Below are 67,300 nucleotides of genomic sequence, written 5' to 3' on the forward strand. Positions count from 1 at the left end.
GCAGCATTCTTGGGGCAGAGAGCTTGGCTTAGAAAGGCAATTGGGTGGCCTTCTTGCATCAGGACTGCTCCCAGTCCTACTTCACTGGCATCAGTTTCTATGGTGAAGGGTTTCTGGAATTGTGGCAAAGCTAGCACTGGGGCTGTGACAAGTGCATGCTTCAGTGTGTCAAATGCTTCCTGAGTGACTGAGCTCCATACAAACTGTGCTCCTTTCTTGAGAAGAAGAGTCAAAGGCTTGCTGATTAAGCTGTAATGCTTGATGAACCTTCTATAGTAACCAGTTAGCCCCAAGAACCCTCTGATCTCTTTGACATTAGTAGGTACTGGCCAATCCTGAATAGCCTGAATTTTCTGAGGATCAGTGCTCACCCCTTTGCTGGATATTATGTGTCCCAAATAAGCAATGGACTCTTGGGCAAATGAGCACTTAGATGGTTTGGCAAACAGATTATGATCAGCTAAAGTCTATAGCACGGCCGTCAACAACTTTACATGCTGTTCCAGCGTGGCAGTATAGATTAATATGTCATCCATGAACACTAGTACACCCTTCCTTAGTAGAGGAGCAAATACTTCATTCATCAGCCCTTGGAATGTAGCTGGTGCATTAGTAAGGCCGAAGGGCATAACTAGGAATTCATACAGTCCCTGGTGTGCTCTGAAGGCTGTTTTGTGGACATCTTGAGGAGCTACTCTGATCTGGTGGTACCCCGAGCGTAGGTCCAGTTTAGAAAACCAGCAAGATCCTGCTAATTCATCCATTAATTCTTCTACCACCGGCATCGGGTGCTTGTTCTTTACTGTCACAGCATTCAACTTGCGATAATCTATGCAAAATCGCCAAGTACCATCCTTCTTGCGTACCAACAAGACCGGGGAAGCAAATGGGCTGGAACTCAAGCGAATTAAGCCCTTCTGCAGCATCTCTCGCAACTGTTTTTCCACTTCGTCCTTTTGGTCTGGGGGTAGCCGATATGCTCTAGCATTCACTGGCTGGGCTCCAGGCACCAGCTGAATGGTGTGGTCACAAGTGCGGTGAGGGGGTAGCTGTGTGGTATCCTTGAAAACCTGAGGGAACTTATCAAGCACTTCTTGCACTGTAGGTGGCAACTGCTGATCATTAGTGAGCTCGTTGCCTTCTGAGATCTGGTTCAGATTGGTAAGTGTTTGTTGGACTTTATGCAGCTCAACCATATGAGTTAGGTTGTTTCTCTTTAGCAATCCCTTCAGTTTTCTGCATTGGATGGGTCGACAGATTACAACATATGGGTGCAGACCTCGCAACATGATTCTCTTGCCCAAATAAGTGACACGCATTTTCTTTGTGCGCCAATGAATCCACATTGGGCTGTGGGTTTCCAACCAATCCTCCCCCAAAATGATATCAAAGCTGCCCAGATCTGGCACTCTCATGTCCTGGGTGAATGAATGTCCTTGTGTCCACCACTGTAGGTCCTTCACCATGCCAGTACACTGAATGGAATTTCCATCAGCTACAGTGAACCTTTCAGAGGGAATAGCTGTTACTGCCAACTACTGCTTTTTGACCAGGTTAGAACTGATGAAAGATAACATACTGCCTGAATCAACCAGTGCCAACACTTCTTGCTTGCCAATCATACCTCGCAACTGCATAGTTCTCCTCTTTGTGGGGGTTGTGGTCGCTGGGTCAGACACAACCATCAAGGACGAAGTCTCAGGAGTGGTCAGGTCCTCACTATCAGAGGTGTCGTCATCAGAATAATCCAGGACTTCCAAGAGCTCCTCAATAATGTGAAGGGGAACCTGCTGAGGGCACTGGTGCTGCCTGTTCCATTTTTCTCCGTATTTGAAACATAAGCCCTTCTCTCTTCTGTAAGCCTTCAGAACATCCAGCTTCTCCTTGCCTTTGTGCTCATCAACAGACTTGAATTCCGCTTTCCCTTTAGCCTTGTCATAAGAAAACCCAGTCTTCAGAGAAGTCTTGGATGAAAAACCAGCTTCAGTCTTCGGCAAGGATTTCTTCTTGCCATTCTCGAGCTCAGATTCCTGCAAAAGAGCGAGAGCCGCAACAGTTTCCACATCTTTGGGGCGGTGTAAAGTAATGGCAGAACGTATTTCATCACGAAGCCCATTCAGGAAGCAGGTTACAAAAAACACATGATCATAAGTAGGGTTATAGAGTAGTATTTGGTGAGCTAGCTCAACGAACCTGTTGTAATACTCATCAACCGAGCTCGTTTGTTTCAGGGAATCAAGGTTTCTCATGTGGATTTGGTATTGGTTGCGGTCAAACCTCTCGCACACCAACATGCACAGCTCCTCCCACTCTGTGATGCGACCCTGGCATTCGATGGAATGAAGCCAAGACATTGCTGCATCAGTGAAATTAAGCGCAGCAAAATGGGTTTTCAGGCGGTCACTAACCCCATACACCTCAAAAAACATCTCGCAGCGATCCTTCCACAACCTAGGGTTTTCGCCATCAAATTTTGGGAAATCGATTTTGGGAAGGGTACTGGCTCTAGGTGTGGTACTGGGCGGGGCAAACGCGAACTCAGAGTGCTTGGGAAGGGGATTCGTGGACATACCCATGACCGGGTGCGGCGGATGGGCTCCAAGGAGTCCACCGCCAGCATCCCGGTGGTGATTGGCGACGCGGTGCCCGCCGGGCCGCTCCAAGGTCCGTGCAGGTGGGCGCACGTCCTGCTGAGGAGCCATGTTCAAATCGAACGGGTTGGTCCACCGCGGCGGGGGATGGGGCGGCACGGTGGACGGTCGAGGCGGAGGGTGTGGCGGCGGCGCAGGAGCGGCGTCGAGGCAGAGGGAGTGGGACGTCGAGGCGCCGCCCCGCTCCAGCAGCTTGGTCATGGCCGCGTCCGCCGTGTCCCGCCAGGCCTCCAGACCGGTGAGCTTGTCCAGCACCCTCGTCATCACGGCGTCGAAGCCATTGAACTTCTTCGTGAGGTCTTCCATGGCTGACGACATCTGAGCCTCAAATTTGGTCGGTTTCCGGGATGGCGCCAGATCGGCGAAGCACCCGGGAAGAAAAAAATTGGTGAAATTGTGGCTGGTGGGGGAAATTAGTGGCTCTAGATACCAAATGTAACGAGCCTGGGTTGCTGGAGAGGTAGATTAGAGGGGAATCGGCTAGAAATATTGGGGTTGGGCGAAGAACAGAGAGGAACAGAGGAAGGAGACGGGGATTCGGAGGGATGTTTCCTCTATTCAGTTTCTCGATGCCTTCTACCGGCCTGGTTTTCCGGTATATATCCAGCCCGATCACAAGCCGATCGGCTAACTGCCTCATGCCAGTCTGGCATGGGCTGTAGAATGAAACAGCCCGTGGCCAATCATACAATGTGGCCCATCACACTTGGGTCCTAACACGATGACAACAAACCAATGCAAACAGCATAACCAGGAGCTGATTGATAGTGTTTTAACGAACGAACCCTTTCTAGTTTCTTTTTCATGGAAAAGGTATTGTCTAGCATTTTAGTTATTTTCAAAGGATAAGCCTATAATCATATTTTTGAAAAATATTTTCGGTAAGTTATAGAAACCAAATGGAACGTGAAAAAAACTAATTACACAGTATAATTGTTTCATACGAGATAAATTTTTTAAATCTAACTAGTTCACGATTGAACATTAATTATCAAATAATAATAAAATATACTATAATACTAAAATCTAAATTTTTTCACGAACTAAATATAGTCTTGGATATGAACATATGACACCTCCTCCTTGGCTCTGTGCCACTGTGCCAAAATTCAATGCATGCAAGCGATAGGGACCATGCCAATCGGCAGCCAAGGCCCCCTGACACTCACGTTAACTACTGCAGTGGAGTAGGTGTAGTCGTGTCTCACGAATGAATGAATCCTTTTGGATCCGCTCCCTCCCAATCCCAAACAGCGAACACCCGCCACGTTTATCACGGCGGAATGCTGCCGTCCGGAAGAAATCCGACCCGTCCAGCTCAAACGGATTGGATCAGAGTCATTGGAATGGCCATCGTCGCGGCGACGCGTCGCCATCGTCGAGTTAAAATCCCGGCGCGCAGCAACCACCAGTCCAGCCACCACCCCTCCCCCTCTTCATCTCGCTCGCATCACCACAGCTGGCGCGTCCCACCACCCATGGCATATGGCATTGGCAGCCCCCTCTCTTCCCCCAAGCTAAGCGGCGGGCTCACTTTCTCCTCCGCCTCCGCCCCTCGCTGGAGAGGCCTCTGGAGTCGGGATCGCCCGATCGTCTCCATGGTCACCGTGGCCACCTACTCCCTCCTACGCGTCCGGCCTCCGGCTTCGGGCGGTAGGGCTCTCCCTCTCAAGCGTCTCCGCCCGATTCACTGCCGCCGCGCGGGCGCGGCACCAACCTCCCACTCCCAGCGCCGCCTCCACCTTCTCCAAATCCACACGCGCGGCGTGCCTGCTGCGGCCCCACTTCGCGCCACGGCCGACCCGTCGTCCGCCTCGAGCGCGGTCGACGCGGCGGAGGAAGACGGCGCCGGCGCCGGCTCCGCCGTGCTGCTCGACGTGACCGGCATGATGTGCGCCGGCTGCGCGGCGCGGGTGCGGGCCATCCTGGCCGCGGACGCGCGGGTGGAGACGGCGGCCGTCAACCTCCTCGCCGAGTCCGCGGCGGTGCGGCTGCGGGCGCCGGCGCCGCCCGGCGCGGGGGAGGAGCTCGCGGCGAGGCTCACGGAGTGCGGATTCCCGGCCACGGCGCGCCGAGGGGGCGCTGCGGCAGCGGGGGCCGGGGAGAGCGCGCGCAAGTGGAGGGAGATGGCGGCCAGGAAGGAGGAGCTCCTGACGCGGAGCCGGGGCCGCGTGGCGTTCGCGTGGACGCTCGTCGCGCTCTGCTGCGGATCGCACGCGTCCCACATCCTCCACTCGCTTGGCATCCACGTCGGGCACGGTGAGTTGGAAATTGTGAGAGATCAGAGCGTGATCTAATTTACGGCTTGGCAAAGCGAAGCCTATTTTTGTCGTGAAGGGCCCTCTGATCCGTTTGTGCATGGTGCAGGAACGTTTTTGGATTTGTTGCATAATACTTATGTGAAATGTGGCATTGCTACCACGGCTTTGTTTGGGCCTGGAAGAGGTATAATTTGCTCCCAACATTTCCTCATAGTGTGCGTTAGTGTACCGAGGACATGCTGTTTTGTTTAATGTTTAGTCGTGTGGTAACGACTGCTATTTTTACTATTTTTTTAATATACAGTCATTTTCTCAGAATTAAGAACGTTAGGAATCTTAGCAGCGCGGGTCTCTGAGACTTCAGAATCAAAACTGAAGTTGGATGAATCTTCATCACATTTTTAGCACCATGCTTCTCCAGTTTATTCCATTCTCGCTTTCTCACATCATTTCAATGTGCATCCAGACATACTGTTTGATGGTTTTAGAGCATTCAAGCAAGGTTCCCCCAACATGAACTCTCTAGTAGGATTCGGCTCTGCAGCTGCATTTACTATCAGTGCAGTAAGTGGGTCTATAGTGCTCAACTTATCTGTCCAGCCATATAGATAAATACTAATGTAGCGTTCCATTTCTTAAGGTGTCCTTGCTGAACCCTGAGTTGGAGTGGAATTCAACCTTTTTTGATGAACCGGTGAGTCCAATTTTTTTGGTTAACGGAACTTCAGTTTCTATCATGGCTCTTGTGTTGTTATGATTACTGCTGCAGTATTGTATTGCTCTTGGATCCTGCAATATTTTTTAGAAAACCAGTGTCAATTCACTGAACTTAGAAACTTAATTTGCTTTTCACACATCATCAAACCAATTTGCTAGTTGATTGAACAACAGTTTGAGTTGCGACTTGCGAGTTCTATTTTGCGTGGCAAAATTTTGTTAAAGAAAGTTTCCTTGTAGCATGCAGGTCATGCTTCTTGGATTTGTACTTCTTGGACGATCTCTTGAAGAAAGTGCAAGGCTTAAGGCATCCAGTGATATGAACGAGCTCATTGTAAGTACTGATTTATGCCAACTAATGTTCGAGCAAGAAGCTGTTTTCCCATCTTTAATTTTCCAGAGACCCTATATAAAAGTGATCGTTTTGTAAAATGACATATATCAAAGGAATGCACCATATACAACCTTCATGCAACATAATTGATTTACCGAAAACTAATGGCGTCTGGTGTTCAATGGCAGTCACTGTTATCACCTCAATCGAGGTTAATTGTTACTTCCTCAAGTGGTGACCCTTCTTCGGACCCTATTTTGAATTCCGATGCAATCACAATTGAGGTTCCTGTTGATGATGTCCGTGTTGGAGACTCAATATTGGTCCTACCAGGAGAAACTATACCTGTAGATGTATGGAGCCATTCCATAGTTTCATATTTTTTGTTTGCTAATATTATCTGACCAATCCATTGAACTATCTGATACCCATTTTGCAGGGTGATGTCATTGGAGGATCAAGTTTTGTTGACGAATCAATGCTTACTGGAGAGTCCTTGCCTGTAGCCAAGGAGACAGGGCTTCCTGTATTTGCAGGAACTGTGAACTGGGTATGCATATAACTTCTTGCCTGAAAGTTTGGTCAATATTCTTGGTCTGTGCATTTTCCTCATCCATATTTATTTAATCAGTTCAAAGTTGCTTATCACTGGAGTTTTAGTAAGTTCTTAACTCATTTTACCATGTCTTGATTGATGTAGAAAGGACACTTTAACTAGATATACTTCAGAAAATTCACTACAATGCTCTCACCTGAACTTGGATATTGCCCTACCTTCAACCTTCACAAGTTCCGATGCCTTCCAGACTTCTTAGCTGGATAAACTAACAGCCCATTATTTGATCTGTTTTGAAGGATGGCCCGTTGAAGATCAGAGCAACTTGTACCGGACCATCATCAACAATTGCTAAGATAGTCCGCATGGTCAGGAAACACACCCTTTGTTGTTGACAGTAAAACAAAGCAGGGAAAGGTGTTTTGACTATATATGCTTTATCCTTGAACAGGTTGAGGATGCCCAAGCACGTGAAGCTCCTGTTCAAAGGCTCGCAGATTCCATTGCAGGACCATTTGTGTATACTGTTATGACGTTGGCTGCTGCGACCTTCTCCTTCTGGTGTGCCCTTACTTTTACTTTCTTCTATTCAGTGAAATATACACGAAAATCTTGTTGTGACTAGCAAGTATTGCTTTTTCTAACCCTCTCCCTCCCTAAGGTATTACATTGGCACACACTTATTTCCGGAGGTCCTTCTGAATGATATTGCTGGCCCAGATGGGGATTCATTACTTTTGAGTATAAAGCTTGCTGTGGATGTACTAGTAAGTGGTCCTGCTATGGTTTTTGTTCAGTAGAAGAAAAAAATTCAGTGTTTCAGGCTAGGGCTTGGAAATTTATTACATTTGAATAATTTCATAATTGATGAAATAATGAGTTTACAAGTACTCTTAATATGATGTGGTCATTGCACAAGCAAAACCTTAAATCTCATTGGAAAGCTGTTCCGAGCTTCCTTTCTCAAAACCATATTTGAAATGTTGTTTGTGCTAATTTTATGAACTCACACCCTGCAGGTTGTTTCCTGCCCTTGTGCACTTGGATTAGCTACACCTACAGCTATCTTGATAGGAACTTCCCTGGGTAACTTCCTACACAATCTATTTCCATCCATTGGTTCTGATCTTATATTATATAATAAAATTTGGAATTTAGCTACAAATTTGGACTCTTCAATGAGCAAACTTGGTCCACTACTCTAAAATTCAGTCACTCATTATACTGCCATACAGCAACTTTTCCTGATTGTATAGTTTTGTTTAGTCCTAACTCCCAACTTCCTGTACTTCCTTTTCCTTTAACCAGGTGCTAAAAGAGGATTACTTATTAGAGGAGGTGATGTTTTAGAGCGTTTGGCTGGAATTGATGCTCTTGTGCTTGATAAGGTACGCATGTCTTCCTTTATCATATTCATTTTTCATGTAAAATTTTATATTTCTTAAAGTTATGATTTCTTATTATAAACAATGTCTTTATTCTGATTCTAGACAGGGACGCTTACAGAAGGAAAACCAGTAGTTACCTCTATTGCTTCTCTGGCATATGGGGAGGCGGAGGTTCTTCGGCTCGCTGCTGCAGTGGAGAAAACAGCATTGCACCCAATTGCAAATGCTATAATGAACAAGGCTGAACTGCTCAAGCTGGACATTCCAATCACAAGTGGTCAGCTTACAGAGCCTGGATTTGGCTGTTTGGCAGAAGTAGATGGGCGTTTAGTTGCAGTAGGCACTTTGGAGTGGGTACACAATCGTTTCGAAACTAAAGCATCACCAACTGAACTGAGAGACCTTAGAAACCGTCTGGAGTTTATGTTGTCAAGTGAACCATCATCATCAAATCAGTCGAAGTCAATTGCTTATGTTGGTCGTGAAGGAGAAGGAATTATAGGTGCTATTGCTATATCAGATATTTTGCGAGAAGATGCAAGGTTAACTGTGGACAGGTATTTTCTGGAGTAATTACATTTCTCAGTACAGATGTATTTCTCTTGTCTAATTGGGTTATCCTCAGCAGTGCCATGAAATGCTAGTCTGCTATATCCTTAGATACCGCTAATGTTATTTTTAACGTATCATGCAAGCTTTACAACTATTACTGCCTTATCTTTATAGTTCAAGCAGTGCAGCACGTTTAAATCGGTCTTCTCTTAATCATCAGATTGCAGCAAGAAAGCATTTCAACATTTCTACTATCAGGGGATAGGGAAGAAGCAGTGACAAGCATTGGGAGGACTGTTGGAATCCGGAATGAAAACATAAAGTCTTCCCTAACTCCACAGGACAAAGCAAGCATTATATCAACTTTGCAAGGGGAGGGACACAGAGTTGCAATGGTAATTTATTTGTCACCATAAAATCATTCTGTCTAGAACTCTCTTGCTTTGGATTATGTTAAAATAAGTGTTAGTGCTGAGCATATTCCAAAAATAGAAGCTTGACAAACTCAGCATTTGAGATAATACAAAGTATTAGCCTGTTTTACTGACATTGTTTCCTAACTGTATTGACTGTACTTGCTGTTTTCCAGGTTGGTGATGGAATAAATGACGCGCCATCTTTGGCAGCTGCAGATGTTGGAATAGCTATGCGAACTCACTCAAAAGAGAATGCCGCCTCTGATGCAGCTTCAGTTGTTCTATTAGGCAACAGACTTTCTCAGGTAACATTCTGCCCTTATGATTCTTTTATCAGAGGAACTCAAGTGGTAGTGATGGTGATCAAGAACATTCTCTTGCTCAGGTTGTAGATGCACTATCCTTGTCGAAAGCAACTATGGCAAAAGTTCACCAAAATTTGGCGTGGGCAGTGGCATATAACATAGTAGCCATTCCCATTGCTGCTGGAGTGTTACTGCCTCAATTTGATTTCGCCATGACACCATCTCTCTCAGGTAAATGTTGATCCAGGACTGCTGTGCTTTTCCTAATATTAGTTCGTTGAGCTTTGTTAACGACACTTGGTTTCTTGGCGGTGTATGGTGCAGGGGGGTTGATGGCCCTGAGCTCCATCTTTGTCGTCAGCAATTCTTTGCTTCTGCAGCTGCATGGGTCGTTTCAGAACACAGAGAAACAACAGGGTGATTTGAGCTCAAGATTAAATTGAATCGTTCCGTTCAGCCTTCCCAGCCGTATGATAGTGCTTCTCATGGTACTGGATGATATAGAGGGTGCTGATACCAGTTTTCCAGCTCCAGCTCAAGACATACGGGCAGAAACTAGTCGAACTAAAACTAGCACGCGGTTCTTGTCAGTTGTAGCATGTTGGTGTACAGTTCATATAAGTAGAGTAGTAGATGTACTAATCACCCGGAAGGGCAATAAGGTTACCTTTGCCAGAGCCCACAAATAAATTTGTAGCAGTGTTGTTTGTAAGGGCCTGTTCGTAAACAAAGTGAATTATTGTTCATTGGATGAGATCATTGGGGCGTATGAATGCATGATTATTTGTTCATGGTCTAGCAGCGTGCAACAAGCTCAGCATTGCTAAGTTTCTCGATGAGGATTGTGGTCGGACTCTATTTTACACAGTCGCACGCATTGAGGAAACTTCACTAAACAGAACTACTCTCATACTAGTTGTACATAATAACCCCGATGCAAAGAACAAATAGCAACTCTAGTTGATTGATTTCTGGCCACACTATAATGGCCATCATATCTCTGAACCATAACACAGGAGATTATTACTGATTCTTTTACTTGTGTCCAACTGCCATGTTCTTCTAGCACTCTTCGAATCCATCGTTGTTGCCCCAGTGCACCTTCTTGCCGCTGCTGCTGCTTCGCATCACCTTCTCGTCGACGGCCTTCACCCCTGCCTCCGCAGCGGCTGCCAGACTCCGCCTGCACCCGCGCCATCTTCCTCCCCCTCTTCCTCGCCACGGCCGCCTTCTCCGTCTCGGCGGCCTGGTACTCCCGCGCCCACCGCCGGCGCACCACGCACGCGGCCGCCAGCGCCACGGCCTGCGCCAGGAACATGCCCAGCAGCAGCACCTCCTCCAGGAACGCCAGCGCGAGCTGCTCCCGGCGGTCCCTGGCGGACCCGAGGAGCGCGAGGCTGCGGTCGCGGCGGAGGAAGAAGGCGGTGGCGGCCAGCGCGTGGCCGGACATCGCGGCGAGCGCGAGCGCGGAGTGGGCGGCGAGGCCGAGGGTGGGTGAGCTGCGCGGAGAGCAGGGTGGCGGCGTGCACGGAGACGAGCGCCCAGCCGAAGGGCGTCGGGCGCGGGCGGAGGAGGAAGACCGGGCCGAGCGCGGCGGCGGCGAGGGCGAGGAGGGAGAGGTTGAGGAGCCAGACCAGCAGGTTGGGGAGGGAGCAGCTGCTCCGCAGGCTCGAGCTGCCGGTGGCCGACGGCGACGCGCCGACGCCATTGCCTTCTGAGTTCTGACTCGTGCGGTGCGGTGCTTGTCCTCGGGCTGTCAGCTCGACAGTGATCGAGTGAGGTGGTGTTGAGTAGGGAAGTGCGTGGCGCTGGCGCGTGAGGGAGGGAGGTTTAAATACAGAGCGGGAGGGGGTGCCCGTTGAGCGGGGTGAAGCCAAAGGAGGACTGGAGCAACGGCTAAAGTTTGGCGCCGGGAATGGAGCCGATGATTACTATCTCTTCTCTGCAGTTCCCCGTGCTTCCTTTGGCTTCTCTTTGGGTTCCGCCGTTCAAAATTTTAAAGCAGCCACGGAGCAAACGACTCAAAAAAAAAAAAGTTTGCGAATCTAGACTTGTAGTTGACGTTTGCAGCTTTGCCTAACCACCTGTTTCCCCTTGTTTTTATACAAGTAGATGGTTTATTCTGCCTTTTTTTTTTCTTTGAACAACTAGGAAGGAGCACTGCCGATGCATTTAGAAGAGAAAGCAAACGGTTTATTCTGCCTCAGCGCTGCGTTTTACGAGCCTGCGCACCAGCGAACTAATCCGAACACAAATGTCTGCGCGCTGTAGCCGTAGCACCCTCTCACGAATGCTCGCCCCCCGCGCCAATTTCAGTGTTCCACAAATACTCCAGTTTACGCGGAAAACATGGATTCTTTAGCGTAGATCTCGACATTTTTGGTTTGAAGTTCATACTCCAGAAGAAAATTTCAAAACAGTAACTACAACACATAAAGGTCGAATCCAACCAAGACGTTTGCCAAAAAGACAAGCTCCGGCAATGTTATCCACGGGCAAGCGGGACAGCTCTGGCGGGCTAATTGGTGACAAGCCGCCCCAACCATTCGGCATTGCCGTAGAGCTGCGATAGCATTGCATCCATCAAGAACGAGCAATTGCAACCCACACACTTCACACCACAAGACGTGAAGATCAGACGATAGAAATTAACCAAATTTTTAGCCTTATCTTTACAGCTAACTCAATGTTTACATGATGGGCAACATATGTGCAATGCAAACAAAGATGATAAGCTAGCTAGAGTCCCCCGCGACCAAGAGCATAACTTGGGAGGGTAAAGACATTATATATATTCACAAATCCATGGCAGACGGTTAGGTAGCAGTCTAGACTAGGAAAATGTCCAGGACGATAAGCAGTTGTGCTCATGTTTTCAGGGGCAGCTAGTAAAAAGGACCTGCCAGTATCAGAGATTTTATCAGCAAAAGGGACCTGCAATAATTAGAACAAATGAATTAGCTCCTGAGCATCTCCAGCAGATTACCAAAATCTTATTACCTAAAAATTTATATAGGGTGAACACCTATTATTAGTGTGTTTTTTTGACACCTTCTCCAGCAGACTACCAAAACACTCTCTGATATCTCTACTGGATCATGGGACCCATCTGTCAGCGGCTGGATATTCTTTCCCCACGCTCTCGCCTCTCCTCCACACGGCGATTTGCGGTCTGCGCTCTCCACATTGCTGCGCCGCCGCACCGGAGACGAGCGTTGCCAGCCGCCCTGCCCTCAAACCCACATCGGGCTTCATCTCGCAGGCCGCCGAGCTTGCAATCTCTCCCCATCCCATCGCATCCCCAGGTGTTGAGTACTGCTGCAAGCAGAGAATGATTCTATTTGCTGCTGCTTGGAAGAAAGAAGAAAGCTGTGAGATTGGAAGGTGGTGCTAAAAAGAGGAAAGAACAGAGATGAGCCCGAGCTTGAGGAGGAGCTACTCGCGTTGGAATTGAAGGGGGGGCAAGCTTCGGTGGTACTGGATTTGTACGGCTGCTGGCTTGCTTTGCTTGGTGGAGCATGGATGAGTGCTAATGGAGGCCGGGTGGCAGGAAGAACTTTGATTCTGGCTCATGCGGCCTGAGATTCACAGCAAGGAGCAACCAGAGAGCGAGGAACTTGACTGGAGAACGATTGATGGAGGTCTGATTCCTCTGCTGCGTCAAGCAATCCGGCGAGCGTGGCCTCCCTGTACATCTTCGTGCCTGCACTTTCAGGTGCAAATCGATGAGCGGGATGTGTCCTGTGATCCGACGAGCGCTGGCTGCAGCCAAGGTCTAGGGGATTGAGCCCCGGCCCCGACGGCGAGGAGTTGGTTCTCTTCCGCTACCCGCCGGGAGACGTAGAGAGAAACAAGCGCAAGCACAAGAAGATCAATTGGGTCGATTCAGGTGAGCAGGCTCTAGATCTAGTGTATGGTGCAGCACCGGGAAGGAGCGAGACGAGCGGCGGCGCTGGGACGGAGTGGTGAGTGGCGGCACTGGGACGAAGTGGTGAGCGGCGGTGCCGGAATGGAGGAAGGCGACGCGCAGCACGCGACGGGGAAAAGTCCTTGCGCCGAGAGCAATGGTGGATAGGGCCCTGTATTTGGGGTGGAAGAGCTGTGTTATTGGCAATTGCCAAAAAAAATTTGGTATTGGCGATGAGATTGGTAGTCTGCTGGAGCACTTTCCATTACCAAAAAGATAGTTTTTGGTATTGGGGAGAGGGATAGGTAGTCTGCTGGAGATGCTCTAAGTCCTAACTCCAATATTTGTTGCATATGCTATTTAGTTTTTTTTTTGTAAATCAGCCAAATTGGATAGGAATATGTATTCCATCATGAAGAGATTAAACACACATACCCGCAAAAAAAAAACAGAGATTAAACACACAATCACTCAGGGTTATCCACAGCACAAGCACTGCATGGGCAGCCATTACCATTATTTGAACAATCACTGCAACAACCACACTATTCAAGACAGTTGCAAGGTATTTACTTAATACAAACTGTTCCTAGATTGAAATGGTGTTAACATTTTCTGCCAATTGAAGCAAACACAATTTAGTCCACGTCACATGACCTTGTAAAGTTCAGTTTTCATGTCCAGAACCAAATCTATCCGCACTTGATGCAATGCAACAAAACAAAACCAGGTACAATTTTATTCAGTGTATTGGTCCAAAAAGTATGTTGTAATTTATATAAAGAAATCGCTAAGATAAAAAGAACAAGCCACCCTCTTCAAAATAACAAATGAAGTCTTACACGTACCTCAAGAGTCATAAATCCTCATCATGTATCTGATGTCCTGCCGACACATCGGGCACAATGGTTCAGCCTCACGTTCCATTCTTAATGCACATTTGCAACAGCAGACAAGATGCCCACAAGGAATGAAAGCTGCTTTCCTTCTCCTCCTTAGGCAGACAACACATAGCTGACCGTCCCCTACTTCTTCGTCACTCGAGTCACCTTCTTGAATAGCATCTTCAGCCTCCTCAAATAACTGTTGTGCTTGCCTAGCCTCTCTCCGCAGTTTGATTCTCTTCCAGCACCTGCAACATTACAAACTTCAAATTATCAGACACATAGGACTGCAAAAACCTAAATCGCTCAAAAGGAGTATCTCTAGAACTAATCAAGTATTAATCAGCATAACTTAAGTGATAGAGAAAATGAGATAATTTGATAGACGAACACAAGAATTTTCAAAGTATCTCAGTACATTGGTTCACATAATGAATTCACAAATCACAACAGATACCTGTAAATGGCATGGCCCACTAGGCAAACAGACAAGGTTCCCAAAACAATACTACCCCAAAAGAGTGTCCTAGCACGCGAAGCCAGCTGAGCTTGCATCTCATCCTTGGTCAGCTCAGATCTGAGTAAAGGCAAAGCATTAAAAAGCTTGGAACTGCACCATGAGAATGCAATATTGTGCATGTTCATCTTCCCTTATCCACATGGTGCTTGGTATCAATATGAAAACATAAGGTCACATAACATCTTACAAGAAAAAGGGGAGATCTGGGCACGAGCTAATCTCAACACTTTCATCCTTTGCTCGACATAGTCCTATTGCTGTAAGCTCCTTTCCAATAGGTAGTATTTTTTCTTCATCCAATAATGCAATCTATAGAACAAACAATGAGACAGATTAAGAGATATATTCCAAGGCTGAGTATTGCATAACCAATATCTGTTCTCAATAATCGAGAGAACTTACAGGATAGCCATTCCCAATAATAGTTTGAAACAATGCGTAAGGAGTTGTCTCAATTGGGATAAGTTTATGAAACACAGTTGTAAGAGGTAATGGTTGATTGGGATCCGCCTTCTCTACATTGATATGAACCATCCCAATAGGGTTTCCAATCTCAGAACTGGCAAGAACAAACGGAACCTTGCGAAAATAGAAGCATTGTCAAAATTGAGGTGCATTCCTAATAATAACAGTATATGAGTGTATATGGAATACCGTTCTAAAAGATGTTACAATCTGCTCTTTCCATGATCTGAAAAGAAGAGCATGCAGATCAAAGGTCCATCCAAAGATACCTCTCCATTCCGTGAACAAGCACTACATGAGTACAAGATCACATAATACCAATTAGACACCAATATAAAGGAAGAATAACAGGCAAAATCTGTGTGTCTAAATAACAAAGGGAAAAAAGCTAAGAATTCTTCTCAAGGTTCTTTTTAAACAAACTTTAAACCTCAGATACTTCAAAACATATAAAGACTCGGTGTTCTTAAAGCTTTCTTAATGATTCTAAAATTAAAATAAGAGAAACTAGGATACAAGCCAATCGAGGAACTATAAAATCAGCAAATACTATCCAAAGTACCCATTCCATCAGATGGAAATGGTAAAACTCCTAATTCCCAACTACTTAGCTTCTAACTCCTGGAAACTACAGCTAATAGTAACCAAAGCTAATAGCGTCGCGAACAGAGAGTCTCTATATTTAGGATTTGTACAGAAATTCAATTCGAGACCTCCACCTAATCCACGCAGCAGAATTTACAGTAAATAGAGTATCCTGACTGCTCCATTGGCGAAAATGCCCCATACAATGGCTTATTATGCACGAGAGCCATCAATAAGCACCCAATCATTGAAGGTTCTCTAAAACTCAAACGAAATTAGTACATAAGCATACATACTGCCTACGGCTAGCATAAACCCTAATCTGGCCGATGGATGCAACGGCGCGGCTCACCATCTGGGTGTGCTTGGTGATGACCCCGTGCTCCCCGGAGAACGGGGGCTGGAGGATCATGCCCCCCGGCTTGGGGCGCACGTAGCCCCGCACCGCCGCGAGCCGCGGCTCGCCGCCGCTGCCAGGGAGGAGGGAGCGGAGGTCGGCGATGGAGGACGCCGCCGCGGAGGCGACGAGGCGCAGCTGCCCCGAGACGGTGAGGTACTTGACCCACGACGCGACGGCGACGGCCGCCGTGCCCAGGCCGAGCACCGCCCCGTCCAGCGAGGCGGCGAGGCGCACCAGCGCCTCGGCCGTCTCGCGGTCACGCGCTGACATGGCTGGGTTGTGTTGGGTCGGGTCGCCTTCCGCCGGCGACACGCCTTGTCGTCTCGTTCACGTGGGGGCGCGTCTGGTTGGGTCGGTTCGGGAAAGGGATCCGCTGCAGTTCGGCAGCCTGCGGCAGCCTGCAGTTGGGCCACTGACAGGTGGGCCTGCATGTGTGGGGCCCACATGTCAGGGACACCACTGCAGGGCACTCAACTGCAGCGGATCTCGTTCCGTCGGTTCGGGTCCGATCCGAGCTGGCGATAACACTGGTGCTCAGCCGTGTATAGTGAAACGAATAGTAGAGTAATATTTTTTTTTGAAACGAATATTAGTAGAGTAATATTACTGGGAACCTTGGAGTGGAGGTTAAAGTCGTTCATCTTGAATTTTCAGAAATTAAAAGGTAGAAGTAGACCGTTGGATAGGGCCAATTAATCTCGGTCGCCTGACTGTTGTATGCAAACCCTCGACCTCTCGATTTCTACAAACACGTATAATTTGCCGATCCCCAAATGTACCAGGGATTCATAGTGATTTTTTTGTGTTGTTATTCTACCACTATATAAGAACTCGGCACAGCTACAGGCTCCAAGCGAAGTAGCAAACCTCACCTCACATTCTCACTAGTCACTAGGAACTGCAAGATTCGATTCTGGTATATGTGGTTGCCAAAGTATCCTGATATCAGAAATCAGCAATGCGAGTCAGTGATGTCCATTTGGTGCTCAATTACTTGACAGTTGTATAATCAGCAACAAGAGCATAGTTACAGTATGAGATGCCCAAGAGTATCAATTTTCATTGCAGAATGGCGGGAACAACCAACAAACATTTGTAGGATTCACAAACTATACAATGACAGAACCTTTTGAAGCATTCAGATACCACAACATTCCGGGCATCAGAACTGTCACCGGGCTAGTGACAACCTCAAAACTCACAAACTTATGAAAACAACTTTCATCATGTACAAGATTGTAAAGGTAATCTTTGGCACACACCCTCTTGCTTTTCCAAATCGCCGAGGACTGGTGGCATTTCTCTGCACAAGGAGATGGAACAAGGGATCATGTCCCTTCTATTCCTATTCTAGTCAGCTCGCCCTATGAACCGAAGGAGAGTAAGCACAGATCTGATGCATGACGGGCACCATCCTGGTCAACCATCTACAAACAAGTAAACACCATAGGTGTTATTCAATTCCGACTTCTGTAACTGTAGAAAAAAAAATCAGGATTCAAGAAACAACAAACAATACCTTGAATCCTATCTGATTATAGAGACTCCACGCTGGTAAGTTATCTTTATGCACATGAATGTAAATATTTTCAGCACCTGCGATAAGGTTTGAGATATCAGTGGATCGTGCATTATCATCTGGCATGCTATTCCAGAACGGCTCATTGTTTTACCATTGATTCTTGCAGCATCTATGGCCAATAATAACATGTTACTGGCGATCCCTTGACGCCTTGCATATTTAGCAACGCATACATTAGTTAAATATCCAAATTTTGGCTGATCCGGCTGATAGATTCTACAGTGAAGAGACGGCCTTCCAGGCTCCTGTGAATAACTTCTAGATGTAACTTCCAAAGCCAGCAGCAGAAAAAACATAGAAAAGATGCTATTGTACCTTACCTCAGGAAATTTCTCCCCATGTAGAGGATGCCTTACACATACATCTAAGGTACCAACAACACTATTCAGGACGGTTCGCCTGAGGTCATCATTCTTTACCTGCAATATTAACCATAGGACACCAAGATTCTCAGCTGTAAAAAGTGACGAAAATATCAGTAAAACAGCTTTAATGGAATGTAAACTGAAATAACTGCACAATGAAGCTTTCATGAATCATTAGCCACTTGTAAGAGAGCCAATTTGATTCTTCATCATTCCGTGGGACATGTTTTATGAGCTAAGCATGCCGGAACCAAGACCTAGTAACAAAATTGATGAACAAATCAAACTGAGCTTTTTAACTCATACCGCAACAAAACATATATACTTTTCTCCGTGCTGCTTGCTGCATCGCTTCTTTAATGCATGAAATTCCTGCAATGAGATGACGGACGTTGATACATGTGAACCAGAACAGAAACTATTGAATGATCACAAGGTGACAAATTAATTAGAACAATTTATAAAATAACCTAAAGGAAGCCATTTGAACAGTGGTCATTATAATTTCCTAACATTCACTTTATAGAAAGAAGGTGTACATTTTATCTTAGTTGTGTTTAAGCATGTAAAAATGATGACTAAGGTGTTTACACAAGTACCTGTGATGCAAACTTTCTTTTAAAGCTTTCGACATAGCTGCAGGAAAATAAAAATAATGATAAAGTAGCCCCAAGGACCATGTTAACAATACTACGAACAATAAGGAAGAGAATGCAACATTTTTCTCTTAAAAGTATAAGACTTACCAGTTTCCTGACTGGTCTTCAAAGTGAACTTCTGCTCTCAACCATGCAGCAATCTATCAATTATTAGTAAGGAGGAACGTAACTTGTAAGGCATAGTGGTAGAGTAAATTATAATTCTGTGTCACTGAATAAAAGATGTCGTTATGCAAGCAATAAATAGCTAGCAGTCACTATCATTAGTAATCACCAGTTAGCAATCAGCCCAATACAAGTACATGTGGAAGAAGCTATGTCTGCTACCAGAACCAATGTCTAATATGCTGTAGAAAGAGTAATACCCAGTATTCCTCATCAATTACAGCCTCACGAGCAACATAGCAGCCAAATAATCTTTTGTATTTGCTTTCATCAATTGAGGGTCGAAGGCGATTGAACCGGAGATCAGATGGTTCGTTAGGAAGCAAAGGGGTTGGGACCACAGATGCCTTATTCGATAAACTTGATGAAAGCCCCGGGGGAGACAATCCTCTGGCAACATTGATACTATCAGTGACCATTTCCTCATTTCCGCCATTTGTGGAAATCACAGATTCATCTTTCCTGGGAGAGAGAAATGACTGCATGAAAATAAAGGAACAGCAGGCGTAAGATCTAAGCACGACGTTATGCTCAGCGCTAGCTCCATAGCTGAAAAGCAAGGACATATTCGCTGAAGACTTGGCTTCAATGCAACCTAGTAAGTTGAATTATAGGCCCTAATGTTGAGTATCCCATTCTAGCTTCACCATAGCAATTAATCATAAGTATCACCAAAAACACATAAGACCATCAGTACATTCTATACGCACAAGACCTTATAAAAGTTCTGCTGCATCTTTTTCTCTTCATTTTCTATATTTAGAGCCACAGTGGACCATCAGTACCACAGCATATTTACGTTTTCTCTTCTGGTTGAAGGATCACGTGTCATCAGAATCAGCACAATAAACGAGTACCATCCAGATTTCCCATAAAGGAAGGATAGTAATAACAGTGTGATCCTGCATTAGACGGATTGGTTGGTCGTTCTAGTCACGAAATCAGTCTGAAGGATGCAACCTATCTATATTCAGTACCAATAGCGCCATGAAGTTCTCCTGATTCCCTACTTCCTTGACCGATATGATTCTCCCGCCCTACGCCGCAATCGGCAGCTGGAACCACGAAATTTCTCTAGCGACTGCAACCAGAGACCGAATTAACCGAGCCACAGCAATAACCGAAGGAGGTGCTCACATAGGAGAGGCGGCGAGGCGCCGGTGGAGGATCCCCCGGGCACCGACGCCGCGCCGCGCGCCGGCCAGCGGCGGCGGCGCCGTGACGGCGCCGGTGGCCATGGTCGCGGCAGCACCCCCGCGCGGAAGACTGTGGAGGCAGCAGCAGCAGCAGCCGCGGAGCCCGCGAGACGAGAGGCAGGAGGCGGTTGGGTCGGCGGCGGTGGCAGGGGCGGCCGGAGCGGCGGGCGGGAGGGGAGAAATGCCGGAGCGCGCCGCCGGGGCTCAAGCAGGCGTGCGGCGTGGTCTGCCTGCCCCTGCTTGCGGCCGCGTCTTCCTTTTCGTCTATCCGCTTCGGCTGTTCTGTGGGCCCGGCGGGGGGTGGTTTGCTGGTCGTGTTTCGCCGGTGGCGGATGGCCACTTCCCTTCCATACAGAAGAGGGCTCGGCTTGGTCCGCACGCGCCAAGTCCAGTCACGCTGGTCCCTCCCGCCGCCTTCCATACGGCTAGGCTGGCTGGCTACACGATGGACCATGTTATCGGCTATGGATAAATTTCAGTGTACTCCTTTTGATGATTGTTCACATGTTACAGTGCATCCGCTCGAGAAAAGTTTTCCAAACGGATTGAACCCTACCTAGTTTTTTTTAGGCTGGGTTGGTATTCGATATTTGGTTAGCGGGTGGAACTCCTCCCAATATTCTGTTTGATTCCAAGAATATGGATATGAGTTGAGATAACAATCATAGTATTCTGTTTGATTCCAAGAATACAATATGGATTGAGATAACCGTTTATTGACATCGTTATATGTCACTTTCTGTACAACATTCTCTCATTTCTCCTTCCACTTCTTCCTTATTATACGAGAGCCACCTTCTCCTTCTAATAGAGGTCGGCTCCTCCTCCACTCGGGCCGGCTGCAGCGGGCCGAGCTCGCCTCGCTGTGCACTGCTCCTCCGCCGGCAGGTCGTGGCGGCTCAGGGTGGGCATAATTAACCGAAAATCGAAACTGAAACCGAAAGAATGGGTTCCCTATTCGGTTCTGATGTATTTCTCTATTGTTATTGTTCTCATTTCAATTATTATTCTCTAAACTAGAGAAAGTATTATCTAAATTTGCTATAGAACATGCATATTTTTCTTGCTATCTTAGCTTCCGGTAAAAAAGTCAGTTAGTTCGGTTGAAATCGAAACCGAACCGAAATAATCGAGAATCGAAATACTCAGTTTTTATTTTTGAAAATCAAATTTTTTAAAAAACCGAAGAATCGAACCGAAGTAAAGAACCGAAGCCCACCATGAGCGAGCGGCGAGAGCTCGCCCTGCCACGCTTTGCTCCTCACCAGTTTGTCTTCTTAATTTGTGGAACTATTCAGCTATCTTAGCTTGCAATTGATCTTGGGAGATTTTATTTGCACGTCCGGTAATTGTTATCGGTTGCCATTGCATAAAGATAAAGCTAACGGCAAAGGATGGTGCAAAATGCGTAGGAGGGTGTTTGGTCGTCGTTATTTGTTTCAAAATATAGACCCCTGTTTTAAAATTTCTCCAGCTTTGACTTTGATGTCAGTTGCCTGCTGGTTATAAGACTTATAAGAGCCTTACTAACATCTCAGATTTTGAGTTCGACTTCTTGTTAGAGCGAATATTATAGTATTTAACGATATTGTGCTTTCAGTAGTAGGCGACGTTTCTGTCGACAACGAGACACGTTCTTGGTGACTTTGCTAATAATCTCGAGAATTTTGCCGGCTCAGTCTTTGAGAGATGCTCATAGGGATGGAGTTTGCATATGTGAGTTTATAGAGGTGAGTACCTGCGTTGTTAGTATCTAAATTGTAGCGTGTAATTGTAAAAAAAACTTTAATTTTTTTAGGATTTAGAAAAATCAACACTGACAATACCAAATAAATTTATCATCAAAATATTAATTTTACCAAAAAATTAACATGACCGAATATACTTTAGATCTAAAGGAGTATTTTCAGGCAAGCAATTGATGGCAGGGCATTATATTGTGCCACTAAGAGCAAGGCACATTATATGGCAAAATAGTCCATATGAGTGGGTCCAATAGCAGGCAGCCCATAGTTATAGAAAAGGCCACAATGGTCCAGCTAGCTGAAAGAAGAGGAGATCGGAGGAAGAGATGCGGAGAGAGAAGAGAGAAGAAATAGTATTTTAGCCTATTCAGCCGATCCATAACACTATGGGTAGCTGCAACTATGGACTGATTTTCAGATAGGTTGCACAATGATCCAGCTAGCTGAAAGAAATAGTTTAATTACTATGGACTGCTTTTTGAGTACATTGTGGGTGCCCTAAGAGCATCTCTAAGATTTTTTTCTAAATTTCACTCTCTAATTTATCACTCTCCAACATATTTTTATATCTTGAGGATACTCTAAAAAGCTATTTCTGTTATCTATCTTTGGCTAGCTAAAGTCGTTTGACTATACCAGTACAGTTATTACTTCCATGGTCATACGTATTTGGACGTCGTTGCATCCAACGTGGAGTTTTCTTTTTGCAAAATACTCCCCCTCATTTGAGTTAAACCTGCAAAATGTAGAAGTTAAACCTGACAATATTGAATGCAAAGGGATAAGTGCTTTCTAGGGGCGAACCCAGCGATGATGGTCATCAGGGTCTTCAGTTTTTTACAACAGGATCAGTAACATAAAAAATAGTGATGAACAGTAAATTTATATAGAATTGCCGAACTTTTATAGGGTTGGCTGACCCCAATGGCAAGCTGTGGCTTCGCCACTGGTGCTCTCGAATCCAGCTCAGCACCCCGGGGAGCATTGTGGCAGCGGCTCAGGTCAAACCAATACTTAATTTAGATAGCAAGGTCTATTATCATGTCGACAATTACATACTTTCTATTTGGGCTTACATGTCTCAAATAAATAATTCAAATGAGATCAAGCAATTTACAAAGGAAAAAACTTCACATTAAACGCCACATCATTCAATTACGTATGGCTACAGAAATAATGACCTTACCAATATTGTTAAATGATTTTAGTGGCCATGATTTATACTTTTTGTACGAAGAAGTTGGTTTGCAATATGTTTCCACTTTAATCTCTTCCTGTGTGGTCTAATCTAGCATTACCGAAAGACAATAACGCAACGCAAGCCCATCCTCACCGTCGGCAAGAGGGCACGGCAAAAGCGGGCATGGCTGGCCGGCATAACCGTAGCCGGCGCCGCGCTAAGGTTTTCTCCAACCATTTTCTCCATCCAACTCCCCCCAAACATACTATTTACTATATTTTACTACCTCCTTCCAAAAGATTCCTCCCCCTATAACTCCTTCTCTCCAACCATTCCCCCCATATCTATTCCCCTTATATACTATCACTCATTAACTAACTATTTATTTAACGTTTTTGAATTTAAAAAAAATCATACAATATTTGTACTGTCATAATACATATTATCATCGTGTTACGGAGCTCAAACGGAATTAATATCGTGAAAAAACGGAATGATTAGAGATATAAGGGGAGTTGAAACTCACCCTATACATAGGGGGAGTTTCAACTCCCCCAGTATATAGGGAGCAGTGGGAGGAGCCGTTGGAGGGCTCGCTCCCCCAAAGCCCCCCTACGTTACGTAGGGTGGGGGGAGGGATACGGGGTGCCCTTGAGCTAGCCTAAGCAGGTTTCGGAAGCCTCCGATCCCCCCTCTCCCCAATCGTCCGGATCCTCCTACTCCGACCGCACCGCCGAGCTCAAAATTTCTTGTTCGAATCGGCAGCAGCAGGCCGCCGAGGAGAAGCCTGATCTGCGGAGGGGGGCACGAGATGCCCGGGCTGTGCGGCCCTTCCTTCTGGGCCTCATCCGCGGCTACTACATCGACGCCATCTCCCGGCTGCCCGCCGCCGAGCTCCGGACCACCCTCGCGCGCGGCCTCCTTCTCGGCGGGCACTGCTACGGCCCGCTCCACCCCGTCCACAACATCATCAACTCCGCCTGGTACGCCGCCGCCTTCGCGCCACCGACTCCGACTCCGACTCCGACACCATCGACGTCGACGTCATCACCATCGAGGGCATAAACCGCCTCGCCCGCCGCTCCCTCGACGGATTGGTTGCCTACCTCTGCCACCTCTGCCCTGCTCTTTCCCTCGACGACGCCCTCTGGCACCTCGGCCTCTCCCATGCCACCCTCCACGGCGCCGCCGCTTCCGCACGCGGGGCTGTGTCGTTCGGCCGCATGGAATTGGAAGCCGCTCCGTTCAAGGTTGCTGCCCGGGCGGCGCGGCACCCAAAACCTGCCGCGCTTGCTCTCTTCGCCACTGCGGTGCTGCCAGGTGCGGAGCGCGATGCGCTCTCTCTGCTCGCTGGCAAGCGCAGGCTCTCCTCCCATGACATCCTGCTCCTCTCCGCCGTGCTGCAGCCTCTCCCGCTGCCAGATGAAGCGCCGCCGCCGCCGCAGCCTTATCCTCCAAAGCTGAGCAAAAGGATCGACCGGATCATCGCAGAGCGGAGGAGGAGCTGGAGGATGTGGTACCAAACCCTGGTTGACATAGCAGATGCGGCGCTGCGCAAGCTTGCTCGCCAAACCGGGCCACGTTACCGACTTCATACAATCTATGGCGAAAACATCGTGCAGGCTGGGGATTGCTGCCTGGACCGATATTTCCACACCAATTTCATGGCCTGGCCAAAGGGTAAACAAAACAAAAGTCAGACTCCTGTGCACTTTTTTGCTGAAGCTCATAATCCGCCTTCGAGAAACTGTTCTGAAGAGAAGATCACCTTGTGCTGCATGCTAGTAAACGCACAACGATCGCCAAGCCATGTTGGTATGCTTTTGATGACCTCACATCGCTTTTCACCATTCATTACTAAAGTTGAGCACCACCTGTGAGAAGATATCATGCTCCCTTGCTTGTGTGCGTTGCTAATGCAATAGCATTGCCTCATCTGTCATAATTCTAAAAGTTCCTGTTCGAAACAGTTAATCCCCGTAACCAAGAAGCTTTTATTAATTCCTTTTTTTTCTTCCATTTCAAGATTTACAGCTTGATTAGTTCATATAGTTAAAAACTTTGTTGGTTGGCAAGATTAAATCTTCATCCGGATCTTGCTTAATGACAGAACAAACAAAGGGGTTCTGCAGAAAAAGAAGTAATAACAGGTTCAGGCTGATTTATATGCAGCAGGGGCTGCCTTGAAGCCCTTGACCGTCTGTTCTGTTGTTATATGTCGAGCAAAAGATTTTAGGATCTGCATGGTATGCATTGGAATGTCTGTTTTAATGTAGAATGTTGCAACCTAGAGATGCATTTGTTTTGTGCAGCCTAATGAGTACTGTGCCCTGTTTGCAAAGTTCATGATTTTTGTTATGACCTTTGCCTGGCGTATTGATGCAGATTCTGTCTCTAATCCTGCTTGTGCTCAAACGCAGATAATTGCATTGCATGTGAGAAGAGCAAGAGAAAAATCGATCATCCAAATGGCGAGGAGCACTTTGGCGGGCATCCACACAAGACGGGTGAAACTGAGGATGACTGTGATTGCCCAAGCACAATTGATGTGGACTACAGGTTTTTTGATCCCGACAGAGACATTGACCTTGTGAAGTGGTATGCTGATCAGATAACCTGCACCGAAACTACCTATTCTAAGCTCCGCTCAGATCATCCCAAGTGCCGCTTTGAAGAAGATGATGATGAAGTTATTAGAGAGGAAGATTTCGACATGTTTTGCAGGCGATGTATGTGATACGTTAAGGGAGGGAGAATGAGGTTGTCAGCACTGCGGCAGTGTACAGGGGGACGAGGGAGGCTCTCGTCTTCTGAACGTCTTCCACTTTTAGTTTCTTTCACAGTTAGAGCCGATAAGTTTTTATCTCGGTTGGTTTTAACACCGTTAGCCTAGGTTGTCAAACTAACCAAAGCGAGCCAAATAAAAGTTCAACCAAAAAGGGGCTAAGAAACTAAGCTGAATTTCTGCTAGAGCCAAGGAACTAATTTACTCAATCGGGCGCACCAAAATCATCAGTCGTGCCGCGCGCGCGCGCACGCGGAACTAGCTCGCCGCCCAAACGCCCGACAGCAGTAGCACACGCGGAGACGGGCGGACAGGAAACTCAAAGATTGCCGAAAATGTACAGATCCTGATGAGTCTCAAGGGGAGGTCAATCGTGCAGGGTTGCGGATTACCCACAAGATCAGGACTTCCACTACGCCAGAAGCACTTCATTCTACTTCTTAGAGAGGAGACCGTACGTATCAGAAGCAAATTTACATGCGCAGAGCCTGAACAAGTGCACCGGAAGGACGGGAACACATGTTCATGTTCTGATCCTGAGGCACATCCTCCTAGTAAAAGAACCCGGGAAGAGCGAGACCACCATGTCGATCGGCGAATCGAGGTAGCTGCATGCTATACATACATGGATGCCTTACACTTGAGCACGAAGCCGAGAAGCAGCAGCATGGCCATGAGCCCGCCGGAGGACCCCCACACGCGGTGGATCCAGTAGGGGTCGAACCTCACCACGCGCCGGTCCATGAAGCACGTCACGTTGATGGCCAGGATCAGCACCACCAGCAGCGCCGGCAGCCACAGCGCCGACCCGCCGCCGTCGTCCTCGTCGTCGTCGCTCTCCGCCGCGGGCCTCCGGTCGATGTACAGCGGCGACAGGACGGCCAGGACCGCCACCACGACGCACACCAGCTTCTCCGTGGAGGAAGACCTGCCCATGGCGAGCACTGCTTGCCTCTCTCTGCTCACTCTCTCAAGTCTGAAAGGCTATATACGACGGCTTGGTTTCTTCAGAATATATCTCTGTGCTAGGTGTGTTTGGCGGCTGAACCGATCTTGAGACCCAAGGAGAGGAACGAACCTTTCGATGTTATCTATCGCCAGAGCTTTTGACTAGCTACCTATCGATTCCCATCATGCAAAGGAACATGTTCAGATTGTCCTCCATTATTATCCGCGGATTGGTGGTGGGCGTTGGACTGTGACGTAAAGGGGAGAGATTCTTCCGAGCTAAGTGAGCACGGAATCAGATGCCGCGAGAGGCAAGCAGCTCAACAGCCGAGCCTCCCCTCAACTCAATGCAGTGTGCATGGCTACGGGCATTGGAGGGATCGAATCGGACGGTTGCGACCATCTTGCTGGAAATTAAAGGAAGAGTAAAGTTAGCGCCATGATCTTGTGATCACCATATGAAAAGCTTTATCGTTCTGGAAGCTGCAAAGTTGTGGCCGTTCGACGTCATAGGTTCCGCAAGATTAGTACAGCGGGTGTAGGAATCCGTACGGCGGCATGAGAATGCTTACGCGTGTTGGCAACCTGGCATTAGGGGACGGGAAGCAGTACTGGTAGGGAAGAACACAGACGTATCCGGATTTTGTTGCGGTGGTACAAGTAGCAGCGTCGCTTTTATCTGCTCATTTATTTGCTGTTCCGGGAGTAAACAGGCGTCAGGATTAAGGTTGGTATCTAATACGACTCATCAGTTGGTTTCTTCTGAAATGGGAAACCAAGCAGGTCAGGGAAGTAGCAAAGTGTGAGATGCAGACGAGGAGTTCCTCAAAAGGAAGTGGAGGGTGTATTGAAGGTCTGATCGATAAGCTTAGCATGCCGTAGGAAGGTGCTTTACTGAAAACACAGGTAGTACACGCAAGCTGACAGGTGAGGTTACGTGAAGTCCGGAATCCAGTATTTGTGTGTGAAAGAGATTTGGATACTCAACTAGTATGTGAGGTCGTGGCCATGGGCCATGGGGTGAGCTGATTCCCAACGTCGCTAACGAACATTTGCAGGATATGCTCCTTAGCTATCTAGACCTTCATAATTAGTCATCTCTTTGGCAATGTTTGTACAAACTATGCTGGTCGAATTGGTGGCTAAAATTTCCACTATGAAACTCTGGTAAGTTTTGGCAAGTAACTTTGTATGTTATGTTGCGGAAACACCATTCCATTTTCTGCCTGTTTGATGAGATTTTGTGCAACCAATCTAAAATATGTGTCATGAATCGTATATATGAACATCACGTAATGGGAGTTCAACATGTGAAGCCCCAAGCAAATAAAAGAACATGCCCATGCATGCACGTGCAAGTGTGAGAAGTCCATGCGGCTATACGAGTGCAGCGCCGGCGTATACGTATGAAGTCGTGTACGTGTACTCGAACTCGGCGCGATACAAGTGGAGGATCAATCACGTGTCCAGGCCCACATGGCAGCCGGCCAAGTCTAGAATATTCTAGAAGCATCAGTTCCCTCGCCGCGGTAACAACCCAGCGTAGTCCGCGCGCGTCATCCCCATCCGTTTAGCTTCTCACGCACGTGTGTTGAAAGGCTTCCTTGGTCAGGCCCACGATGCAGAGAGGTAGAATGGCCAGGAGCCCAGGATTCTTATCTACTCGTTGTTCCGTGTTGGTGGAGAGTGCTTCCGGGACGGACGAACACTACAACAGTGAAGAAGGAGCGCACCAGTCGAAGTGAACAACTCTAAGTCAGAAACGAGGCTTCGCACAGTAAATTGTATTCTCTCTCAGTATTCAATGTGTCCCATCAATGTACAGGGGTCGGGTATTTATAGGTGACGGTTCACCTACCACCCTCCGTTATTACACCGTAATGCCCTCTAACAACTATATTCCCGGGGTACAATCGTATTTTTACATCATTTGGTAAATTACATCCGAGCCTCTTCTACCCATTGGGCCCATTACAGCCCATTGGACCCATTACAAGATTCCCTGCGCGGCTTTCGAAGCGCTCACTCTTCGACGCCTTCCCTTCTGGTCTTCGACTTTGCAGTCGGCGCCCTGGTTTTCGCCGTAGGTGCCTCGGTCTTCGCCTCCCTCCGCTTCTCTTCGTCTTCGCATGTGGCCAACCGGTCTTCGCCGTAGGCGCCTCGGTCTTCGCCACTCTTCGCTTCTCTTCGTCTTCGCCTGCGGCGAACCGGTCTTCGCCGTAGGCGCCTCGGTCTTCGCCTCTCTCCGCTTCTCTTCGTCTTCGCCTGTGGCCAACCGGTCTTCGCCGTAGGCGCCTCGGTCTTCGCCCGAAGCCTGAAGCCCTTTGACTGCTCAGCTTGCCGAGCCGGGAGGAGATATTGTCGTTGCATTCAAATTGCGCGCGGGCCTTCGGTCGATGGACGAAGGTGGCGCCCCCAACAGTAGCCCCTCAGAGTCGTTGCCCATCCTTGGAGGGGCGATGACTTCGACTTCTTTTCCCCGAAGCGCCACCCTTCGGGCCTCGACCAATTGCTTCGCGGTCCATCGAGGCCTGAGACTTTTCAGTTCACCTGTGAAGCAACGGACCAGACATCGAGGCGTATTAAATGCATTAAAGAGTTAATCAAAACTTAACTTGACTTTTTTGTTTGATGTGTCGCCCGAGGTTTTCGGTGCGAAAATCCGACATTGCCCTTCCCTGCGCGATCCCTCCGCGAAAATTCTGGAGGGGTAAAACAGATTTTTCACGCCCCCCCTCCTATATAAGTGGGGGTGATCGGGCGGGGGACGGTACGCTTTCTTTGCTTTCCGGCGCCGAACTCTCTTGCTTCACTCTGCTTTTGTGCCTCTTCGTCTCAGTTTTAGCTCCTCTCCCGTCGTTTGCGCCACGGCGAACTCGCTTGGTCCTGCGATGGCTCCGAAGAAGAGCAAGTTCCCGCCTACCACCTTCTTCGGTCCGACGAAGATGACTCTGGCGATGCTTGGAGAAATGGAGAACCAAGGGGTACTGACTCCTGGCCTTGGACGTGTTCCACCGGAGACGGACACCTACGCGAAGCCAAGAGAAGACGAAGTGGTCGTCTTTAAGGACTTTTTTTCTGCTGGGCTTCGCTTCCCCCTCGACCCCACTGTCGTCGACATCTTCGCCCGGTACGGCGTCTTCCTACACCACATGACCCCGAACTCTTCCGCCTGCGTCAACCTTTTCATGTGGTTGTCGAAGACCTGCCACCTCGCCCCGACCCCGGAGAACTTCGCTCGGGTGATGCGGGTGCACTACCAGCCGAAGAGCATCTCCGTTCGTGGCTCTGACGGTGTCTCAACGGAGATGGAACCCCAGTATGGGTGCTACACCTTCGCCTTTCAACATACTGCTCCCAGCCCCGTCGGGGCGTCGAAGAATAAGTGGCCGGGGGACTGGTCTTCGTTCTGGTTTTACCACAAGGTGCCCTTCGACCCGGAGATGAAGCGCCACCCTTTGGTTGTTCAGAAGCTTGGAAATTTGGGTGACACCCCGAAGGTGGACGTGGCTCGCATCCCAGCGAATGAAGCCTTCATGACCGTCCTTCGTGAGGTGTCGAAAGTGCTCATCATGCGTGACATAATAGAAGAGTTCATCGCATGCGGGTGCTTCCCCCTCAGAGAGGGCTGGACCATTTCCTCCTGGGCTCCTTTGGAGAGGGAAGTTTATGGGCTTTCGATGCCCAACTTTAGCGAAGTCTTCGTACTTCGACAAGAACGTAAGTTTTTTTTGCGAGGACAATAATAACTTTTGTCTTCGTTTTCAGAAATAGATGTAGCGGAGGTGGAGACCTGCGCTGACGAGATGCTTGGACCAGTTTCCGGCAATGAATATGACTTGCTTCTGTCCAAACTTGCCGGCGCGCGAGGCAATCAGGTGTTTTCCTTTTTCGGCATCGAAGCCCCTCAGCGTGCTGCCGAAGCTCTTCTCGCTGTTCAGAAAGCAGGGGGAAAAGCTGGAGGTACCGGTGGCGTCACTGCCACACTTGAGAAGAAAAAACGGAAAAAGGGGGGCTCTGGCCCTGGCGGAGGGAAATGCTCGAAGCTTCTAGATTTCCTCACTTCCTCGCCCCTTCGCAGCGTTGGGGAGTCCGAAGACAACGGGGGAGACAGAAATCCCATCACCACTTCTTCGCCTCCCATTGCCGCTCGTCCTATCGCGGCCGTCGCTCCACCGCCGAAGCCCTCACTGGCTTTAGAGTACAGCGCCATGGAGCCAGACAGCGATGACGAACTCGTCCAGGAGATCTAATCTGTCCTGGCGACCACGGAGCCCCAAGCTAAAAACTCAGCCGCAGCCCCTTCGTCTCCGAGTTCATCATCGACGTCTTCGGATTCGTCGTCGTCGTCAAGCGGCGAGGACGTGGAGGGGTACGGTCCTGGACCCCAGGGACATGCCACTGCCCCCGAGACGGCCCCGACCATTGCTGTGGGCGAGGGCGGCCCAGTTCCTGCCGCCGGGTCTTCCAGCCAAAGGCCCGCGACGTTCACCTCGACAGAGAGCAGCGGCTACCACGTAAGCACCTCCGACCCTGTTGAGGTGGCTGCCTCTCTCGGGATGCCGGAGGCGAAGCTGATCGGGGACAACATCGTCGGCAGTCTTCGGTTTTCGAGCAGCAACCGGGAGAGGAGATTCCTCGCCGAAGCCGGCTCCTCCTTCGGCTTTCCCCTTATGGAGAAGCGCCTGATGTCCACCAGAGTGAACCAAATTCTTCAAGACGTTGAAGACCTCTCCTTAAATGCCTTCGTCGCTTCGCGCTGCGCCTCCCGTCAACTCAGGATTGATAACGAACGAACTTTGCAGTTGGCGAGAATGGAGGAGCATGTGGTAGCCCTAGAAAAGGAAAAAACTGCTCTCGAGGAGGCACTCGTTGCTGCACGTGCTGAGGCGAGGAACCATGCCGAGGCTGCTCGCTGGGACGCACTTGCTGCGGAGAAGGCCAAGGAAAATGCTGAAAGAGCTAAAGCTGAAGCCGAAGAGGCCCGGAGGGTTGCCGAAGCTCAACGTGCCCGTGGGAAAGATGTTGTTCAGCGATGGCGCACCGCTATCAGCTCCTTCGCAGATTTGGTGCAAACTGATATTCACGGCCTGCTCGCGAAGTTCGCTATTGACCCTCCGGAGATATCACAAGAGGAGAACGTCGAAGTGGCGGAGCTCTTCCGCTGGATCCGTGCCTCCTTGGCGATGCCAGATCTGGCGCGGACTTCAAATGCGAGCTGTCCGCTACGGTTGCGGCACGTACTCTTAGTGCTGCCGTCTGCCGTTTGCTTCCAGCAGAGAGCAGTGCCTATTCGACGGGCATCGTGAAGGCTCAGCTGCGACTTCTTCGGGACTCATGTTTTGAATGGCCTTCGCTGGACTCATTGCGCCCCGAAGCCCTTCCTGCCCTGCCAAAGAATATCGCCAAGAACTTCGTGAAGTACTTCCATGAAAAGGGGCGGCTACTTGTCGATGTTAAGCTAGAGCGCATGAAAGATCAGGTACCACTTCGCGTTTCTCAAAAGTATAGTTTTTGTTGCCGTCTTCGCTTATCGACATGCTTGATTTCTCTTAGATTCAAGAGAAGGCAGAAATCTTCGCTCGAGGCTTCCTTGGCGAGGCTGAAGCCGGCAACTTGCACCGCGGCGCTCCAGGCGGCGGCGAAGACGGAGCCCCTGGCCACGGCAAGGGCGAAGATGGCGGGGGGGGGGGCAAGCAGATGATGCGCTGAAGATCGGCGAGGTGTGATGACTAAAGGCCTAGTGATTTTTGTAGTAGTGTAGTATTGAAAACAGAAGTATCACTGTATCACTATATCTAACGCCGATACAAAACGTTTCTTCACGGAATTCCAGCGCAATTCCGAAGAACACGCAAAAGTTCTGTCTGAGCGCCGGCTTCGCCGTGAAATAAAACGTCTTTTGAACACCGATAGGCCTTATAAAGCGCCCATGGGCCTTCTAGAGCCGAAGCCGGAGCCTGTTGAAGACATGGTTGCTCCGCATGAATTCATGTATCGTCGCCAAGGGATTTTTGACAAAGGCTCTTCTTAACGATGGGGTGCCCTCGCTTGCAGGGGTTGAATTTGAAGCCTTTCTTCGCCGGACAGCCGAAGAAATAATAGATGTTGCGGTCCGCGAAGTCATATCTAACTTGGACCGCCTTATCTTCGACGAAGAAATTTCAGATGTAACTTCATGATTTAGTTTGTGTGGAGTCTTCGACTTAGCGCTTAGGGAAGAAATTTGTATCTTTCTTCGCTTTTGTGCGAAGTGTACACGTGCATTTTCTTCGCTTATTATTGCGAAGTGTAATTTTCCCTGTAACACGAACTATTTTTTTATATACAAATGAATATATGTGTGCTTCCTAGTTTTATCCTTTGACTGTGCAAACTTGTATTTTGCGAAGCGCCACCCCCTCCCCCTTTTGCACGGGCGGGAGGATGAAAGTCATCGACGCCGCAGTCGAGCGAGTGTACGTTTTGCGAAGCGCCACCCCCCCCCCTTTGCTCGACTTGCGGGGGGTAGATGAATTTTTATGTGAGATTTCGACTTTGGTTCTTTGCTCATCGACTTTCCTGCCCTTGGGCTCTTCGCTCGCAAGGACTTTTCTGCCTTAGGCTTTTTGCTCATAAGGAATTTTATGTCTTCTAATCTCTGCCTTGGGCTCTTCACTCATGAAGATTTGTTGTCTTCGACTTTCTGCCTTGGGCTCTTTGCTCGCAAGGACTTTTATGCCCCAGGCTTTTCGCTCATAAAGACTTTTATGTCTTCGAATTTCTGCCTTGGGCTCTTGGCTCGCAAGGACTTCTCCGCCTTAGCCTTTTCGCTCATAAGGACTTTTATGTCTTCGAATTTCTGCCTTGGGCTCTTGCTCGCAAGGACTTCTCTGCCTTAGGCTTTTCGCTCATAAGGACTTTGCTATTTAGTTGGAAGTAAAGCTAAGGGGTGCGAAGCCCCTATCCGGGATTGCGTCCCGTGCTTACTTCTTTCAAGCTTCATCGCTTGTTTTATGCGCCGATGACTCCCCTCTTCGCTTGGCGAAGAGGGATAGACGCTTCGGTGCTTTCACCATATTCCTGTTCCTGAGGTTTTTCTTTTCGGGGACCTTGCTTATATTTCACAAGGGGTTACACAGGGTTCCACCTCGTTAAAAACTTCACACCTTTGACATTCAGAGTGAACGTGCAAAGGCTTCCCCCGTGAGGAAAAGAGTACGGTCCCTTCGATACATTGTGCGAATTTCTCACAAAAAAAATTGCAGAAATAAATACTAAACTGTTGAGCCCCTTCGGTTATTTTTCTCCGTGAGCTTTTACATTGTTCCTACACATAGTACTTTTGCAGCATATCTTTATTCCATGAGTATGGGTCTTCGACACCTTCCAGTGTGCGAAGTCTGCAGGCTTCAGGTCTCCCCATGGAGGCGACAATGAATGGTCCATCCCACTTGCTATGCATCTTCCCTTTCTGTTTGGCCTTCGGGATTCTGCGAAGCACAAGATCCCCTTCTTGAATCTCCCTGGGCTTCACCTTCTTGTTCTTCCATCTTCGAGTCTCTTCTTGGTATTTGCTGAGGTTGATTGCTACTTGCATCTTTGCTGCCTCGATTGTGTCGATTGAAGGCTTTATATCTTCCTCTATATTGTTCGTCCCTTCGGACGTCCTCCAAGATTTGAGCTTGATTTCTTCGGGCATGACAGCTTCTTTGCCGTACAAGAGCTTGAACGGAGTAAACTTTGTTGTCCTTGACTCTGTCGTATTTTGTGACCAAATTACCCTTGATAACTCATCTATCCACTTCCCCTTCGGCAACTCGGTGATATTCTTCTTTATGCCTGCGAAGATAATGTCGTTGGCCCTTTCCACCGCGCCGTTCGATTACGGGTGATAGACCGAAGCGAAACATAGCTTCGTCCCAAGCTGCGTGGTGAAGTCTCTGAATGTGGTGCAATCAAATTGCTTGACGTTGTCTACAGTGACTTCTTTTGGTACGCCGAAGCGGCACACAATGTTTTGCCAGAAGAACTTCTGCAAGGCTCCGGCTATGATATCTCTGAGAGCCTTGGCTTCGACCCACTTCGAGAAATATTCTACTGCGACTGCAGCATACTTGTAGTTTCCTGGCGCTGTGGGCAAAGGCCCTACAATGTCGATGCCCCATCAAGCGAGGGGCCACACCGGAGGCAATGACTGCACTTCGTCTGGTGGAAATTTGCTGTACGGTGCATGCCTTTGGCAATTTGAGCATTTTCGGACCACTTCGTGCACGTCTGCAACCGCCGAAGGCCAATAGAAACCTTCGCGAAAAGCTTTGCCTACCAATGCCCTTGTTGCAATGTGCGAAGAGCACATGCCTGCGTGAATCTCTTCGAGCAACTGTCGGCCTTCTTCACAAGAAATGCACTTCAGGAGGGGCACGCAGACACCCTCTCGATATAGGTTTTCGTTGATGATTTTGTAGTTGCGAGCACGGAGAGCCATTCTCTTTTCTTCCTTGTCATCTTCAGGGATGAAATGCCCTCGCAGATAGGCCATTATGGTTGCCCTCCAGTCTTTGCTGGTTATGGCATTGATGAATTTTACAGGCTCTTCGGCGCAGTTGACAGAGCTCTGCTTCAATGTTTCAAAGAACACATCTGGTGGCAGAGGATCATATTGAGCTGCGACCTTCGCCAGTATATCGGCTTGCTTGTTTTGCGATCTTGGGAAGCTCCGTATGCTGAATCCGAGGAAAAACCTCTCCATGCCTTGGACGGCTGCCAGATACTTTGACAGCTCCGGCTTTAGTGCTCTATTGGTTTTATTGATGTGTCCGGTGATTAGCTCCGAGTCGGATCTGATGGACAGCTTTCGCGCTCCCAGTGCTCTTGCCTTGCGAAGACCTAGGAGCAGGCCTTCGTATTCTGCAACATTGTTTGTGCACCCTTTGAAGTCTAGCCTCGTTGCATATTTCAATTGTGTGCCCGATGGGGCAGTGAGGATTGCTGAAGCCCCTGCCCCATCTCTCTGGTATGCCCCATCACATTCAAGCTGCCATATTGATTATAACTTCGGTGTCTCTTGCGAAGGCACCGCTGGAGTCCAGTCTGCAATGAACTCTGCCAAGACCTGTGACTTGATTGCTGTTCTGGGGACGAAGTCAATAGTATGCTCTGCTAGTTTTGTAGCCCATTTGTCTATTCTGCCGGAGGCCTCCTTGTTTTCAAACATATCCCGAAGAGGGAATGAAGTTGGAACTTTTATCTTGTGACTCTGGAAGTAGTAGTGAAGTCTGCGCGAAGCCATGACTACTGTGTAAGCCATTTTTTCCATTTCTGAGTAAAGTAGTTTCGAGCCACTCAGGGCTTCGGAGATGAAATAGATGGGGACTTGCTTAAGTTTGCCTTCGATTAATCTCTCTTCGACGAGAGCTGCACTGACCGCGGCACCCGAAGAGGCGATGTACAGCAAGAGCTCTGCCTTCTCAGAAGGGCTGGTCATGACTGCCAAGTTTTCTATAAATGTTTTCAAGGCTTCAAACGCCTTCGCCTGTTCTTTGCCCCATTGCATGTTGCCAGCTCCTTTCAGTGCTTTGAAGAATGGGAGAGACTTTTCTGCCGACCTGGAGATGAATCTGTTCAGCGAAGCCAATCGACCTGTCAATTTTTGAACTCCTTTCTTTGTGGTTGGCGGCTTCATCCACCTGATTGCCTTGATCTTCTCAGGGTTCGCCTCTATACCCCTTTCTATGATCATACAACCCAATAGCTTGCCTCTTCGAACACCGAAGACACATTTTTCAGGGTTTAGCTTTAGCCCGTGCCGGCAAAGGTTTGCAAATGTTTCACGAAGATCTTGTATGTGATCTTTTTTCTTGCTCCGAACGACCACATCATCCACATATGTGGAGATGTTTCTGTCTAGCTGGTCCCCGAGCACCTTCTTGATCATTCTGTTAAATGTACAGCCTGCGTTGCGGAGGCCTTCTGGCATCCTGATGTAACAGTATGTCCCGAAGGGAGTGGTGTAACTAGAGTTTTCTCTTCGTCCCCCTTATTCATGAAAATCTGGTGATTGTCGGAGAAACAATCTAGCATGCTCAGCATTTCTGAGCCGGCCGCCGCATCGACCAATGTGTCGATGCGAGGCAAATGGTATTCATCCTTCGGACAAGCCTTATTGAGGTTGGTGAAGTCGATGCACATTCTCCATTTCCCATTCTTCTTCGGTACCATGACCACATTTGCCAACCACTCTGGGTATTGCACCTCGCGAATGACACCTGCATCTAGCAATTTCTCCACCTCACCCTGTGCTGCTTTCTTCCTCTCTTCGGACATTGACCTCTGCCCCTGCTTGATCGGTTTTGCCTTCGGGTTCACTGTAAGCGTATTCTCAATGACTTCTCGACTGACTCCTCGCATGTCGGACGAAGACCATGCGAAAACGTCTTGATTGTTCCTCAGAAACTGTATGAGTCTGACTTCTTCGTGCTCCTCGAGGTCCTTGCCGATGATCACCAGACGATCAGGCACATCTTCGCATAATGGTACCTTCTTTGTATGTTCTGTTGGTGAGACCCCTTCGTTTTTATGGTCTCTTTGCAAGTCTTCGGCAACAAATGTTCTTGTGTCCTCTTCGGCAGCCTCAATGGTATGCACAGTTTTGTTGGTGCTATACGCATTATCTTCGCACCTGCGCGCTTCTTCTTGATTGCCGTAGACGGTCACGACTCCCCCTGCCGAAGGTATCTTCATGCATAGATACGGCTGATGGATTACAACTGCAAACTTCACCAAGGTGCTGCGGCCGAAGATGGCATTGTATGGATAGTTGATGTCCACTACATCAAAGGTTATTGCTTCGGTTCTTTGCTGACCCCTTCGCTGAATGTGACGTTGAGCTCTATCTTGCCGAGGGCCTCGATTCTCTTGCCTCCAAAGCCAATGAGAGGATATTGTGATTTTTTTAGAGATTGCTCTGTGAACCCCATCTTGACGAAGCACTGCCATACCAGAATGTCTGCGGAGCTGCCATTGTCGACCAATATCCTTCCGACGTCGTTCCCAGCGAAGTGTACTGAATTCTTGCCAATGTTGGCTCTGATGACAAGGGGATCATTGTGAGGGTAGTGTTGTAGCCGAAGATCCGCCTGTGTGAAGGTTATTGGGACATGCGACCACGGAGTTCGGAAACATTTGCCTTCGCTCACATGAGCGACAGTTCTGAAGTATTCTTTGCGTTGCCTCTTCGTCTCATGAACCGGTTCATTGGATCCTCCATAGATGGCGTTCATTGGATCTTTCCGGTATCTGTCCTGGCTCGATCTTCGGTGGTGGGGGTAGAGGCGTGGAGCTCCTTGACCATGTGTTGGCGTACTGCGGAGCGGGTAGCATCGGCATCGACTGATGCGAAGGTGGTGGCATGGATTGTTGCGAAGGCAATGACATTGGAGGTGTGTATGATGGGTTGTAGTTGTAAACTGGGTATGATACTGGCCAATTTGGTGTTGGGATCCAGGTGGTTTGTGGAAGAGGAACTGGATGCGGTGGTTGCGAAGTGTAATTTACTAGTTTTGCTGATTGTGCATTTTTGCGTTCGAGCTCTGCCTTCATTTCAATTGCGATTGGGCATTCATTGGTCCAATGACCTTGGTCCTTCCCATGGAAATAGCAAAATGGTGTTTTTTCCCTTCGGCCCCCCTTTTCTCTTCGGCCTTTCTGGTAGTGGTCTTTGCGATTGTATCTGTCTTCGCGGTTGGACCTGTTATCATGGCTGGGCCTGTCTTCGCGGCTAGATCTATCTTCATGGCTAGATCTGTCTTCGCATTGGTCTCTGCCGCCCTTGTTCTTGTGGTGCCTGGTTTCACGTGACTCCTCCTCGGAGACGCTATTGACAGTTCTTTGCTTCGACTGGTCGGAATGCCATGGCTTCTGGTGCGACCTTTCGTTGTTCCTTGACTTCCTCTTCTCATTCATTTCTTCAAGCTTCTGCCTCTTCACACGGTCTGATATGCAATATTCTTGCATAATCTCGAATAATTTGGTAACTGTCTTCGGCCTTCGCCCGGTTAAGTTCTCCCCGCATGGGCCGAGGCTGATCCCATTGACTACTGAGTTGATAATGCTCTGGTCAGTGACGTCTGGCCCTCTTGCGCGAAGCTTTATCAAGCTCTGAAGGTACTCCTGTAAAGTCATGCTTCCTTGCTTCAAGTTATGGAAGTCGCAGGATGTGACTTCGTCGGGCCTGACGGCTCGAAAACTTGAGCGCAACTGGGAACGAAGCTGGTTCCATGATAAAATGCTTCCTGGGGGTATGTTTGCATACCATCGCTGAGCCAATCCTCGCAGCGCAAGGACTAGTGCCTTCGCCTTGCATGTTGTGCCTCCTCCAGCTGCCTCTATGGTGGCTTCGTATTTCAGGAGAAACTCTTCGGTGTCAGACTCACCATCAAACTGAGGAAATACTACTGGGTTGAGGCGATGAGGCCATTGTATCTCTTCCGACTCTTCGGACAATTGCGTTCTTCGCAGGTGGACCCTCCGATAATGCCCTTCCTCCTCTGGCCCAGACTGGTCAGAGATCTCTTCGACTGGTATAGTCCTTGTTCGGACCCTTGTGTTTCTTGGTGGGTTCGTTGCGACCGTGCCCTTCGACAGTGGCTGCGGCGGCTGCGGTGCCTGCATTTTTCTCTTGTAACGCCTTGCAGCGAAGTTCTTCTTTTTGCAGCTTGTTGTACTGCTCTTGCCTTTATGCTTCAGTCGACATTATTTCCTTCCCCTTCGCCCTCGTGATGATCTGAGGCTCCGCAGATTCTCCCTGAAGAGCTTGTATCTTGGCTCTTCGCGCCTCTTCGAGGCGAGCATCAACCCTTCGCATTGCAGCGATGTCTTCGGCAGAGATGCCAAGGTCCAGCATATCGACTTCGTGTTGGCCTTCTGCGATGTCTTCGACGGTGATGTCTTCGTTGCCGGTTGCGGGCTCTTGTCCGGGGGCGGCTTCGTCTTGCGGAGTTGTCGTCGTTGTTGTCGTGTCTGTCGAAGTGGTAGTAGCGTCTCCCTTATTCTTCGCCGCCATGTGGTGTGGCGTGGTGTGTCGAACCGACGGGTGGGCGCCAAACTATTAGTGGAGAGTGCTTCCTTGATGGACGAATACTACAACAGTGAAGAAGGAGCGCACCAGTCGAAGTGAACAACTCCAAGTCAGAAACGAGGCTTCGCACAGTAAATTGGATTCTCTCTCTGTATTCAATGTGTCCCATCATTGTACAGGGGTCGGGTATTTATAGGTGACGGTTCACCTACCACCCTCCGTTATTACACCGTAATGCCCCTTAACAACTATATTCCCGGTATATTCCTGGGGTACAATCGTATTTTTACATCATTTGGTAAATTACATCCGAGCCTCTTCTGCCCATTGGGCCCATTACAGCCCATTGTGCCCATTACAAGATTCCCTGCGCGGCTTTTGAAGCGCTCACTCTTCGACGCCTTCCCTTCTGGTCTTCGACTTCGCAGTTGGCGACGTGGTTTTCGCCGTAGGCGCCTCGGTCTTCGCCTCTCTCCGCTTCTCTTCGTCTTCACCTGTGGCCAACCGGTCTTCGCCGTAGGCGCCCCGGTCTTCGCCTCTCTCCGCTTCTCTTCCTCTTCGCCTGTGGCCAACCGGTCTTCGCCGTAGGCGCCTCGGTCTTCGCCTCTCTCCGCTTCTCTTCGTCTTCGCCCGTGGCCAACCGGTCTTCGCCGTAGGTGCCTCGGTCTTCGCCACTCTTCGCTTCTCTTCGTCTTCGCCTGCGGCGAACCGGTCTTCGCCATAGGCGCCTCGGCCTTGGCCTCTCTCCGCTTCTCTTCATCTTCGTCTGTGGCCAACCGGTCTTCGCCGTAGGCGCCTCGGTCTTCGCCCAAAGCCTGAAGCCCTTTGACTGCTCAGCTTGCCGAGCCGGGAGGAGACCTTGTCGTTGCATTCAAATTGCACGCGGGCCTTCGGTCGCCGAAGGTGGCGCCCCCCAACATTCCGTTCAGCACGCGAGGGGCCAGCGGATAAGCAAGCCTGCACGCTTTTTTCTCAACAGAAGAGAGGCGGCGCCGGGTGGGAAAACCTAGTGAACCCATCACCTGAACCCGGCCTATATAAAGGCACCTACCCCTCCGTGCTCCGGGTTCCATTCGGGAGGGAGTCAAGAAGGCAGGCGCGAGGGAAGTCAAGGAGGTCACGTCCGGCTGCGTCTTCATCTTCCTCGCCGCCGTCGCCTTCATCCACGCCACGCCGGCGACGACCTCAACGTCGCCCTCGCCCTTCCGTCATCTGCGAAGAGCCGGAGTCGGCAACCTCGCCGACGCCAAGCAGGGGCCGACAAGCGAGTCAAGGGAGTCGGGGAAGAAGCCATGGCGCCTCTGTTCGTCTTCGGAAGTGCCGCAGGTTAACCTTCTATCCTCTCCCAATTCTTCTACAGATTTGCATGCGCACACACGTCCACTGGTGTTCGTCGGGTCGTCATCCATCTACAACGAGCATGTGATGGAGACGAGATGATGAAGGTCCGGCCGGCGACGACACCACACCGACGCCGGCGCCACTACCGGCGACGACACCAACCCGCATCGTCAAGCCCGGCTGCCGACCAACGACGACGGTGCCGCGAGGACACTGAGATGGCCGGCGACGACTCTGAGCCCGGCTACCAGCGATGACTCTAAGCCCGGCTGCCGGCCGATGACGGCGCCGAGCCGCCGCCGCCGATGGCACCGTGAGGACACCGAAGCGCCGAGCGACGAAGCCGGTGCTGCGCGACGAAGGCCGGCACGGAGCCGCCACCGACGTCGCTGCAAGGACGCCATGGCAAGGCGTGGCGACGACGGCTCCGGCGGTGTTGACGTCAGGCTGCCGTGTCATGTTGAAGGCCACGCGTGGAGCCGAGAAGCCGATGCCCACATGCAAGCCCAGGCACGCGCCGTCACCGTGCAAGTTCACCTGTAGAGAAGCAAGCAAGATACAGTGCCATGCAAGTACGTGCTCCACCAAAGAACAAGCTGCATTGCAAGATTCAAGTGTCCTGCGGATGGAATTTTCCCGCAGAACTACTTCGCCAACGATCTGCTGCCACGACACTTCGTTAACTCCGTCCAGCTCGCCGACTCTGCATCGACTACCCACCTCTACTACGACTACGACGCCGTCCGAGACCAACGAGGACGGACGATCTAGGCGGACGCCGCTGATGTCCCGGCGACGTTGCATCGGCTCATGGACCGACGAGGCCGTGGATGACGCCGGTGCCATCTACACCACCACCACCACACATGCATGAAGAATGTGAGCGAAGATTGATGATGACGACCACAGCAGCAGAATCGGAGGTACTCCAGCAAGCTAGACTTGCGGAGTTAATTAACCGGGAGCTTTCCGAGACTCCGGGAACCAGAAGACCATGTCGCCTGAGTCAGATCACCGCCAGCAGGCTGTCTGCGGAGCGCATTTGTATTGGGAACTTTATTTGTATTTTATAAAATATGAGTAAAGTTTGTTTTCCCGCATTTTTATTTCTTTTGTGTATTTCTATATACACTGGCACGCCCGCTTTTTTATTTTCTGCGCAGAGAAAATCATGTGCGAATTTTCTCTCCAAACACTACCCATCTTTGAGCTTGGCAGGAAGGGCTTGTTTGGATGCGACCTTGGATCAGGCAGCAATCCTGGGCCCAGGCCGACGAAATCGACCACCTGGATGTGCTGCCTGGCACAGGCTGGTTTCCCAGGCGCCATCCAAACATGACCCGTGCAAGTGAAGTGACAGCCTTCAACACTATAGCAGAGATGCCAATAGAAGGCATTTGGAACGCCTCCCAATGTCTATAAAATGCCGCTCAAGGCATTCCGAGGCAATTTAAAAAACACTATGGCGAAGGGAAAAGTTAGCAAAGGCAATGTCTATAAAAGCATCTCCAGCAGATTTGGTAAAACTGGATACCTAAATTTGATTTTAGGTATAGGAGAGAGAAGATTTAGGTTATGGTTTTGTGCTCCACTCCAATAGATTTGGTATAGTGGTTACCTATAAACAAAAATCCCCTTCCTCTCCTTCACAAAAATCTCCTTCCTCTTCTTCATGCCGGCCGCCGCCTCCTCTCCCCAGGTCCCGGCGACGCGCGGCCGTCCTCTCTCCCTCCCTGGCGCTCCTTCCTCCCCAGCGGCCACCCTTCGTGGCGGCCTCCCTCCGCGGCGACCTCCCTCCCTGGCGCGGGCGGGCGAGCGGCGGCAGATCTCCGGCCTCCTTGCCCTCGATCTCCGGCGCCGGCCTCCCTTGCCCTCGATCTCCGGCAGCGGAGGCCCATGTGGGGCAGCGGTGGCGGCAAATCTACGACGACGAGCCTTCCTCCCCGGCGGCCCTCCCCATGCCGGCCTTCCTCGTTGTCCTCCCAAACAGTCTCTCTCTCTCTCTGGTCCACTCCTTGCTCCCATCCGGCGGTGGAGATGGGTCCAAAGCTGCAAGCGCGGGTGGAGGCGTGACTCCTCTGCTCGGAGGCATGGCGGCAGAGCAGCGACCGGCAAGAGCGGCAGACGGCGGGAGCAGTGGCCGGCGCCGCGCCGACATCTCAAGGAATGGCAGCGCGGCCTCGCGGGGAGGCGGCGGGCGGCCGGAGGCGGCGTGGAAAGCTCCATCCAGGAGCAGTTGCCTCTCCCGCCACACGCTTGGAGTTTTAGCAAACCAGCCTTTGGTTTGGTATATTTGGGTCAAGGAGAGAGAAATTTAGGTAATTTGCTAAAAAAATTATGGATAGTTATTCATATACCAAATCTGCTGGAGCTGTTTTTTGGTGGATTTTAAATAGAAATAGGTATCCAATATAGCAAATCTGCTGGAGATGCTCTGACATCATATCAAGTTCACAACCGACAACTAAGCACACCCAAAACATTCGGGGATTGCTAATAGCTTGAGGCCCCTCGGTTGAGTAGGTTCCTTCAAGGTTGAACTCCATGCCTGCATTACTACTTGGAACTCCTGCTTGTCTTTGAATCTTGCCTTAGGGATTTTTAACGGCTGGATTCGCACTTGCTGCAGCTTGACAATGTGAACAACTTTTGCCTTCCCAGTTACTTGTGTCAATGTGTGAAGATCCACTCTCCAACATAACAAAATAACTGAAAAATGTTAAATACCATAAACCTACAAGTATCGTTACACCTCTAACGAACGCAGCATCCTCCCTGCAGATCAAGAAAAAAATGATGGAATTAGTAAAAGTGAGTAATCGAATAAACATATGATTCAACTTGCATATAACTACTGCATGTTTATGTCAATCATGACTTTCTTCTTATCATTCAAAAACAAACAAAAATGCTATTACTTATTTCTGGAGTTTTTGTTAGAGAGAAAGAAAGACAATATCCAAATCCAGATGTACACACGATTGTGGTAAAGTTTCAAAATTTCTTGTAGGTGCCACTGAGTTTGCTTACAGCAAAGATGTGCTGTTTCATGCCTCTTTATATTATATTGAATCCAACCAAGGTAATACCCATTTCTAAACCCTGAACTTTTCCGAGTGAGGAATAATAACCTTTACAGGATTTTATCTTTGGCCTAACTCATAAATTCGAACCAACAAAAGGAATATCAAGGGAGCAATTCTGATGACAGAATTATTTTCGTATAGGATACACAAAGTAGAACACAACATACATTCAGAAAGAAAACATGCATGTTTTTACGCCCAGTACTATCTCTAATAAAATGATGGGCATGAGAAACAATAATCAAGAGACTTACGCCTTCTTCTTGGCAAACCAATCTGCCACTTCGGCTTTGGATGCTGCCAATTTAGCATCCCATTCAGCTGTGCGAGTTATAGTGTCATTGGTGGACGTATTGGATGAGAAAGTTCGCTTCACTCCAGCAGAATTCACAAATTCCGGCTTCAAGGCGAGAACTGGGGGAATGCTACTTGTTGGGATGCCTGTTTCAGAAGATGCACGAGTGCACAGCATTGTGTTGAAGTACCTTGTAGTCTACGTCGGGCAGGACCAGATATCAATTCAGAACATGAATTTGTTATTGATATTTATTTTCCAAGAAGACTAGACAAAAACAAACACATTAAACATATATAAGCAAAGAATTTGGCTCAACAACACTTGTATTCTTCCATATATATAGATATATAAGCAAATAATTCTGGCCAGTCACATGTGTGAATGGACAGGTTGATTGTATCCCTGAATCGTTCTTCTACAGTTGCTATATCAGTATTCTAATTCCTAGCACTTACATGACCATGACTCCATGAGTGGCTGGGAAATTGGGGGGCGCCATGCTACGATGTGCAGAAGCTCCATTGAAAAGGCTATGGAAGGTTCTAATGCCGCCTTCCTGACAGGGTGATAACAAGATGAGAACGTTCGCTGATGTTTTCTCCACACAAAAAAGAGAAATTTCAGCAACGAAGAATAGAGTGGGGAAAATATTACTTACATAGCCATGAATCCCAGAGTTATGGGGAGCCACCGTTGTATGGTGCGCTGCAGGTACATGATTATGGATCCTGATGCTGCCTTCCTGGAAGAGTGATAGTGTAACACTCAGGTGTTAATCCATGAATTAATTGAATTAATCACCGTCATTAGCTCCAAATCTCGCGACCAATAATCAAACCGATAGTTTTCTAGCAGTCTGGGCCAGTTCAGCCCGGACCGGTCTGACCGGTATGGGCGACCGGTCTGACCGGTCTAAACCGAGCTGTTGGTTTTGGACCCCACAGCATTTAAATCACTCTCTTCTCTCTCTCCCAACCACTCCATTTCCCTCACCAGAGCCGTGCTCCGCCCGAGCCGGAGCTCTCTTCCTCCTCCACTCTCACCTCAAACCCTAGGACCCTAATCCAACCATCCTCCATTGATCCAAGGCCAAGGGAGCTTCAATCGGGTGGGGAAAGTCGTCTCCTCCAAGTGCTTCATCCTTGGTTGGCTTGGATTCAAGCTCTTAAGGCAAGGACCCCAAGGTAATGGCTAGTGGTTTGATTTGATCTCTTGTTCTAGGGAGAGTTAGGTAGTTTCCTTGGGCATGAACCTGTGCTTGCATCTTAGGGTAGGGCCTAGATAGAATTTGTGCTGTAGAATCAAGGCATTGTGGGGAGGTAAGGACTCACTCAAGGTAAATCTAGGAGTTGGATCGATCTCTCGCTCTAGAAGGTTTTAGGTAGTTTCTTTCGGTCAAAAATGTTCTAATGGATCCCAGTAACTAGTGCCTAGAAGATATTTGGAGTTTGTGGGCGATTTTAGCCGCGCCAAGATTTCTAGGTTCTGGTCTGGCTATGACCGGTCTGACCGGTCGGAGGTACCGGTCTGACCGGTAGCGTGTAGCGTGGCTAAGTCAAGTAGGACTGGTCTGACCGGTGTGAGATACCGGTCTGACCAGTAGGGGCCCGGAGACTCCGGCCATTTGTCCGGATACTCCGACTATACGTCCAGATACTCCGGATTTTTGGACTTGAGTTGCACACAGGCCAGACCGACCTGACCGGTGGGGTATACCGGTCTGACCGGTGTGGCTGGGCTGAACCGGGGTAAGTAGGTGGTGTCGATACAATCGGTTGGAAATTTATTTGGGTATTGATTACTTGTAATTTTTATAAAATCATGCATGCATTCTCATGTCATAAGCATTTGCATACGTGTAGCAACCACGGCAGAGGAGGTCGTATACGCGGTGGTTGCGGAGCCACCGGAGCCCCAAGGGCAAGCCCCACAACAAGAGGTTCGCGAGGAGCCGGCCCAAGGCCCGGCTAACCCCAGCGTGGAGCAGCAGACGCAAGGCAAGCCCCGGTGCATGTTCTATTATTTTAAATTATGACTCACTATGTATATGTTTTATCTATTACTTGTGCATTACGTATTATGGATTGATTGGAACCCTAGCTGCATAATCCCTAGGTTTCCTTGAGTTTACTAGTAAGTCTAGGTCGATAGCGGTGCTAGGCTAAACAAGTCCGGTAGAAGTCGGGTGGCTTCGTGTCACTCGCGAGACACAGGAAAACTTTAGAAGCCGAGTAATTGCCGGATACTCGCGAGATGCATTATTATCGTTGTACATCAGTATTGTTGAAGTGGTATGAAATGGTTATGGAAATGTGAGACCGGGCGGGGATGATGATGTTAGGTGGCAGCAAGACAGGGTTCCTGGGTGCCTTAGCTCCGTCTGTGTCGCTTAAGGACCGGTCGTTGTGGCAGTGCTGATCGGGGATTGAATTGTACTAACCGCATGCCGGGAGTAGGAGGTAGTCGAAACCGGTAAGCCTAGTACTGCCTCGCTTCGAAAGTACAGAACTGCATCACCACCCCGTAGGGCGAGTCGAGTAGTCGCGGAGAAACGGGATGCATATGTTTACTTTTGGTGGTCTCACGTTGAGCTCGGCTGACTATATGAAGGTGGGGTGGTTCTGTAGTTCGAGGCGGGGAGGGGAATGGTTGGCGCGTATAGTCCGATGGGGCAAATACGTGCCATGTTGGTTAGGTCCACCTTGCAAGGTTAAATCGAATCGATTTCGCCGTGTCTCGCGGTTATGAGGGCCTTGGTCTCTTTGTCACACCGTAGCAAATGAGATAGAATATTAGAAACATAAAAATGGATACTATTCTGAATCTTAATTTGTATGCCCCAACTGGGGTGTTTAGATAAGCAAACATTAGTAAGAGTCTATCTATCTAAAATATGGGGCTAAAACATGGAAAGTAAGGATACACCTCTAGTTGCTTTTTCTGCAAAACAAACCACCAGCCAAAGGCCGTGCATGTCTAGATATGTGGGCTAAGTTATACCCACTGGTCGGGTAAGCCTTGCTGAGTATTAGAATACTCAGGGTTTGTTGCCACCATTATTATTTCAGGACCCCAGGACGTCGACTTCTGCCCCTGTTGCGTCAAGTTCATCCGCCGGGATGCAGAAGGGTGGCAGGTCGTGGAGCGAGACCCTTAGGTTAGGGGTTTGTCGGGTTGCACACTCGAGGGCGGAGTGTTCAGCCTATCTGTTTTGTCGGGACCGGTCTGACCGGTCTGGTGGACTGGTCTGACCGGTATCCCTTGGGCAGGTGCATGCACGCCGGTCTGACCGGTTCTCCTAATCGGTCTGACCGGTGTTGTTAGGCTGAGAGTGGGCAGCAGTGTAGGGTAGTTTGTTTTAGTATAATTTCTTTCAAGTTTTAACTTTAGTCCTCCAGTTGTAAATTTGTGAGGGTTCCAACTTATGTAAATTAACTTTGTAATTGAAACTCAGTTTGTAAACTTAAAGTTCTATCACACATCATTGTATAATTTCAAGTATTTGTGTCGTGCTTGTACCATCTGTGCCCACCTTCGCGTGGGACTACCGGTGTTATTTCGATCGGGCCGTGGGTTGAGAAGGGATCGCCAAATTAAGCCGTTAAGCTAATGCGCCCGATGTGTTCAAATGACGGTCATTATGCTTAATTAGAGTTTTCATTTGACGGTTCCGCCACAGACAGCAAGATAAGAACTTTGGTCCTTCCTTTGAAAACAAAATGGAATTTCAGAAAAATAATAAAAAAATCCTCTCTGCCCAAACATTCCTCCCCGACCCAACAGGGATTGGTGTTGTACGTACCCAAACCGAAGCAAGGCGGGTGACGGGCTCGCTGGACCTAGACATCCGGCAGGAGAGTTTCTGGAGCAGGAAGCGGCCGGCCATCTCAGCTTGATGGCGATCTGCGGATCTGCGAAGGCTAAAACTCGCGACTTGAGTTGATTCCCCCCAAAAAATTTCTCGAGTAATATCGCTCCCTGGGCGGATTGACCTGGGATGGATGGATTTATGGTGGCTTGTGCCACGCAGCTATCGAATTCGCGAAGGAAACGAACACGGAGGACTAGAGAGTTGCAATCGCTCATGTATCAGCGAGTAATTGGGCCTGCGAGCCTTAGTTATTGGGCCAGATGGGCCCGTGTAACTGGCCGAATCGAGGAGTATTTGAACATCTGGCTGAATCTATACTTGGGTATCCATAAACAATTATTAATGCAAACTATCTCCAAATCCATCTTTGACTTCATCTTTGAAAGGGAAATGGATGAATCTTCAAGAGATGGTGGCATTGAAGCTGCAGCAAGAGTTACCAGTCATGAGCAGCCAACACCTAAAAAGATGAGAGTGGACCAATCTCACAATTCTTCTCTGAACAACACAATGAATTTGAGCAAGACTGATATGGCTGGCTCTAGTCAGAAAATCTGGACTGGCAATCTTGGTAACAGACTCCTACAATCTGCTACAAAATCTATTACTCCTATCTTATCCAATCAGGAAGACGGAGAGATTCTACCTGCAGCCACATATGATCCTAGTGGCGACGGGGAAGTGAACTCTGGAGATTCCAGTGGTGATAGTGAGGACTTTGCAAACAAAGTCAGCAAGGTGATGGACGGCGATGCCGATTCATCCAAAAACAATGCAGGTGTTTGGCTTGCAAGCTGTGAGATTGATCTAGCAACAAGAACCAATGAGATACTTCTCCACAAAGATGTGACTAAACAAATCTCTTTTCTTGACAATACTGAGAGAGAAGCCCAGGTACCTCTCCTGACCCAGTCTCCTGAAGGAATAACTTCGAAAGACATCACAGTGGACTTTCAAAATCTGGTGAACCCTTGCAAGAAGCTGAAGGATATGAGGGAGGAAAGAAGGTCAAGCAACAGACTGCAAGAAGCCATGACGGGAGACACCCTACTTCACTCCGTTGCTGGTGGGAAGAAAAGAGCTGCTGAAGGTACACAAATCCCCCCCCCTAGCTCTGTATCTGTTCTAGATAATGCTGAGATTATGAATAGAGCTATTCAGATGGGTGTAGCAGTAAATGACTCTAACTTTCAATCCCTAGATTTAATTAAAGAATTAGAATTAGCCAAGTATGCCTTGCATAAAAAAATGATATGATACAAAAACCTTCTGTGGAAGACACTTCTAATTCTGTAAACGAGGAGGCTCTTAGTTCCTTTGAGGATATTCTTACCGAAGGAGATAGAGAGGAAAACTCTGATTTTGAGGATATTGATGAAACTGACTTCATCAAAGAACTGACTTCATCAAAGTCACTTCTAGAAGGAGCAGGAAACCTGCTCAGAGATTAAGTTTATCTGGTAAAAAACAGTCCAGAAAAGGCAAGGGAAACCCTGGCCTCAAAAAAAAAGGGTAAGGGGATGGATCAAGGAATCCATGATCCCCCATGCTCTGACCAAATTCAAAAACAAAAATTTAACATGAATAGTCTGATCTGGAATTGCAGAGGTATTAAAAAAACTGGTGTTTCTACTTTCTTGAGGAATCTAATTCTAGAACACAATTTTCATATAATTGGTTTGCAAGAAACTATGCAAGCTGACATAGATGATAGACTTCTGAGGGCAATTGACCCTGCAAACAATTATCTTTGGAAATGGGTCCCATCTCAAGGAAAATCTGGTGGCATACTGAGTGGGATTAACCTGGAATTTTATGATGTGGGTGGTTTTCATGAGGGTAAACACTTCCTTCAGCTAAATCTTTGGGACAAGACCCTGAATGCTCAGGATGAAAACAAACCTGAATTTTTGGCTGAGCTAGCGGCTAGCGCATTGCTGTTCAGCTAGCAAAGAGCCCTATATGATTGCTGGAGACTTTAACATCATTAGGTTTACCAGTGAGAAAAACAAAGATACTGGACTTTCTAGATTCTCTGGCCTCTTTAACTCTATCATTGCTGCCCATGAGCTAATTGACCTGCATATGATAGGAGGGAAATTTACTTGGTCTAACAATCAGTCCCCTCCTACTCTAGAGAGACTAGACAGAATTTTAGTAAGTAAGGAGTGGGCAAGTCTCTTCCAAAGAGCTATGGTCCACAAATTACCAAGAGAGGTGTCTGATCACAATCCTTTGATTCTTTCAAATTGGGTAGACCAAAATGTGAGGCACACCATGTTCAAGTTTGAATTATCTTGGGTGAATCATCCAGATTTTTTGAACTTAGTTAAACAAATCTGGGATAAACCTTGTAATGCTGAATCAGCATTCCCAAGGATACAGTTGAAGCTCAAGAGATTCAAACAATATTTTAAAGGCTGGAGTTTTAATATTCGAGGTGAACAAAAGAAACTACAAAGAAATCTGAATGAGGAACTACAAATGCTGGAATCTAAGGAAGAGGACAATTGACTCTCCTTGAATGAAATTCAAAGAAAAATAGAGGTCAAAAGCACTCTCCTCAAGATGTTAGAGGAGGAGGAGCTTTACTGGTACAAAAGAGCACATGAAAAATGGCTACACAAAGGGGATAATAATACTGATTATTTTCACAGAATTGCTAATGGAAGAAAAAGAAAAAACACTATCATATCCCTGTTGGATGGCGACCAGAGCATTGAGGAAGATGATAACTTGATTAAACATGCAACTTCATATTACAAAGACTTGTTTGGTCCTGCCCCTGGAAACACATTCCCATTAGATAATAACCTCTGGAAAGAAGGAGAGAAGGTCTCGAGTGCCGACAATGACTTTCTTTGCAGACCGTTCCCTGAAAACGAAATTAAGGATGCCCTCTTCTCTATGGAGAGAAATAAAGCAGCGGGACCAGATAATATTCCTACCGAATTCTTTCAATCATGCTGGTCGATTGTGAAAAGTGGCATTCTAGACTTATTTGATGAGTTCCATAAAGGAGAATTGGATGTAAGCAGGCTTAACTATGGAGTCATTACTCTATTACCAAAAGTAGTAGATGCTAATGTAATCCAACAATTCAGACCCATATGTCTCTTAAATTGCCTCTATAAATGGATTACCAAAGTTCTTTCCCTGAGATTGGATTCTATTGCTGACAAACTCATTCTTAATACTCAATCTGTCTTCATGAAAGGCAGAAATATTATGAATGGTGTACTAGCTTTACATGAAATTCTACATGAAACCAAGAGGAGGAAAGAGAAAGGAATTATATTGAAACTGGATTTTGAAAAAGCATACGACAAGGTCAATTGGGAGTTTCTGTTCAATTGCCTTGAAATCAGAGGTTTCAGTGATACTTGGTGTGAGTGGATTAAGAAAGTAGTCTCTAGGGGCACTGTGTGCATTAAGGTGAACAATAAAATGGGCCCCTACTTTGTGGCAGATTGTCTGGCTAGAATGATTAGGCAAGCCCAAGAAGCTGGGCTGTTGATAGGTCTGGCCAACAACTTGATACCCAATGGGGTTGCCACTTTACAATATGCTGATGACACTATAATTTGTCTAAAGGAAGATCTTAAGATATCTAGAAACATGAAATTACTTCTCTATCTATATGAACTAATGTCTGGCCTCAAAATAAACTTTAGCAAAAGTGAGGTTGTTGTTATAAATGGGAATGATGAGCTCCATGATAAGTATTCTGAGCTGTTTAACTGTCAGATCGGCATATTCCCTTTGAAATATCTGGGAGTCCCAGTGAGCCCAGGGAGATTACGGGTGAAAGATTGGAACACATTGGTTGAGAAAAACAAAAAGAAATTGGCTATTTGGAAGGGGGGATCAATGTCTATCGCTGGGAGATTGACTTTAATCAACTCTAGCCTATCAAGTGCTTTCATATACCACATGCCAATGTACTTACTTCCTCAAACCATAACCCAACAGTTAGATAAACAGAGAAGAACCTTCTTTTGGCAAGGTGGGGGGACTAAGAGAAAGTACCACCTTGTTAAATGGGAAGTAATCTGTAAGAACAAAAAGAAAGGTGGAGTTGGTGTGAAGGACATAAGGAAAATGAACCTTAGCTTGCTCTATAAATGGTAGTGGAAATTAGACACGGAGAATGGCCTGTGACAGGATATTATAAAAGCAAAATACCTCAAGAACCATAACATCAGTACTGTGAAACACAGGCTGGATGACTCCCCAGTTTGGCATGACTTAATCAAGGTCAAACACATATACTTGAGGGGGAGGGAAATCAAAGTTAAAAATGGCAAGACTTGTGCTTTCTGGCTGGAGAAATGGCTGGATAAGGAAGCTCTTTGTGTTACCTTCCCTGTTCTATTTGATTTGTGCAAAGACAAAAACATTACTGTCCATTCGGTTCTTGAAAAGGGTGGGCAAATTGACTTCAACAGATGGCGGCCTCCACTGATTTTTGAGCAATGGCTACATGTGCTTAACAGAGTCTACGCTTTCCCTTTTGAAAATAACAAAGACACTGTGGTTTGGAGGTGGAATAAATCTGGCCGATTTTCTTCCAAATCAGCCTATGAGCATCTTACTAGTGCCGAAAATGGGCAAGGGCATAAGCATATATGGAAAGCAAAACTCCCATATAAAATCAAAACTTTCATTTGGCTCCTGGAAAATAATGCAGTTCTTACAAAAGAAAATCTGATCAGGAGGAAATGGGCCGGGGACCCTTCCTGCTACTTCTGTTCTGATATAGAAACTACTAATCATCTTTTCTTTCTTTGCCCTGTTGCTAAGGTAGTGTGGGATATAGTTGGCCAATGCCTTAATGCTACTACTATTCCACAAAACATTCAACAATATAAAGAATGGATTAAAGAAAGCCTCCCTGGTGGGGATCTAGTTTATACTTTTGGCTTTGCGGCCATTTGCTGGGCACTCTGGAAATGTCGAAACAGAGCCTGTTTCGACAAGAAAAATAATCAAAAATCCTGCTGAGATAATCATTAATGCGTGTGCTTTGATGTCTTATTGGGCAGGTCTATACAACACTGACTTCTAGGAGAAGGTACTTGGTGGTGTCAAGGTGCTGCTCTCGTGCGCTCACAAGATGCTCGCTCAACAGACAAGGCCGGTCTTGCGTATCCAGCCAGCTCCTGCGGACGATCAGGACGAGGAGGACGAGGAGATGTAAAAGGACTGAAGTGAGGTCCCGAGAAGCTTTGAAGATCTGTTGCGGAGGGAACCGCATCGCTTGCTGTCCACCTTATTTTACTTTCTTTTACCCTTCTGGGCTGTTAAACTTGTACCCCCTCTTTTGCTCCCTGGGAACCCTGGGGTTGGTGCTCTTGTCCTAGGCTGTCTTGCTTGAATCAGGTAGTTAGTCTGGGTTGCTGATGAACCTTTTTTCTCCTATCTTCCTGCTACCTCTGTATCGACAGCACATTTTATTTCCGTTCTCGTTAATGGAAATGGGGGAGCCTCGGTTCGAAAAATCTTCTTTCTCCTGTTCTTCCTCTGTGCCGACGCTGCCGAGTCGATCCGCCGTGCGTGACATCAGCCGACAAACCCCTCAACTTATCCAAGGATCGTGACACGGAGACCCTAGCCGATGGGAGCAGTAAGGAGACAGATTTGTAGGGGTGGGGGCCTGGGGGGCTAGAGCCCGGAGGTGGACGGGCCAGGGGTTCGGTCGCTCGAGCCTCGGGCCCGAGGGAGCGTAAGGACGGGCGGATGATCGGGGCCTCCATGTCAGTGGCGGCTGAGAGGAGAAATGTGACTACAAACCCAAGCTATTGCTTAAGTGGATGGTCAGTTCCAATATACTAGCCGTTTCGGTTTCTTTCAAAAAAAAAACATTTGCTAATGTCTATTTTGACGGTGAATTCCGGCAAGCATTTAGTTGGCTAACGAATATTAGCAGGATATGCTCCTTAGCTATCTAGACCTTCGTAATTAGTCATCTCGTTGGCAATGTTTGTACAAACTATGATGTTCGAATTGGCGGCTAAAAGTTGCCACTACAAAACTCGTTGAAGAGTCTGTTTGAAATAAAGGAATTCAAAACATAGGTACGAAGTGCAACGGCGGAGCCAGGGGGGCTAGTAGGGGCCACACCCCCCCTAACGGTGGAAAATGTTAATATCCCTTCTTTGCTGCAAATAATTAGATAAGTAGATCTACAATAAATCTAATATTTAGTAGCTCACGTGGCACTTTCAATTAAAGTTCAGCAGATAGCTCAAGAGACAACTACAAGCAAGCAAAAAGTAACTTTCTAAGAGCCTGTTTGGCATAGCTTCCTCACCAGCTTCACCACTGTTAAAGTGTTATTTTCAAAATAGTTTTATTATGGGAGCCATGAATAAGTCGTAAAATAGCTTTGCCTACGCAACTGAAGCAAAAATTGTAGTTTCTGCGGCTACCGTGATCCTAAACGATTAAAAGCATTTTTACCAAATATTTTTTTAAATACCTTCAGCTTCAACTTCATTAAAAAACTGTAGCCAGAGCTTTGTCAATGGGAGCCGTAGATTGAAGAAGACCTGGGGACGGGAAGCTGGAGGGTCGCGGAGGGTGATTCCAGGCGTGCCGCGTGCGGAGGCAGAGACGTTACCGCGTGCCAGTGTCGTCGCCGTCGCCATCGCGGCCATGACTATGGCTCGCCTTCCCTTGATCTTTCGGCCCCCCTTGAAATTTTTGCTGGCTCCGCCACTGACGAAGTGAAGTGAAAACTAAAAAACTACAGTATTTCAAAATACAGTAATATAAATTTTAGACTGTTTCGATCGTATGAATCCATAACACAGGAGTCATAATAAGATGCGAGGCTAATAGAAATACTGACTTGATTTTAGTGATGAAAATTAACATGACCAAATGGTCAACCCTAGATTTTTGGAGACTTTAACATGTATGTCCTTATGAAAAGTACTCTTAACCTCCACATCTCTAAAAAAAATCACTCGCACCTGTATACCCTGCCGCCAACTTTCTATATCTCAAGGGTAGGAATGTCTTTTTTCAATTCTGTTAGCACCGATACAGTCCATTACATTCAAAAGGGCGCGGGGTTAAAGAAAAGTTAGCAGCAGAACATACATGTGCGAGTGAATTTTTTAAGGTATGGAGGTCAAGAATACTTTTCATAAGGACATATATGTTAAAGTCTCGTATTTTTGTTACCACACAGAATTATCTCTGATCTTACATGTGGGCCCTACGTTTAATTTTACCATCCGCATGCCTACCTTATCCACACTCACTGCCACACATTGCTGCCATCCTCCTTCCTCCCTGAACCAACTAGCTCAGCGCCATGAGCCCATGATCCCAAGGGTAACGGAGCACAACCGGAGGCCAGCAGCTCCGCATCAAGTGGTGAGCCCTCGCTTTTCAAAAAAATGGTGAGCCCCCAATCGCTTCGAGCACGCCTGAAGCTGCTTTCCTTCGCCCACCAAAGCTCCGCTCCCCAAACCAAGAGAAACAGAGTTTTCTCTTTCTAGGCGGAGTTTTTTCCATCATCTTTTATTTATATATATATATATATATATATATATATATATATATATAGAGAGAGAGAGAGAGAGAGAGAGAGAGAGAGATTTGGAGTTAGATTCCTGGAAGTGCTAAAACGATTCGTTAAGCTCTTGTTCAAGTTGAAGCTCGATTCCATTTTGTTTGGGTTTTTTCTTTATTTCCCTCCGTTGCTCGAATGAAGTTTCCTCGTCTCAAGCTGTGTGACAAGGAGGAAGAGCAAACCGTGGTAAGATTTCCTACGTTTTTCCTCACCATTCCATTTTGTGCCCATCTTTGTGCTTTTCGCAGGAATAGACCCGTGCAAGTGAAGTGACCGCCTTCAGCCGCTCGCCCCGATACTGGCAGCAAAAGAGCACACGTCGACCTGTTCCTGCGTGGCGGACCCTGGCGCACGGAACGTGTGGCTCTCGTACTCTTGTGCAATCGCTCCAAGCGCCGACCCAAGGAACCCAACTCAACTGACCGCTAGCGGCATTGCCTCGCGCCGCCGCTTCCCGCCTCCCCCTCCAAAGATGTCCTCCTCGCTCGTCCCCACTACCTCCGGCGGGCTTCACGTCTGCCCGTCCCCGCCTCGGCCGCGCCGGCGCCGATGCTGCCAGGTCACGGCCGCCGCGCTCCCGCCGGCACCGGGCCGCCGCGCCGTCTCCCTGGCCGGCGTCGCCGCCTGGCTCGCCACTGCTGTCGGGCGTGAGTACCATTTCCATTCCCTGTGTTCCGTTTGGGCGGCGACCTGGTTCCGCGTGTGTGCCTGATTTTGGTGTGCCCGAACTGCCAATTGTTTTTCAGGGGCGGACGCGGCTAGTCCATTCGACAAGTACGTCAAGAGGTATGCAGCCGTGTCCGGCTCTCACCTGCTTGGATTGCTGCGCACTGTGACATTAGTTTTGCACAACACCTTACGGCCTCTTGCTTCTGTCCTTGAATTGCTGCTGTCAGGAAGAAGCTGGAGCCTCTGGAGACCTACGTTCCAGCTGTGCTGCTGACTATTGACCAGTTCGTTGATCTAGGTAATTCACAACTGATAAGTAGGGTAATCAGTATCCCACAATATCATCTTAATTGGTACCACTTCGGGCAACGTTGGCTGATGCACGGCAAGTAGTGTCAAATATGAATTATATTTAGTCATAAATCAGTCTCTCTTTCTAGGTACTTCAAATTCGAATCCATAATTTCTGCTACAAATGGAAGTACATTTATTTTGACTAACAAATGCTTCTGTCGTTATCGCTTTTTTTTTAAAAAAAAACTTGTCAATATTTTGAGTAGGTGTTTCAATATGATAGAGCCTATCCATGAGAGATTCTCCTGTACATGATTCATTGCAGAGAAATCCTTAGAATTTGAGAAGCCAAGGTTCGACGAGACCAGATCATTACTTCGCTCCGGACCAGCATCATCTCTACGAATCAACATTCGGGCGGTAAGTTAGTGAAGATCAATGAATCATTAATCATGTTCTTTCATGCCCAAGGCAACAGGCTGATGGCTTGTGTAGCATAATGCAATTTCGTCATCCAAATGATGCCAACTGAATCCGTGTGACAAAAAAACTTAATGCAGGTGGCACAATATGCTGACAGTAATGGTCAAGGCAAAGCTGCTTCAGACGCTGTGGACGAATGCTTACGGTAAGCATGTTCCTCTTTTCCGAGTGCACTCCTTTGACTGCGAGAGGTTATGACATTTGTTGCCTATGTTTTCCTAGAGCATTGGAAGATCTCGACTCGCTGCTACTACATGCATCACGGAATGACCCCTCAGCATCCGTTGAGACCATGAGGAGCAAGATCAGTGTTGCCCTTGGAGCATTAGACAAGTACTAGCAAATGAAAAGCCCATCTACATCTTGAAATCAATAGGGATCATCACTCGCATCTCACCTTTTCCTTTCGTCTTTCCAGTCTCTTGCAAACTGTGCCATCTGCGGTCCTGGATAAAGGAAAGGCAATTGCTGATGCATACCGGACTCCTGCAGATGATTATGCCGAGGAAAATGCTGCCGAGTTGGATCCCAAGCTGAAACAGTTGGAGGATATTCTTTAAGCCTGAATTTTGTTGAGTCCAACCTTATGTACTGACTACTTCCAGTGATGCGACTATATTGTAGAGTGAAATTTAGAGAGAAAAATCGTACATCAATTTTTTTTTGTAATACTTTTATGTTTATACTATACCTGATTAGGTAATCAAATTGTTTGAATGGTAAATTTATATGGATAAATTTCTGATGGCCGCAACATATATGCGCAGCCAGGGGAAGATCACAAATCCAAAATCTGGAAAATGTGTATTGTCAACTTGGTGTTTCATCCTTTGAGCCAAAAATGTATAGGCAGTATCCATGAACAAAGACAAGTTCCTACAACAGTCGGACAAATGTTCCACTAGAAATGCTCTGCACTGCTGCCAGGAAGCATATGAAATTTGGGTGCGTCTGGTCCTGCAACAGTTGGGACACAAGAAAAACTAGTGCACAATTACTTTGTAGGTGCGTTTAACATATTTACAAAAGAAAATATTTAGACCATGGCTAGCATAATTTGAGATAGAAGATTGGGAAATTCTCAAATGAACACGCCTAAACAACACGCTGGCTGTGCTGCTGACAATCCGATGGGATCCAACACTGAGGATTCTATTCTTTCAGGATGACGGATGCTAACAGGCGCGTGGGGCGATCCGTGGCCTAGGCTGGCGAGCGTCGCGCTGACCCAGCGTGTTCCCGTGGCTCCTCCCACCCTGCAAGCGTGGCGTGGCTGGGCTGCTGACGTGTCCCATGGCCTAGAGCATCCACAGTGTATAGCATCTCACCTAGTGCTAAGATCTGACACATTAGCTTTTCCGCTCCAGTGTGAAGAAATTGTGTGAACATGCTAAGGTGGGTCCTACCGTAAAATATATGCCCGTTCCTTCCCCTGCTAAAGTGTGAAGAAATGTTATTTATTGTTGAGTCACTGTTGAAGAATAATAATTTATAGTTGGAACTGGGTGCAAAAACAAACACCCTGCTAAGCTTTAGACTCTGGCACCCTCCCTCTCCAGTGTATAGTCAGGGTGCTAGTCTAAAAAGATTATCTAGTCACTCTCAAAAGGTGCCATATATTTCAGTAGGTGGGGATCTTTCCCCCGATGTTGTTCAGAAAAAAAAGGATGAGTTCGAGCCCCGGAGAGTGGAGATGGATCATGGATGCAATGCCTCCGCACCTATCTGTTTGACCGAATTCCCATGCATGCGGTTCAAATTATGAACTCAAAATGTCAAAATAGAATTTGAATGAATGATTCGTGATTCGTCCACCGGGATTGGAAACTCCGATCGGAAGAATGGGTAGAGGAAATCCGCACAAAGCAGCATCTTGGGAAACAAACTTCATGTGCGAATAATAATACTGAAACTTAGACCGGATTGAAGTTTGTGGTCTGGTAAAACACATCTGGTCTAATAACTGTGAAAGAAACTAAAACTGGATGACATTCAACGGCACGAGAGACTCCCCTTGTACACTGCCGCAGTGCTGCCAACCTCATTCTCCCTCCCTTATCGCATCAGATACATCGCCTGCAAAACAAGGAGAGATCTTCCTCTGTAATAACTCCATCATCCTCGTCATCTTCTTCAAAGCGACACTTGGGACGATCTGGGTGGAGCGTATAAGTAGTTTCGGCATAGGCTATCTTATCAGCATACCACTTCAGAAGGTCAATGTCTCTGTCGGGATCAAAAAAACCTGTAGTCCACATCAATTGTGCTTGGACAGCCACAGTCATCCTCAGTTTCACCCGTCTTGCGTGGATGCCCGCCAAAGTGCTCCTCGCCATTTGGATGGTTGATTTTTTTCTTGCCCTTCGCACAAGCATAGCAATTATCTGCGTTTGAGCACAAGCAGGATTAGAGATAGAATCTGCAACTGAAATACGCCAAGCAAAAAACATAACAAACACCATAAACTTTGCAAACAGGGCACAGTACTTAGGCTGCACAAAACAAATGCATCTCTAGGTTGCAACATTCTACATTCAAACACACAAATTCCAATGCATACCATATATATAGATCCCAAAAATCTTTGGCTCAACATATAACTACAGAACAGACGGTCAAGGACTTCAAGGCAGCCACTGCAGCATATAAATCAGCCAAAACCTGTTATTACTTCTTTTTTCTGCAGAACCTGAAGAAAATTTAATCTACCAGACAACAAGGTGTTTAACCATAGGAACTAATCCAGCTGTGAACTGAGTAATAGAAGCAAGAAATAAGGAGCTATTAAAAGCTTCTTGGTTACCAGGATTAAATGGTAAGACAGGAATTTTAGAATTATAACTGGAGCGGCCCTGTTAATGCATCAGCACGGTACGCATGCAAAGGAGCATGATATATCTTCTAACAGGTGGCGCTCAACTTTAGCAATGAAATGGCAAAAAGCAATTTGAGATCAAAAGCATACCAACATGGCTTGGCGATCGTTGTGCGTTTACCAGCATGCAGCACAAAGTGATCTTCTCTTTATAACGGTTTCTCTGAGACGGATTATGAGCTTCAGCAAAAAAGTGCACAGGAGTCTGACTTTTGTTTTGTTTACCCTTCGGCCAGGCCATGAAATTGATGTGGAAATATTGGTCCAGGAGGAATTCCCCAGTCTGGATGATGTTTTCGCCATAGATTGTATGAAGGCGGTAACGTGACCCAGTTTGGCGAGCAAACTTGCGCAGCGCCGCATCTGCAATGTCAACCAGGGTTGGGTACCACATCCTCCAGCCCCTCCTCCTCTCGGCGATGATCCGGTCGATCCTTTTTCTCAGCTTTGGAGGATAAGGCTGTGGCTGCGGCGGCACTTCATCTGGCAGCGGATGAGGCTGCAGCACGGCGGAGAGACCCAGGATGTCATGCGAGGAGAGCCTGCGCTTGCCATCGAGCAGAGAGAGCGCATCGCGCTCCCCAGCTGGCAGCACCGAAGTGGCGAAGAAAGCAGGCGCGGCAGGTTTTGGATGCCGCGCCGCCTGGGCGGCAACGTTGAACGGAACGGCTTCCAATTCCATGCGACCGAACGACACAGCCCCGCGTGCGGAAGCGGCGGCGCCGTGGAGGGTGGCATGGGAGAGGCCGAGGTGCCAGAGGGCCGTCGTCGTGGGAAAGAGCAGGGCAGAGGTGGCGGAGGTAGGCAACCAATCCGTCGAGGGAGCGGCGGGCGAGGCGGTTTATGCCCTCGGTGGTGGTGACGTCGACGTCGATGGTGTCGGAGTCGGTGGCGCGGAAGGGGAAGGCGGCGGCGTACCAGGCGGAGTTGATGATGATGTTGTGGACTGGGTGGAGCGGGCCGTAGCAGTGCCCACCGAGAAGGAGGCCGCGCGCGAGGGTGGTCCGGAGCTCGGCGGCGGGCAGCCGGGAGATGGCGTCAATGTAGTAGCCGCGGATGAGGCCGAGAAGGAAGGGCCGCACAGCCCGGGCATCTCGTGTCCTCCTCCGAAGATCAGGCTTCTCCTCAGCGATCTGCTGGGAGACGGATGACTGGGGCGCAGAGGAGGAATCGGGGGGCTCCAATTCCAGCTTAGAGCGGCGGAGACGGCGGCGGCGGCTACGGTTACTCCGGCCAGCCATGCCGCCCTAGGTTTTTCCTCGCCCTCCTTGCCGGCGGGGTGGGGACGGACGGGACGGGATTGCGTGGAGTTGCTGAACGGGTGTATGGGACGGGATGGGATTACTCCGTAAATTTGGTGATGTTAACCGAACTAGGCAGGTTGGCGCGCTTTGCGCGCCTGTAGTAAAAGATTTGATGTAAAATAATAATAAAAATATATTATCGTATATTACAGTTAAAGTAATATCGTGCTGATATATTTTGGCAACGTGTTGATGTATTGAATGAAGTGTGATAGGTATAGTTGATAGATTGTCATATAATTATATTTTGCGAGTTTATGAAGTGGAATTAAAATCCAATAAGTAGTAGGGGCTAGCACGTGTAGACGTAGTGTATGAAATATGGTTATTGTTTTCATGTAAATAAATAATTAAATATATTTTGTGGGTGGATTCCAATTGAATATTATGTGGGTAACACCTAAATAACACACAGGGCCCATCCCTGTATAATTAGTACATAGAAGAATTTATTTTGTGTATGTTAGTAGATATAATTGATGGATTAGCTTACACTAATTATTAATTTTGGTAGAAAAAATGATAGGGTTAGAAATGAATGTATGATTCAATTATATTTTGCGAGTTCACAAAGTGAAAATAAAATCCAATATATAATAGAGGTAAATGTATATATAATTTTTTTTCATAAAAAACTAAACATTTAAACACATGGGGCCACTTTTTAATTTTTTTATTTTTAATTTCGAATTATATTTTTCTATTATGAACAGTACCCGGTGGGGCCCACATGAGTAGCACCTTTTTATTATTTTTTTATTATGAACAGCACCCCCGACCCCCACATGAACAGTACATTTTATTATTTTTTAAATGATGAACAGTACTCCCGGGCCCACGTGGGGCCGCGACGCATGAGCGCGCGCCAATTCCTGGCGCGTTAGTATAGTACTCAATTTGAGTCACGATATAAAATTAAAATAACATATATATTTTGAAACGGAAGTATTAGGGCAAATAAATTGATACATATCAGCACTCTGGTAAATTGTCTGATGCAGAGTCACGCGAATTTTTGTTGAGGTAGAGGAGAGAGAGACAGGCCATTCTCGGGGAAACAACCTGCATCACGCGAATTTTTGTTGAGGTAGAGGAGAGAGAAAGACAGGCCATTGTCTCGGGGAAACAACCGAACTTTAGCTGAGGTGCTAATTGGGTGGTCGACGAGATCGTCGCATGGTTTTAGGCAGGTTTTAGCAAACTACAACCTGTGGCTCGGGCTTTATGTAGATTATCAGGTCGCGATTTATCTTTTGATGTATTATTATGCAAGAAGAATCACTTTTAGGCAGGTTGTACTGGGTTGGTTTCACTTCTCCGAAACCAACTCGCTTGTTGTACTTTATTTTCTCATCTTAATAAAAAACATGCTCAGACACGGTTGCGAAAAAAAACACCATCCCCAGAGTAACTACCGTGCTTGCTCTGAATAGCTGCTCTGTCATGTGATACCCACTCAAATCACAGCCATCTCAGCCTAAGTGCCCTGTTGGAAAGATCCAAATCAAGAATTCCCAACCCTCCAAAACAAAAACAACATGCATATCTCCCCAGCTAAGCCTCAGTTTAAAATGGTTCTTCTTGCATAATAATTCATTTAAATTCCTGCTCTTTCGCATTCTCCAAAAGATATTTGGTGTTCATTATTGCTGTTAAATTTCTCTTTCATATTTGAGTTTATCAACTAGATGACTTGAAAACATGAGAGGTTAAACTTTGTTCAAATTTGTTCTCATATTTTTAGTTTGTTAAAACTGAAAAGTATGTCATGTGATGACGAGTTCAATCTCACATAGAGGAATAGGCTTGCAGATCTGCTAGGAAGGGTAATGTCGTTTAAGGAACATATGAAAACTCATGTCACTACTTGATTTACAATCTCATGTTGTATGATTGCAAGATACAAAGCCACTGGAAGTTGCCATTCATTTAGTAGTCGTGCAGAAAGAGACGCAAATAAAACTGGGTATCTGACTGATACTTCATCGTTTCCTTCTCTTGCAGCCCTGTCCACCATACAGGTAACGTGGAACTTCACTGGTGATGAAGGTGTCCTCATGGTATCTTTCAGAATGGATGATGCTGTCGTCATCATCATCACCAGATAAGCTTCGTCTTCCCTTGGAGTCATAAGCATTGGCTGCCAGCAGGACCATCTTCTTGACGTCGACCTCGATCATCCATGTCGGCTCGTCAGATTTATACCGTTTATTCTTCAGGCGGAAGCAGACGGTGTCAGGATGCTCCACGTTGACAACAGGGAACTCCGGCGAGACGCGTGGGAAACGCTTCTCAGGATCGATGACGGCCCAGAGCTCCTCCTCGTGCACCGTCGCGTCTCTCCTCCATGTGCGGTCGTCTTCCCGAAACGACCAGGTGGTGATTCTGAAGGAGCTCTTCCACTTCCTCATGCACCCAAGCCCGAAGCTGCTCATCTGCTGGGTGTCGACGCTGACGAACTTGACGCCGGAGCGGGTGGCGCACACGCTGCGAGAAGCTTGGGGCGTCCTCGGTCGCCAAAGGGCTCGTCGGGGAATGTCGGCATGGAGTAGACCGGAAGCGGCACGTACCGGAGCTTGGGGGACCTCCGGGACATGTCGGCGAGAATCATGCCTCGGTAGTCGGTAGTAGTCGCCCCAGATCAGGAACCTGTTGCCGTAGGCCACCAAAAATGCATCGCCGAACGTAGGTTCTGAGAAGTTGTTATCCTCACCGTCCAGAGTGTTCTCTGGATCTGTGCCCCACTCCCCCACCCTCCGTATTCCTTCTGTATTCTCTTTTTTTCTTCATGTATTTCACTTTCGCCCGAGGCCCGCTTCTCTCTCCTGATACCCTTTCTTTCTCGAGCACGTGAGCTCTGCTTCTCTCTCCTGCCTTCTTCCTTTGCTTGCTCCCTGTGCCGCCCGCTTCGGCGAGCTCGCCGTCGAGCCTCGCGGTGTCTCCCGCTCTCCACTTTTCGTTATCTGTCTTCTGCTCGTTCACTTTAGATTCCATATTTCTTTCTCATTGCGGAATCCATGGTTTGATTCCCTTTCTTTCCCGATCACATGAGATCTGCTTCTCTCTCCTGATAAGGACAATGAACATTTCCTTCAGGCATATCAGTAAGGCTGACCTCACTAGCATCCCCGCAGCCGTCGCGTTCTGGACGCTTCCGCACACGTGGCCCGGCTCCGGCCCCGCCGCGTCCGCCCGCCCACTCGCCACATCAGCCTCGCGACGCCCCATCGGTCGTCTGGTGAGGTCAGCCTAACGCAAAACTACAAAACACCAATCTAAACTAACTAAGCGATGGCGAATGCCAGCAATGTTTCGATTCAACAGTGTGTTTTCATGTAGTACGCACATAAAGGAAACACGCACAGAGGAGGGGGGCATACCAATATCTGTGACCAGATCAACTGGAATACACAGGCGGATATTAGTCTCATCAGAAGAAAGAATAACTGCTTCGGTGAAGAAGAGCACAGGGGCGCCTGCTGCAGAACCAGAGTCCTTGTCGTACGCCAAGAAATTGATGTGGTAACAGTCATTCAGCCCCTCCTTTAGCAGACTAACGCCACACACGGAATGCAGTGTCAGCTGCTCATCAGATCGTGAAATGTACTCTTGCAACGCCATGTTGACTGCATTGTTCACTTGTTTTCCTGCGTCCTTGATCTGCTTCTTCTGAGACGCTATCCGGTCAATGACTTGTGGGCTTAGCAAGAGAGGCGCCTTAGGAGGTTCATGTGGCAATGCCGCCACTAGCACACTGGAGAGGTAGTTGATGTGCCGAGTTGCGAGCACATTTTTCATGATCAGCAACTGGACAACGTTGTGTTTCCCATTGACCGCAGGTAGCACTGATGATAGGAACTCAGTAAAGGTTGTGGGACTGGGGTGGCGCGCGGCGTCGGCGGCGACATTGAACGCGTCATGGCCCTGAGACGCGATGACACGCACCGCACTTGATTTGCTAGTCCCGTTTGCGAGCGCGATGGCGGCGGTGAGGTCCGCGCCGGCGGAGAAGAGATTCCACAGAGCCTCACCGGTGGAGAGGGAGGGGCACAGGTGGCGGAGGGCGGCCACTAGCCCGTTGAGAGAGCGGTGGCAGACACGGGCGATGCCGTCGGTGCTGAGAAGCGCGTGGACCTCGTCTCCGCCGTCGGTTTCATTGTTGTCGGTGCTGGCGGGCCGCCGGAGGGGCAAGGCGGCGGTGTACCAGACGGAATTGACGACGATGTTGTGGATGGGGTGGAGCGGGCCGAAGCAGTGGCCACCGACGAGGAGGCCGCGCGCGAGGCCGGCAGTCCTCCTGAGCTCGGCGGGGGGCAACCGCGAGATGGCGTCGAGGTAGAATCGGTGGATGATGTCCAGCAGCTGCCGTCTCATGGCCCTCATGTCCGAAGGCGTCCAAGCCTCATCGTCGTTGGCGGCGTCGGCGTCGGAAGACCCACCAGAAGGGGACGGCGAGGAGGGGGGTGCCGTCTTCGTCAGCGAGTCCTCGGCAGGCTTCACCGTCGCCTGAGCGCGCCGGCCGCGGAAGCGGTTGTGACGTCGGCCGGCCATGCGAGCGGAGATGTAGAAGATGCTATTTCGATTTCGATTTCGGCTTGGATTTCGATCTGGCTTCAAATCGCGAGAAATGTGGAAGAAGCAAAAGCCTAGGGTTCGCTTCGGTTTGGGGTAAAATGTTAGGGTGGGCTGGGCTGGGCTTGTTGCGGGCACTGCAACTCGGTTTGGGGTAAAATGTTGAAAAAGGGAGAAGAAAAAGAAAAAACGAAAAATAAGCTCCATATGTATGTGTGGGCTCTGGAGAAAATAGCGGCCCGATATTGTCGGTGCAACGCAGTGGTGCGAGAGGCCGTTGGGATAAAAGAGCGTTCTTTGTTTTTCTTTCTCTTTTCTTTCTACTTATTCATTGTTCTTTTTATACAAGTTCTGTTCTTAAATGTAAGACATTTTACTTTGTTCTAAATTAAAGTAGTATAAATTTAACTAAATTTATAGAGAAAAATATTAACACCTAACACATCAAATAAATAAATTATGAAAATGCATTTCATAATGGGTCTAATTATTCTCATTTGATATTCAAAATATTATCATATGGTTTTATTAAATTTAAAATAGTTTGATTTAGTCTATCTATACTATAAAGATCGAAAACAATTGAAAATCTTTCTCATCCAAATCGGGTCCGCCATACCCCTCACGCTGGACCCACTTGTTGGGGTCGAGGGGGGTGGGAGGTGGTGAAGACCCATAGAAAGTATATATTAAAAGATGTTTCTGTCAAAAACTAATTATTTTTTCCACCCATCGCGGTTATACCCATCTACTTAGTAATTGTTTAATATACTTTTAAATTAAAATCTAATTAGATTTTTTAAAATTATGTGCGTGTTGCATGTGCGTCTATACTAGTATAAATTAAAATATTTTAAATTTCAGAACGGACGGAGTAATAACTTTTTCTTATTGGAGACTCCGATGAAACGAGTCTAGCTCCCGGGTCCCGATTCAGATTTGGCCTGGCTTTCACGCGTCATGCCTGCTGGGTCCGGCTTAAACAAACACGGACTCAAGGTCCGTTTGCTTGCTCGGACTGACTAGTTCGTACTAGATATGTGCCAGGATCATCTCAAAGATGATGAACGTTGGTTGGTTACCTGTGTGTTGAAACGAGATGATGTTTAATTGCAAGCACAGAGACTTATATATTTGATAAAAAGGATAAATAAAAATTACTAGGGTACGTACTTTGTGTCGCTATATACTTTTTATTCTGACATTAAGACTATACTACTTTTCTATGCTAACGTTATATTGTGTTTCGTAAAAAAGAAATAGAAAAGTGAGAGTTTTTTTTTGAGAAACACAATACAG

The 67,300-nt window shown here is 47.8% G+C and overlaps 8 protein-coding genes and 1 pseudogene across 18 annotated transcripts; 3 read left to right on the forward strand and 6 right to left on the reverse strand.

Moving 5' to 3' along the window:
• Positions 1–4,076: 4,076 nt before the first annotated feature.
• LOC120647128 (copper-transporting ATPase PAA2, chloroplastic-like) lies at positions 4,077–9,971 on the forward strand. 2 transcript variants are annotated; one of them, XM_039923764.1, is made up of 17 exons: positions 4,078–4,910; positions 5,019–5,096; positions 5,379–5,476; positions 5,553–5,606; positions 5,877–5,963; positions 6,152–6,316; positions 6,403–6,513; positions 6,819–6,887; positions 6,971–7,080; positions 7,181–7,286; positions 7,539–7,605; positions 7,828–7,907; positions 8,010–8,464; positions 8,680–8,854; positions 9,049–9,180; positions 9,261–9,411; positions 9,505–9,971. In XM_039923764.1, exons 1-17 carry the CDS (start codon positions 4,130–4,132, stop codon positions 9,621–9,623), a joined length of 2,838 nt encoding a protein of 945 aa, XP_039779698.1. In that variant the 5' UTR covers positions 4,078–4,129; the 3' UTR covers positions 9,624–9,971. The 2 variants fall into 2 exon arrangements, with proteins under 2 accessions (XP_039779699.1, XP_039779698.1); XM_039923765.1 differs by lacking the exon at positions 6,152–6,316 and having other exon boundaries at positions 4,077–4,910.
• A 5-nt stretch (positions 9,972–9,976) lies between these two features.
• Positions 9,977–12,474, reverse strand: LOC120648250 (annotated as a pseudogene).
• On the reverse strand, positions 11,809–16,257 carry LOC120647129 (E3 ubiquitin-protein ligase SPL2-like). 4 transcript variants are annotated; one of them, XM_039923766.1, is made up of 7 exons: positions 15,894–16,257; positions 15,146–15,247; positions 14,894–15,070; positions 14,679–14,800; positions 14,429–14,548; positions 13,936–14,219; positions 11,809–12,114 (listed from the first exon to the last, which is right to left on the reverse strand). In XM_039923766.1, exons 1-6 carry the CDS (start codon positions 16,209–16,211, stop codon positions 13,937–13,939), a joined length of 1,122 nt encoding a protein of 373 aa, XP_039779700.1. In that variant the 5' UTR covers positions 16,212–16,257; the 3' UTR covers positions 11,809–12,114; position 13,936. The 4 variants fall into 4 exon arrangements, with proteins under 4 accessions (XP_039779700.1, XP_039779701.1, XP_039779703.1 ...); XM_039923767.1 differs by having other exon boundaries at positions 11,818–12,079; XM_039923769.1 differs by lacking the exon at positions 11,809–12,114 and adding an exon at positions 13,452–13,779.
• Positions 16,258–16,947: 690 nt separating this feature from the next.
• On the reverse strand, positions 16,948–20,230 carry LOC120647130. 4 transcript variants are annotated; one of them, XM_039923773.1, is made up of 9 exons: positions 19,850–20,230; positions 18,913–19,174; positions 18,635–18,687; positions 18,488–18,524; positions 18,195–18,260; positions 17,844–17,942; positions 17,615–17,768; positions 17,461–17,537; positions 16,948–17,368 (listed from the first exon to the last, which is right to left on the reverse strand). In XM_039923773.1, exons 1-9 carry the CDS (start codon positions 19,948–19,950, stop codon positions 17,306–17,308), a joined length of 912 nt encoding a protein of 303 aa, XP_039779707.1. In that variant the 5' UTR covers positions 19,951–20,230; the 3' UTR covers positions 16,948–17,305. The 4 variants fall into 4 exon arrangements, with proteins under 4 accessions (XP_039779707.1, XP_039779706.1, XP_039779708.1 ...); XM_039923772.1 differs by having other exon boundaries at positions 17,461–17,768; positions 19,850–20,193; XM_039923774.1 differs by having other exon boundaries at positions 18,913–20,178.
• Positions 20,231–22,949: 2,719 nt separating this feature from the next.
• LOC120647131 lies at positions 22,950–25,720 on the forward strand. Its single transcript, XM_039923775.1, has 3 exons — positions 22,950–23,055; positions 23,500–24,648; positions 25,254–25,720. The coding sequence occupies exons 2-3, from the start codon at positions 24,057–24,059 to the stop codon at positions 25,568–25,570; spliced, it is 909 nt and encodes a 302-aa protein (XP_039779709.1). The 5' UTR covers positions 22,950–23,055; positions 23,500–24,056; the 3' UTR covers positions 25,571–25,720.
• A 207-nt stretch (positions 25,721–25,927) lies between these two features.
• On the reverse strand, positions 25,928–26,739 carry LOC120647132. Its single transcript, XM_039923776.1, has one exon. It carries the CDS (start codon positions 26,552–26,554, stop codon positions 26,234–26,236), a length of 321 nt encoding a protein of 106 aa, XP_039779710.1. The 5' UTR covers positions 26,555–26,739; the 3' UTR covers positions 25,928–26,233.
• A 28,751-nt stretch (positions 26,740–55,490) lies between these two features.
• LOC120647133 lies at positions 55,491–58,035 on the forward strand. 3 transcript variants are annotated; one of them, XM_039923777.1, is made up of 8 exons: positions 55,491–55,631; positions 56,053–56,451; positions 56,551–56,590; positions 56,701–56,771; positions 57,093–57,187; positions 57,328–57,395; positions 57,473–57,583; positions 57,669–58,035. In XM_039923777.1, exons 2-8 carry the CDS (start codon positions 56,277–56,279, stop codon positions 57,808–57,810), a joined length of 702 nt encoding a protein of 233 aa, XP_039779711.1. In that variant the 5' UTR covers positions 55,491–55,631; positions 56,053–56,276; the 3' UTR covers positions 57,811–58,035. The 3 variants fall into 3 exon arrangements, with proteins under 3 accessions (XP_039779711.1, XP_039779712.1, XP_039779713.1); XM_039923778.1 differs by having other exon boundaries at positions 55,494–55,605; XM_039923779.1 differs by lacking the exon at positions 55,491–55,631 and adding an exon at positions 55,842–55,990.
• Positions 58,036–59,025: 990 nt separating this feature from the next.
• On the reverse strand, positions 59,026–61,447 carry LOC120647135. 2 transcript variants are annotated; one of them, XM_039923780.1, is made up of 2 exons: positions 60,216–61,447; positions 59,026–59,634 (listed from the first exon to the last, which is right to left on the reverse strand). In XM_039923780.1, the coding sequence occupies exon 1, from the start codon at positions 61,364–61,366 to the stop codon at positions 60,653–60,655; it is 714 nt and encodes a 237-aa protein (XP_039779714.1). In that variant the 5' UTR covers positions 61,367–61,447; the 3' UTR covers positions 59,026–59,634; positions 60,216–60,652. The 2 variants fall into 2 exon arrangements, with proteins under 2 accessions (XP_039779714.1, XP_039779715.1); XM_039923781.1 differs by lacking the exon at positions 59,026–59,634 and adding an exon at positions 59,645–59,675.
• Positions 61,448–64,633: 3,186 nt separating this feature from the next.
• LOC120647136 lies at positions 64,634–66,085 on the reverse strand. The gene has a single exon (XM_039923783.1). The coding sequence runs from the start codon at positions 65,978–65,980 to the stop codon at positions 64,679–64,681; it is 1,302 nt and encodes a 433-aa protein (XP_039779717.1). The 5' UTR covers positions 65,981–66,085; the 3' UTR covers positions 64,634–64,678.
• Between the last annotated feature and the right edge of the window lie 1,215 nt (positions 66,086–67,300).

Source organism: Panicum virgatum, chromosome 9K (assembly GCF_016808335.1).
Source record: "Panicum virgatum strain AP13 chromosome 9K, P.virgatum_v5, whole genome shotgun sequence".
Classification (NCBI taxonomy): domain Eukaryota; kingdom Viridiplantae; phylum Streptophyta; class Magnoliopsida; order Poales; family Poaceae; genus Panicum; species Panicum virgatum.

Excerpts from the sequence above, each read along its gene's own strand:
- LOC120647130 (XM_039923771.1), bottom strand. The coding sequence starts at position 19,278 with ATGTCCTTGCTTTTCAGCTATGGAGCTAGCGCTGAGCATAACGTCGTG. Across the intron at positions 18,688-18,912 it reads TAATTGATGAGGAATACTGG|ATTGCTGCATGGTTGAGAGC; the intron begins GTATTACTCTTT and ends AATAATTGATAG. Across the intron at positions 17,769-17,843 it reads ATGGGGAGAAATTTCCTGAG|GAGCCTGGAAGGCCGTCTCT; the intron begins GTAAGGTACAAT and ends AGTTATTCACAG.
- LOC120647135 (XM_039923780.1), bottom strand. The coding sequence starts at position 61,366 with ATGGCTGGCCGGAGTAACCGTAGCCGCCGCCGCCGTCTCCGCCGCTCT.
- LOC120647131 (XM_039923775.1), top strand. The coding sequence starts at position 24,057 with ATGGAATTGGAAGCCGCTCCGTTCAAGGTTGCTGCCCGGGCGGCGCGG. Across the intron at positions 24,649-25,253 it reads ACGATCGCCAAGCCATGTTG|ATAATTGCATTGCATGTGAG; the intron begins GTATGCTTTTGA and ends GCTCAAACGCAG.
- LOC120647133 (XM_039923777.1), top strand. The coding sequence starts at position 56,277 with ATGTCCTCCTCGCTCGTCCCCACTACCTCCGGCGGGCTTCACGTCTGC. Across the intron at positions 56,452-56,550 it reads GCTCGCCACTGCTGTCGGGC|GGGCGGACGCGGCTAGTCCA; the intron begins GTGAGTACCATT and ends ATTGTTTTTCAG. Across the intron at positions 57,584-57,668 it reads GCCCTTGGAGCATTAGACAA|TCTCTTGCAAACTGTGCCAT; the intron begins GTACTAGCAAAT and ends TCGTCTTTCCAG.
- LOC120647132 (XM_039923776.1), bottom strand. The coding sequence starts at position 26,554 with ATGGGCAGGTCTTCCTCCACGGAGAAGCTGGTGTGCGTCGTGGTGGCG.
- LOC120647136 (XM_039923783.1), bottom strand. The coding sequence starts at position 65,980 with ATGGCCGGCCGACGTCACAACCGCTTCCGCGGCCGGCGCGCTCAGGCG.
- LOC120647129 (XM_039923766.1), bottom strand. The coding sequence starts at position 16,211 with ATGTCAGCGCGTGACCGCGAGACGGCCGAGGCGCTGGTGCGCCTCGCC. Across the intron at positions 15,248-15,893 it reads TCACCAAGCACACCCAGATG|TGCTTGTTCACGGAATGGAG; the intron begins GTGAGCCGCGCC and ends GTACTCATGTAG. Across the intron at positions 14,801-14,893 it reads TTATTGGGAATGGCTATCCT|ATTGCATTATTGGATGAAGA; the intron begins GTAAGTTCTCTC and ends TTTGTTCTATAG.
- LOC120647128 (XM_039923764.1), top strand. The coding sequence starts at position 4,130 with ATGGCATATGGCATTGGCAGCCCCCTCTCTTCCCCCAAGCTAAGCGGC. Across the intron at positions 4,911-5,018 it reads TGGCATCCACGTCGGGCACG|GAACGTTTTTGGATTTGTTG; the intron begins GTGAGTTGGAAA and ends TGCATGGTGCAG. Across the intron at positions 7,606-7,827 it reads CTTGATAGGAACTTCCCTGG|GTGCTAAAAGAGGATTACTT; the intron begins GTAACTTCCTAC and ends TCCTTTAACCAG.